We start from the raw sequence: 72,089 nt of genomic DNA, 5'->3' as shown, positions 1-72,089 counted from the left end.
ATCCTGGGAATACAGAGGACGGGGACATCTCCCTCTATATCTTCTGCCTTTATATCAGTCACATACGTCTCTTCTTCTCCCTCTATATCTTCTGCCTTTATATCAGTCACATACGTCTCTTCTCCTCCCTCTATATCTTCTGCCTTTATATCAGTCACATACGTCTCTTCTTCTCCCTCTATATCTTCTGCCTTTATATCAGTCACATACGTCTCTTCTTCTCCCTCTATATCTTCTGCCTTTATATCAGTCACATACGTCTCTTCTTCTCCCCCTGTATCTTCTGTTTTAATATCAGACAGACGTTCTACCTAAAAAACAAACAAAAACACTATAATAACATTTGCATACAGTCAGATTAAAATGAGGTGGAACAGTATAATATCAGTGCATAATACACACACAGCTTTTCTACAGATCATATAGTGACAGTCACTTTAGTATATTGGTGAGACCCTAAATCCCACCTACCTGATCCTCCTGTGGGATCCTGTGATTCTCCTCTGTACAATCCTGGGAATACAGAGGACGGGGACATCTCTCTGGGGTATCTCTGTTACTGGACCCATCTGTAGGAGACACACAGTGACTGAGTACAGTGTATATATGTGATTATTAGGTGATGTGTGTATATAGGGGCCCCCATACCTGCTCTCCCCTGTACAATACATGACAGTCTCCTCTTATCCAGAGATGTAAGGGGCCGGTGATTCTCCATCATCACGTCCTTGTACAGACCCCTGTGTTCCTCTATATACTCCCCCTCCTGCATGGAGACATAGACAGTGATATCCTGACACCTTAAAGGAACCTGACACACACAGTGATACAGTCATCACCCAGACACATCCCCTGGTGTTACTGTATAATGCCCCATTCCCAGCAGTCACCTCTCCAGTTATCACCCAGACACATCCCCTGGTGTTACTGTATAATGCCTCATTCCCAGCAGTCACCTCTCCAGTCATCACCCAGATACGTCCCCTGGTGTTACTGTATAATGTCCCATTCCCAGCAGCCACCTCTCCAGTCATCACCCAGACACGTCCCCTGGTGTTACTGTATAATGTCCCATTCCCAGCAGTCACTTCTCCAGTCATCACCCAGACACGTCCTCTGGTGTTACTGTATAATGCCCCATTCCCAGCAGTCACCTCTCCAGTCATCACCCAGACACATCCCCTGGTGTTACTGTATAATATCCCATTCCCAGCAGTCATCTCTCCTGTCATCACCCAGACATCTCCCCCGGTGTTACTGTATAATGCCCCATTCCCAGCAGTCACCTCTCCAGTCATCACCCAGACACGTCCCCTGGTGTTACTGTATAATGCCCCATTCCCAGCAGTCACCTCTCCAGTCATCACCCAGACACATCCCCCGGTGTTACTGTATAATGTCCCATTCCCAGCAGTCACCTCTCCAGTCATCACCCAGACACATCCCCTGGTGTTACTGTACAATGCCCCATTCCCAGCAGTCACCTCTCCAGTCATCACCCAGACACATCCCCTTGTGTTACTGTATAATGTCCCACTCCCAGCAGTCACCACTCCAGTCATCAACCAGACATGTCCCCTGGTGTTACTGTATAATGCCCCATTCCCAGCAGTCACCTCTCCAGTCATCACCCAGACACGTCCCCCGGTGTTACTGTATAATGTCCCATTCCCAGCAGTCACCTCTCCAGTCAGCAGCTGAATGATCTTGTTGGTTAGCTCCAGGATCTTTTGGTCATTGGGTCTCTCATGTATTAGTGAGTCAGGTGGAGGCACTGGGATGGGGCTCTGGGTTCTACTCAGTCCTCCTGACACACGGGGATGGCTGTTGAGTATCTCACACTCATTGGATGTCTTCTTCACTACTGTGTAATCCTGAGTAATGGAGGAGACATCAAATATCAATATATACACTCCAAGACCCCCCCCTCACCTCCCCAGTCATGTCCTTTTGTTATTACTATAGCTATAAGTGACTTCACAGTGACGCTTCTAAATCATCTCACCTCCCCAGTCATGTCCCTGTATTATGACTATAGATATTAGTGACGTCACTGTAATGCTCTCGGATCCTCTAACCTTCTCAGTCATGTCCCTGTATTACTACTATAGATATGTGATGTCACATTGACGCTCCCAGATTCCCTCAGCTCCCCAGTCATGTCCCTGTATTAATACTATTGATATAAGTGATGTCACTGTGACCTCACAGATTCCCTCACCTCCCCAGTCATATCCCTGTATTATTACTATAGATAAAAGTGACATTACTGTGACGCTCCCAGATCCCCTCACCTCCCCAGTCACGTCTCTGTATTATTACTATAGATGTCAGTGACGTCACTGTGACGCTCCTAGATCACCTTACCTCCCCAGTCATGTCCTTGTATTATTACTATAGATATGTGACATCATTGCGCCTCTACCAGATCCCCTTACCTCCCCAGTCATGACCCTGCATTATTACTATAGATCTGTGACTTCACAGTGACGCTCCCAGATCCCCTCACCTCCCCAGTCATGTTCTCGTATTATTACAACAGATATTGTCACGATCCGGGTATCTGGACGCCATTACTTACCCTTCAGATGCCTCCTAAGGCGGGCTCAGCGTTCCAGGACCGGATTCCGCTGTTCCTGAGTTTCCACATGCAGAGTGTCAGAGTGGTGTTTTCATCAGCCGCGGCCTCCGCTGTGCCCGCGTGGTTAAATGTGCATCTATCAGCCTGGCGCCTCCTGTCTCCGGTGGCCGGCGCCGCCATTACTGTTTCCCAGACCACATGGATTACAAACCAAACTTCCCTCCAAGTGTCTGCATGGGCGCAGCCATCTTGGATTCTGTCATCTGATCATTTCCACCAATCTGCTGTCTGTATTGTTGATTTGCATAATTGCCTAGCCAACCCCTTCCTTGCTGCAGGTATAAGTAAGCTGTGCCTGAGCAAGGAAGACGTCAGTGCTTTGGTTGTCAAACCTAGTTCCTGTTTGTCTCTCTCCTGTGATTGTCTTCCAGGTTCCAGCTCCTGTCTCAAGACTTCCACTATAGAGACCCGCACCAGCATTCCACCTGCGGTGTAGCCTGACTCTCCAATCCATTGTGGATTCATCTGTTTCCAGCTACAACATTACCTGCTTCCAGCTCAGCTTCCAGCAGAGTACAGCTTCCCTTAAAGGGCCGGTGTCCTTTCTACACTTTACCACTCTCCACCGGTATTATTATTTCTCCGCTCTCAAGTTCTACATTTCAGTTCATATTTCATCGCTCCCAAGTTCATTTATTATTTAACTGGTTCCAGCCAGTATCCACTCCGTGCTAACAACAGTCTGGTTCCAGCCAGTATCCACAGCAGCTGTTTTACCTTCAGCAACCCAGCTTTTCCTGGAACACCAGCTGGCACAATCCTGGGTTATCTCCATTGCTACAGTCGGGCCTGGTAAGGACTTTCCATCTAGAAGATCATAAGAACTATCTCACACTACCAGTGCCCTGTGGCTCCTGCCATCCTGTAGTACTCAGGAACTGTATTTATTCTTTGCTGACTTTTACGTTTTCTTTTACTGCTGCTGTGTTGCGGAGTTGTCATAATAAACATCATTGACTTTTATCCAAGTTGTCGTGGTCACGCCTTCGGGCAGTTATTATTCATGTTACTTACATGTCCAGGGGTCTGATACAACCTCCCAGGTTCCGGTACATCTCAGCCCCTACAACTGAGGCTGCCTCCCGTCAGCTCAGGCCCTCAGTTGTGACAGATATAAGTGATGTCACAGTGACAATCCCAGATCCCCTCAACTCCCCAGTCATGTCCCTGTATTATTACTATAGATGTGAGTCACAGTGACCCTCCCAGATCCCCTCACCTCCCCAGTCATGTCCCTGTATTATTACTATAGATATAAGTGATGTCACTGTGACACTCCCAGATCCCCTCACCCTCCCCAGTCATGTCCCTGTACTATTACTAAAAACAAGTGTTGTTACAGTTACGCTACCATATTCCCTCACCTCCCCATTAATGTCCCTGTATTATTACTATAGCTATAAGTGACTTCACAGTGACGCTTCTAAATCATCTCACCTCCCCAGTCATGTCCCTGTATTATTTCTATAGATATGAGTGACGTCACTATGAAGCTCCAAAATCCCTTCACCTCCCCAGTCATGTCCCTGTATTATGACTATAGATATTAGTGACATCACTGTAATGCTCTCGGATCCCCTCACCTTCTCAGTCATGTCCCTGTATTACTACTATAGATAAAAGTAATGTCACTGTATAGCTCCCAGATCCCCTCACCTCTCCAGTCATGACCCTGTATTACTACTATAGATATAAGTGATGTCACTGTGACACTCCCAGATCCCCTCACCTCCCCAGTCACGTTTCTGAATTATTACTATAGATATAAGTGATGTCACTGTGACACTCACAGATTCCCTCACCTCCCCAGTCATATCCCTGTATTATTACTATAGATAAAAGTGACATTACTGTGACACTTCCAGATCCCCTCACCCCACCCAGTCACATCTCTGCATTATTGCTACAAATATAAGTGAGGTCATTGTGACGCTCCCAGATCTCCTCACCTCCCCAGTCATGTCCTAGTATTATTACTATAGATATGTGACTTCACAGTGACCCTTCCAGATCCCCTCACCTCCCCAGTCGTCTCTGTATTATTACAATAGATATAAGTGACATCACTGTGCCACTCCCAGATCACCTTACCTCCCCAGTCATGTCCTTGTATTATTACTATAGATATGTGACATCATTGCCCCTCTCCAAGATCCTCTCACCTCCCCAGTCATGTCCCTGTATTATTACTATAGATATGTGACTTCACAGTGACGCTCCCAGATCCCCTCACCTCCCCAGTCACGTTCTCGTATTATTACAATAGATATAAGTGATGTCACAGTGACAATCCCAGATCCCCTCAACTCCCCAGTCATGTCCCTGTATTATTACTATAGATGTGAGTCACTGTGACACTCCCAGATCCCCTCACCTCCCCAATCATGTCCCTGTATTATTACTAAAAATAAGTGATGTTACAGTTACACTACCATATTCCCTCACCTCCCCATTAATGTCCCTGTATTATTACTATAGATAAAAGTTAGGTCACTGTGACGCTCCCAGATTCCCTCACCTCCCAAGTCACGTCCCTCTATTATGATTACAGATATTAGTGATGTCACTGTGACGCTCCCAGATCCCACCACCCCAGTCATGTCCCAGTATTATTACTATATATAAAAGTGATGTCACTGTAGTGCTCCCAGAACCACTCACCTCCCCAGTCATGTCCCTGTATTAGTACGATAGATGTGATGTCACGGTGACGCTCCCAGATCGCCTCACCTTCCCAGTCATGTCCCTGTATTATTACTTTAGATATAAGTGATGTCACTGTGACACTCCCAGATACCCTCCCCAGTCATGTGCCTGAATTATTACTATAGATAAAAGTGACATCACTGTGATTCTCCCAGATCCCCTCACCTCACTAGTCACGTCCCTGAATTATTACTATAAATATGCTATGTCAAAGTGACGCTCCCAGATCCCCTCACCTCCCCAGTAATGTCACTGTATTATTACTATAGATATAAGTTACATCACAGTGACGCTTCCAGATCCCCTCACCTCCCCAGTCATGTCCCTGTATCATCACTATAGACATATTTGACATCACAGTGACGCTTCCATATCCCCTCACCTCTCCAGTCATGTTTCTGTATTATTACTATAGATATAAGTTGTTACTATGACGCGCCCAGATTCCATCACCTCCCCAGTCACGTCCCTGTATTATTACTATAGATATATGTGATGTCACTGTGACACTCCCAGATCCCCTCACCTCCCCAGCCATGTCCCTGTATTATTACTATAGATATAAGTGATGTCACTGTGATGCTGTCAGATTACCTCCCCTCCCCAGTAATATACCTGTTATATTACTATAGATATAAGTGATGTCACAGTGAGGCTCCCAGATCCCCTCACCTCCCCAGTCAGGTCGCTGTGTTATTACTATAGATATGTGATGTTACTGTGACACTCCCAGATCCCCTTACCTCCCCAGTTATGTCCCTGTGTATTTCTATAGCTATATGTGACATCATTGTGACATTCCCAGATTCCCTCACCTCCCTATTCATGTGCCTGTATTATTACTACAGATATAAGTGATGTCAGTGTGACACACCCAGATCCACTCACCTCCCCAGTCATGTCCCTGTATTATTATTCTTATTATTCTTATTTTCTATTACGTCCTTGAGGATGTTGGGGACACCAAAAGAACCATGGGATATAGACGGATCCGCAGGAAATATGGGCACTTTAAGACTTTCAAAGGGGCGCGACCTGGCTCCTCCCTCTATATCCCTCCCCAGACTCAGTTTAGAAAATGTGCCCTGCGAGATGGAGGCACTCGGGGGAGCTCTTAGAGTTTCTCTGAAAAGACTTAATGTTAGGTTTTTTATTTTGGGGAGATCTGCTGGCTACAGACTCCCTGCTTCGTGGGAAAAAGGCGAGAGCAGTCTAGACCCACTTCTAATGAGTTTCAGGGCTCTGCTGCTGCTGACAGGATGCCTTCAGCTACTGAGGGGAGATGAAAGCCAGGCTCTCCTGGATGCTCCCTCCCAGAGCTTGCCGTCCCCCCTCTTCAAGCCAGAAGTCAGAAGACAGGTGAGTATGTGAGGAAAAGACATCTTCTCTTCAACAAAGACGGCATATAGAGGTATCGCGCAGCATGATTTGCTCAGTGCGCGCCAGGCTCCTGGACTGTACACACCGCTGGGGGGGGGGGTGCCCTGGGGAGGTAAAAAAATACGATTTTAAACCTACCAGTAAATCTTTTTCTTGCAGTCTGTAGGGGATGCTGGGGACTCCGTAAGGACCATGGGGATAGACGGGCTCCGCAGGAGACATGGGCACTTTAAGAAAGACTTTAGGTTAGAGAAACTGTGCCACGGACAGTACGAGGAAAGGATTTTTGTTAATCCAAGGGCAAGATTCATACCAGCCACACCAATCACACCGTATAACTTGTGTATATACTAACCAGTTAACAGTATGAAAACAACGTAGCATCAGTCCGAGACCGATTAAACTATAACATAACCCTTTAGTAAGCAAAACTATATACAAGTCTTGCAGAAGTAGTCCACACTTGGTACGGGCGCCCAGCATCCTCTATGGACTACGAGAAAAAGATTTACCGGTAGGTTTAAAATCTTATTATCTCTTACGTCCTAGAGGATGCTGGGGACTCCGTAAGGACCATGGGGATTATACCAAAGCTCCCAAATGGGCGGGAGAGTGCGGATGACTCTGCAGCACCGATTGAGCAAACAGGAGGTCCTCCTCAGCCATGGTATTAAACTTATAGAATTTTGCAAAGGTGTTTAAACCCGACCAAGTAGCAGCTCGGCACAGCTGTAATGCCGAGACCCCTCAGGCAGCCGCCCAAGAAGGGCCCACCTTCCTCGTGGAATGGGCCTTGACCGATTTCGGTAACGGCAATCCAGCCGTAGAATGAGCCTGCTGAATCGTGTTACAGATCCAGCGAGCAATAGTCTGCTTTGAAGCAGGAGCGCCAACCTTGTTGGCTGCATACAGGACACAGTGCTTCTGTTTTTCTGACTCTAGCCGTTATGGCCACATCAAGGGACTCGGAATCCTCCAAGTCACGTGTAGCCACAGGCACCACAATAAGTTGGTTCATATGAAAAGATAGGTAAAAATTGAGGACGGGTCCGCAATTCCGCTCTATCCATATGGAAAACCAGATAGGGGCTTTTATGAGACAAAGCCGCCAATTCTGACACTCGCCTAGCCGAAGCCAAGGCTAACAACATGACCACTTTCTAAGTGAGATATTTCAACTCCACCGTTTGAAGTGGTTCACAAAAGTCTGTACTTCTGGGAGAGAAGTGAATTCTTTCTGAAAGAAAATGGATAAGGCCGAAATCTGAACCTTAATGGAGCCTACTTTTAGGCCCAAATTCACTCCAGTTTGTAAGAAGTGAAGGAAACGGCCCAGATAGAATTCTTCCGTAGGAGCATTCCCAGCCTCACACCAAGAAACATACTTTCGCCATATACGGTGATAATGTTTAGCTGTCACGTCCTTCCTAGCTGAGGAGTGACCTCATCCGGAATACCTTTTTCCGCTAGGATCCGGCGTTCAACCGCCATGCCGTCAAACGCAGCCGCGGTAAGTCTTGGAACAGACAGGACCCCTGTTGTAACAGGTCCTGCCTTAGAAGAAGAGGCCACGGATCTTCTGTGAGTATCTTCTGCAGATCCGGATACCAGGCCCTTCGCGGCCAATCTGGTACAATGAGAATTGTCTGTACTCCCCTTTTTTCCTTATTATTCTCAACCCTTGGGTAAGAGAGGAAGAGAAGGAAACACATAGACCGACTGGAACACCCACGGTGTCACTAGGGCGTCTACAGCTACTGCCTGAGGGTCTTTTGATCTGGCGCAATACCTCTGTAGCTTTTTGTTGAGGTGGGATGTCATCATGTCTATCTGGGGCAGTCCCCCCACTGACCTGCAATCTGTACGAAGACTTCCTGATGAAGTTCCCACTCTCCTGGATGCAGGTCGTTTCTGCTCAGGAAGTCTGCTTCCCAGTTGTCCACTCTCGGAATGAACACTGCCGACAGTGCGCTTACATGATTTTCCGCACAGATCCTGGTGGCTTCCGCCATTGCCACTCTGCTCCTTGTGCCGCCTTGACGGTTTACATGAGCCACTGCAATGATGTTATCTGACTGGATCAGAACTGGTTGCTCGCGAAGTAAGGTCTTCGTTTGATGTAGGGCATTGTATATGGCCCTCAGTTCCAGGATATTGATGTGAAGACAAGTCTCTTGACTTGACCAAAGACCTTGGAAGTTTCTTCCCTGTGTGACTGTTCCCCAACCTCGGAGGCTCGCGTCCGTGGTCATCAGGATCCAGTCCTGAATGCCGAACCTGCGGCCTTCTAGAAGGTGAGCACTCTGTTGCCTCCACAGGAGAGATACCCTGGCTCTGGGGGACAGAGTGATCAACTGATAAATTTTTAGATGTGACCCGGACCACTTGTCCAGTAGGTCCCATTGGAAAGTCCATATTGCATACTATTTGCCAATTGTGGCTGTAACTTTGCATCATCTTAGTCGACACTAGAGTCAGAATCCGTGTCGGCATCAGTGTCTACTATTTTGGATAGTGGGCGCTTTTGAGCCCCCGGAGGTCCCTGTGACATAGGGGAAAGGCAGGGTTTGACGCCTGTACATTCCCAAGACTCCGTGCAATAAATTTACATTAGCACTAAAACATTCCACATATCCAACCAGTCAGGTGTCGGCGTTGCCGACGGAGACACCACAGTCATTTACTCCACCTCCTCCCTATAAGAGCCTTCTACCTCAGACATGCCGACACACGCGTACCGAGACACCACACATTCAGGGAATCCTTTTATCTGAAGACAGTTCCCCCACAAGGCCCTTTGGAGAGACAGAGAGAGAGTATGCCAGCACACACCCAGCGCTAATGACCCAGGGAAAAACACACAATATGTTTACCCAGATAGCGCTCTAAATTTATTTTTGCGCCAAATTATGTGCCCCCCCCCCCCTTCTTTAAAACCCTCTTTCACTGTGGATAAGCAGGGGAGAGTCCGGGGAGCTTCCTCTCAGCGCTGTGCTGTGGAGAAAATGGCGCTGGTGAGTGCTGAGGAAGAAGCCCCGCCCCTTCAGCGGCAGGATTCTGTCCCGCTAAAATATATAAAAAACTGGCGGGGGCTCTTTATATATACAGTGCCTAGCTGTATATGTCTACTTTTGCTAGAAAATGAGGTTATATTGCTGCCCAGAGCGCCACCCCCTGCTCCCTGCACCCTTACAGTGACTGCCGTGTGTGAGGTGTGTGGGAGCAATGGCGCATAGCTTTACTGCTGTGCGTTACCTCAGTGAAGATCTGAAGTCTTCTGCCGCCTCTGAAGTCTTCTTCTCATGCTCACCCGGCTTCTATCTTCCGACTCTGTGAGGAGGACGGAGGCGCGGCTCCGGGACGAACTCCAGGGTGAGACCTGTGTTCCGACTCCCTCTGGAGCTAATGGTGTCCAGTAGCCTAAGAAACAAAGCCTTGAAACTCACAGAAGTAGGTCTGTTTCTCTCTCCTCAGTCCCTCGATGCAGGGAGTCTGTTGCCAGCAGAGCTCCCTGAAAATAAAAAACCTAACAAATATACTTTCTCACAGGAAGCTCAGGAGAGCTCCCCTGTAATGCACCCAGTCTCCTCTGGGCACAGTATCAAACTGGGGTCTGGAGGAGGGGCACAGAGGAGCCAGTGCACACCCATACCTAAAGTCTTTCTTAAAGTGCCCATGTCTTCTGCGGAGCCCGTCTATCCCCATGGTCCTTACGGAGTCCCCAGCATCCTCTAGGACGTAAGAGAAATACCTCATAAATAAGGCTGGCAAATTTGTACAGTGCCCTGGCACTGCCCGCAAACCCCCTCCAGGATGAACATGTAAAAATAAGCGGGAAGAAGCGCGCCATGTTGGGGGCGGGGCTTCTTCCTCCAGGCTCACTCGACACCATTTCCTCCTCCAAGCAGCAGCGCTGGTCCTTCCTCACAGCAGACAAGTACCAGGGGCTATAAAAATGAGGGGGGCAGATTATTTCTATACAGATATATAGCGTTGCAGCTCTGTGACACTTGAGGGTGTTTTCAGAACTGCACTTTGGCGCTGTGGTGTGAGCTGGCTCCTTTCCTTTTGTTCCCTCACAGGCTTTTCTTTGGGTGCTGTTAGGGAGACAACATGTCTGAGGCCGAATTTTCCTCTCAGGGGGATAATTTATTGGAGACACCAAATGTTTTAGGGGTCCTGTCGGGACCGCCGACAGCTGATTGGTTAAATGCTTTAAATGCTAATGTTACACTGTTAAATCAAAAGTTTACTGAATCTGACTCTCAACTGCAGATTTGGAAGAGATCAGTAGATGACGCTTTATTACAAGGGTCACTGAAACGTAGTGTTGACCAATTAGATGACACAGATACCGACACTGACTCTGATACCGGTGCCGATTATGCTGATTCTAGATTAGATCCTAAATTGGCTAAAGTATTCAATATATGATTGTGGCTGTCAAAGACATATTACGTATTGATGAGGACCCCTTTACACCAGAAACGAGGGTCCTTATTTACAAAGAAAAGAGACGCTCGGTTTCTTTTCCTCCTTGTTTTGAACTAAATGACCTTTTTTATGGCATTTGGAATACACCTGATAAGAAATTTCTCATTCCTAATAGGACCAAGGTGGCGTACCCCTTTCCCGCAGCAGATAGGGATAAGTGGGAAACACCACCCACAGTAGACAAAGCCCTAGCACGCTTGTCAAAACAGGTAGCGATCCCTGCAGCTCAGTCGACGACTCTTAAGGAGCCGGCTGATCGTAAGCAGGAGGCTACTTTAAAAGCTATATTTACTACCACGGGGACGCAGCTTAGACCGCTTATTGCGTCAGCGTGGGTTAGTAGCGCCATTGAAAAATGGGCTGAAAGTTTATCTGCTGATTTGGATACTCTGGATAGAGATAGCATCCTAGTGACGCTTGGTTACATCAGGGACGCGGCTGCGTACTTGAAAGAGGCTGCAAGAGATGCTGCCTCCTGGGGGTTAAGGCTAATGCTATGTCTACTGCGGCTAGGCGTGCGCTATGGACTAATCAATGGAATGCTAACGCGGATTCCAAGACAAACATGGAGTCCCTTCCCTTTAAGGGTGGGGAACTGTTTGGTGATGGCCTTACTGATTTAGTATCAGCGGCCACTGCAGGTAAGTCTACTTATTTACCTAATGCTCCTGCGCAACAGAAGAAACCACACTATCAAATGCAGTGCTTTCGGCCCAACAAATATAGAAAAGGCCGAGGTAACTTCTTCCTCGCTACCAGAGGTAGAGGAAGGGGCAAGAGAACTCCCGCTTCCTCGAGTTCACAGAAGTCCTCCTCGGCTTTCGCCAAATCAACAGCATGACGCCGGGTGGGGACACGTCTAAGGCTTTTCAGTCAGGTTTGGGTTCGCTCGGACCTGGACCTTTGGGTGTTACAAATTGTGACCCAAGGGTACAAACTGGAATTTCAAGACGTCCCCCCCCCCCCCCGTCGTTTTTTCAAATCACCCTTACCAGTTTCGCTTCCAGACAGAGCTCTAGTCTGTGGAGCAATACAAAAATTATGTCAAAATCAGGTTGTGATCCCGGTCCCCCGGGAGCAAAAAGGGGAAGGTTTTTATTCAAGCCTATTTGTAGTGCCAAAGCCGTATGGCTCGGTACGACCAATCTTCAACCTAAAATCTCTAGATTTTTTCCTGAAGAAATTCAAATTCAAGATGGAGTCTCTCCGAGCGGTGTTCTCCAGCCTGGAGGAGGGGGAATTCATGGTGTCGTTGGACATAAAGGATGCCTACCTTCATGTTCCCATGTATCCCCCTCATCAGAGTTATCTCAGGTGTGCAATCCAGGATACTTACTACCAATTTCAAACGTTGCCATTTGGCCTGTCCACGGCTCCGAGGATTTTCACAAAAGTCATGGTAGAAATTATGGTTCTCCTCAGAAAAAGATTACAATTATCCCGTACTTGGACGATCTCCTGATAATGGCGAGGGCCAAGGAAAAACTGGTACAGGACATTACACTGTCTCTGTCGCTTCTACAACAGCACGGCTGGCTCTTGAACCTGCCGAAATCACAATTAGTTCCAACAACTCGGTTGTCATTTTTGGATATGTTTCTGGACACGGTCCAGCTGAGAGTGTTCCTCTCTCTGGAGAAAGCACTGGAAATTCAGAGTTTGGTAAAACTCATTCTGAAACCACCAACAGTCTCCATTCATCAATGCATTCGGTTGCTAGGGAAAATGGTGGTGGCATACGAGGCCCTCCAATTTGGGAGGTTCCATGCCAGAGTATTTCAGTGGGACCTGTTAGACAAATCGTCTGGATCCCACCTCCATATGCACTGGAGGAGAGTTCTATCCCCCAACACCAGGATCTCACTCCTGTGCTGGCTCCACAGCTCTCACCTCTTAGAAGGACGCAGATTTGGGATCCAAGACTGGATCCTAGTGACCACGGATGCAAGTCTCTGAGGTTGGGGAGAAGTCACACAAGGGGTGACCTTCCAAGGAAGATGGTCAAGTCAGGAAACTCTTCTTCACATAAACGTGCTGGAGTTGAGGGCCATTTACAACGGCCTTCTACAAGCGAAGCATCTTCTTCGAAACTGGCAGAATTGAGAACTCAGCAACAATTTCTGCCAAAGGTGGTTTCCTCTTTTCATATTAACCAACTGGCACTTTGGCTGAGGAAAAGTCTCTGGATGTCGTAAGAGCTTTGAAAATTTACGTTGCCAGAACAGCTCCAGTTAGAAAAACAGAGTCTCTGTCTGTGCTATATGCTCCCAATAAACTTGGGTATCCTGCTTCCAAGCAGACTATTGCCCGCTGGATATGTCACACGATTCAGCAGGCTCATTCCACGGCAAGTTTGTTGTTACCTAAATCGGTAAAAGCCCATTCCACTAGAAAGGTGGGCTCGTCCTGGGTGGCTGCCCGGGGTGTCTCGGCATTACAACTTTGCCGAGCAGCTACTTGGTCGGGGTCAAACATGTTTGCTAAGTTTTACAAGTTTGATACCTTGGCCGATGAAGTCCTAAAGTTTGGTCAATCTGTGCTGCAGAGTTGTCCGCACTCTCCCGCCCGTTATAGAGCTTTGGTATGATCCCATGGTTCTTTTGGTGTCCCCAACATCCTCAAGGACGTAATAAAAAATGGGATTTTAATACCTACCGGTAAATCCTTTTCTATAAGTCTATAGAGGATGTTGGGCGCCCGTCCCAGTGCATACTGTATCTGCAGTTTAGTTCTGGTTACACACATACTGTGTTATGGTTTCTTCAGCTTGTTGCTGAATTTTGTTCATGTCTGTTGAAATGTGTTCAGTTGAATGCCATGTTATTCGGCATGTTTATGGCGTGAGCTGGTATGATGCTCACCTTGTTTTTTAAGTAATTTCCTCAAAATGTCCATTTCTCCGGGCACAGTTCCAAACTGAGTCTGGGGAGGGATATAGAGGGAGGACCCAGGTCACGCCCCTTTAAAAGTCTTAAAGTGCCCATGTCTCCTGCGGATCCGTCTATATCCCACGTTTCTTTTGGTGTCCCCAACATCCTCTATGGACTTATAGAAAAGGATTTACCGGTAGGTATTAAAATCCTGTTATTATAGATATAAGTGAAGTCACTGTGATGCTCCCAGATCCCCTCACCTCCCCAGTCATGTCCATGTATTATTACTATAGATATAAGTGATGTCACTGTGACACTCCCAGATACCCTCACCTCCCCAGTCATGTCCCTGAATTATTACTATAGATAAAAGTGATATCACTGTGACGCTCCCAGATCCCCCTCACCTCCCCAGTCATGTCCCTGAATTATTACTATAGATATATGTGACATCACAGTGACGCTTCCATATTCACTCACCTCCCCAGTCATGTCCCCTTATTATTATAGATATAAGTTAGGTTACTGTGACGCTCCCAGATTCCATCACTTCCCCAGTCACATCCCTGTATTATTACTATAGATATAAGTTAGATCACTGTGACGCTCCCAGATTCCCTGACCTCCCATGTCATGTCCCTCTATTATGACTCTAGATATTAGTGATGTCACTGTGACGCTCCCAGATCCCCTCACCTCCCCAGTCATGTCCCTGTATTATTACTAGAGATATATGTGATGTCACTGTGACACTTCCAGATCCTCTAACCTCCCCAGTCATGTCCCTGTATTATTGCTATAGATATAAGTGATGTCACTGTGATGCTCCCAGATTCCCTCACCTCCCCAGTAATATACCTGTATTATTACTATAGATATAAGTGATGTCACAGTGAGGCTGCCAAATCCCCTCATCTCCCAAGTCAGGTCCCTGTATTATTATTATAGATATAAGTGATGTTACTGTGACACTCCCAGATCCCTTCACCTCCCCATTCATGTCCCTGTATTAGTACGATAGATATGTGATGTCACTGTGACGCTCCCAGATCACCTCACCTCCCCAGTCATGTTCCTGCATTATTACTATAGATATAAGTGATGTCTCTGTGATGCTCCCAGATCCCCTCTCCTCCCCAGTCATGTCCCTGTATTATTACTATATATAAGTGACGTCACTGTGCCTCTCCTAGATCCCCTCACATCCCCAGTCATGTCCTTGTATTGCTATAGATATTAGTGATGTCACTGTAACACTCCCAGATCCCCTCACCTCTCCAGTCATATACGTATTATTAATATAGATATAAGTGATATCACAGTGATGCTCCCAGATCCTCTCACCTACACAGTCATGTCCCGGTATTATTACTAGAAATATAAGGTCACAGTGATGCTCCCAGATCCTCTCACCTCCCTAGTCATGTCCCTGTATTATTACTATAGATATAAGTGATGTAACTGCGACGCTCCCAGATACACTCACCTTCCCAGTCATGTCCCTGTATTATTGCTATAGATATAAGGTCACAGTGATGTTCCCAGGTCCTCTCACCTCCCCAGTCATGTCCCTGTATTATTACTATAGATATAAGTGATGTCCCTGTGACACTCCCAGATACCCTCACCTCCCCAGTCATGTCACTGTATTATTACAATAGATATAAGTGATGTCACTGTGACACTCCCAGATCCTCTCACCTCCCCAGTCATGTCCCTGTATTATTAATATAGATATAAGTGATGTAACTGTGACACTCCCAGATCCTCTCACCTCCCCAGTCATGTCCTTGTATTATTACTATAGATATAAGTAATGTCACTGTGACACTCCCAGATCCTCTCACCTCCCCAGTCATGTCCCTGTATTATTACTATAGATATGAGTTCACTGTGACGCTTCCAGATCCCCTCACCTCCCCAGTCATGTCCCTGTATTATTACTATAGATATAAGTAGTCACAGTGATGCTCCCAGTTCCCCTCACCTCCCCAGTCATGTCCCTGTATTATTACTATAGATATAAGGTCACTGTGACGCTCCCAGATCCACTCACCTCCCCAGTCAGCAGGTAGATGATCTCCAGGGTGATATTTATTATCCTCTCAGTCCTGTGACTCCTGTCCTTGTCCATCCTCGGTGAATCAGAGAGAATACAGAACGTGTGATGTGTAATAAAGACTCTGTTCCTCACAGCTGGAGTTCCTTGGAATAAACATAATACATAAAACATATTGCACATGTAACATAGTAAATGTGGAATAGAGCGGCCATTAAGTCTCCTATTCCCTCATAGCTATAGAGTCCTGGTCAGTGTCTCCGAGGTTCCTGTGACCCAGCCCCATAAGGCTGTACTGCATAGTGGGCCTGATCTAGATTGTAGCACTACTGTGGGTGCAGTCACAATGAGCTGATGTTCAGTACATTGTGAAGGGACAGGGTCTCCTGGAAAAGCGGCAGAAGCCAGGCAGGGGAAAGGTTGCAGAAGAAAGGCAGTGGAAAGGTGGCAGGAGACAGGCAAGGGAATGGCGGCCGGAGACAGGCAAGGGAATGGCGGCCGGAGACAGGCAAGGGAATGGCGGCAGGAGACAGGCAAGGGGTGGAAGGAATACATTGGGGATAAACCCCTGGTGTCCCCCAGCACACCGAGCTGTACCTGTACCAAGACATGAAATACTATATATATATACATATAATCGAAATCCAGAGGTCTTAGTTACATACAGTTTGCAAACGTATGATAAGCCACCAGGCCCCCACAAGGCTCTTCTGATGCTGGTGGTCCCTAATTCTAGGTCTGGGCCCAGGGTGCAGAACCCCACAAACCGGCAAAGGCCAGCTACCCCAGGGCAGCACAACGCGAGAAGGTAAAGTGTTAGTATGTGTTAATAAAAGGAAAACAAAATCTATATACAAAAATTAATATACTAGTGAGAGTGTAATTAAAAGACCAGAAGGATTAATAAATGTGTTACGGGGGTGCTAAATAAGATCTCGCAGTGTGCTACCCCAGAGCAGCCCAGCCCCACCAATCCAGGGGGAACCGCACCCCAGACCCAAACTGTATGTAACTAAGACCTCTGGATTTCTATTATATATATATATATATAGTCTTTCATGTCTTGGTACAGGTACAGCTCGGTGTGCTGGGGGACACCAGGGGTTTATCCCCAATGTATTTCTAGCCAGACTACCCCCTCCCTTTCATGCACCTGAATTGTACTTCCTAATTGATTTGAGCAACTTACATTTTGTTCTGTTAGTATAAGGGGTGGCAGGAGACAGACAGGGAAAGGCGGCAGGAGACAGGCAGGGGAAAGGCGTCAGGAGACAGGCAGGGGGAAGGCGGCAGGAGACAGGCAGGGGAAAGGCGTCAGGAGACAGGCAGGGGAAAGGCGGCAGGAGCTAGGCAGGGGGAAGGCAGTAGGAGACAGGCAGGGGAAAGAGGCAGGAGACAGGCAGGGGGAAGGCGGCTGGAGACAGGCAGGGGGGTGGCAGGGTGGGGGTGGCAGTAAACTGGCACGAGGCTGTAGGGTAGGTGGTGGCAGGAGACATGCAGGGGAAAGGCGACAGGAGACAGAGAGGATAAAGGCTGCAGGAAACAGAGAGGGGAAAGGCGGCAGGAGACAGGCAGGGGAAAGGCGGCCGGAGACAGGCAGGGGAAAGGCGGCAGGAGACAGGCAGGGGAAAGGAGGCAGGAGACAGGCAGGGGAAAGGAGGCAGGAGACAGGAAGGGGAAAGGAGGCAGGAGACAGGCAGGGGAAAGGAGGCAGGATACAGACAGGGGAAAAGAGGCAGGGGAAAGGAGGCAGGAGACAGGCAGGGGAAAAGAGGCAGGAGACAGGCAGGGGGAAAGAGGCAGGAGACAGGCAGGGGAAAGGCGGCCGGAGACAGGCAGGGGAAAGGCGGCAGGAGACAGGAAGGGGAAAGGAGGCAGGAGACAGGAAGGGGAAAGGAGGCAGGAGACAGACAGGGGAAAAGAGGCAGGAGACAGGCAGGGGAAAAGAGGCAGGAGACAGGCAGGGGAAAAGAGGCAGGAGACAGGCAGGGGAAAGGCGGCAGGAGACAGGCAGGGGAAAGGCTGCAGGAGACAGGCACTGGAAAGGCGGCAGGAGACAGGCACTGGAAAGGCGGCAGGAGACAGGCAGGGGAAAGGCGGCAGGAGACAGGCAGGGGAAAGGTGACAGGAGACAGGCAGGGGAAACGCAGCAGGAGACAGGCAGGGGAAAGGCGGCAGGAGACAGACAGGGGAAAGGCGGCCAAAGACAGGCAGGGGTAAGGCGGCCAGAGACAGGCAGCCGGAGACAGGCAGCCAGAGACAGACAGGGAAAGGCGGCAGGAGACAGGCAGGGGAAAGGCGGTAGGAGACAGGCAGGGGAAGGCAGTAGGAGACAGCAGGGGAAAGGCAGCCGGAGACAGGCAGGGGAAAGGCAGCCGGAAACAGACAGGGGAAAGGCGGCAGGAGACAGGCAGGGGAAAGGCGGCAGGAGACAGGCAGGGGGAAGGCAGCCAGAGACAGGCAGGGGAAAGGCAGCTGGAGACAGACAGGGGAAGGCGGCAGGAGACAGGCAGGGGAAAGGCGGCCGGAGACAGGCAGGGGAAAGGCGGCAGGAGACAGGAAGGGGAAAGGAGGCAGGAGACAGGAAGGGGAAAGGAGGCAGGAGACAGACAGGGGAAAAGAGGCAGGAGACAGGCAGGGGAAAAGAGGCAGGAGACAGGCAGGGGAAAAGAGGCAGGAGACAGGCAGGGGAAAGGCGGCAGGAGACAGGCAGGGGAAAGGCTGCAGGAGACAGGCACTGGAAAGGCGGCAGGAGACAGGCACTGGAAATGCGGCAGGAGACAGGCAGGGGAAAGGCGGCAGGAGACAGGCAGGGGAAAGGTGACAGGAGACAGGCAGGGGAAACGCAGCAGGAGACAGGCAGGGGAAAGGCGGCAGGAGACAGACAGGGGAAAGGCGGCCAAAGACAGGCAGGGGTAAGGCGGCCAGAGACAGGCAGCCGGAGACAGGCAGCCAGAGACAGACAGGGAAAGGCGGCAGGAGACAGGCAGGGGAAAGGCGGTAGGAGACAGGCAGGGGAAGGCAGTAGGAGACAGCAGGGGAAAGGCAGCCGGAGACAGGCAGGGGAAAGGCAGCCGGAAACAGACAGGGGAAAGGCGGCAGGAGACAGGCAGGGGAAAGGCGGCAGGAGACAGGCAGGGGGAAGGCAGCCAGAGACAGGCAGGGGAAAGGCAGCTGGAGACAGACAGGGGGAAGGCGGCAGGAGACAGACAGGGGAAAGGCAGCAGGAGACAGGCAGGGGAAACGCGGCAGGAGACAGACAGGGTAGAAGCCGCATGAAGTAACATGAGATGGGGCTCGGACAGGGTCAGCAGCACCAGCCACGAGCGGGGTACAGTGCCAGCTGCCTGCAGGCTATAACCCGGCCCTCCCATACCAGAGGCTCCTGCCATGCTAGACCCGCAGCCCCCTGCCTCCTAGCCACACCCTCTGCAGCCTAGGAAGGATGAGCTGCTGGGAGCCCCCTGAGCCGGATGAGCGAGGAAGCCCCCTGGAGGAGTAAGTGCCGATCTCTGTGCCTGCTTCTAGATGCTGCCCTCCCCTACTTGCTGCATGGGTGCAGATGTTGGCAGCGCACAGAGCATGAAAACACAAGGTTTGTTGGCGCTGGGCAGGTCTGTGATGGAATACACCTTAGGATTAGCAGCCACCTGGAGAGGGGTAGCCGGCCTCCTCATACAGAGACAAATGTGGGGAATACCAGGTAAGCGCTCTATCCAATTGATGCAACCAAGAAAATAATGAAAACACTGTTTATTACACACAAGAAAATAAAAACAATATAAACAGTAATATAGACCAAAACATATACTAATGGGTGTTACCCTGAGGTGTATGATATATAAATGATGAGTATAAATAAATGTATCAGTCTCTTCTGATACTGGCATTATATTATACAATCCGGTGTCTCTACAGCAGATGACCGTCGTTATATGTGTGGCGCCCTCCTAGCGGGCATTTCACATGTTACACCATTATAGTGACGGGACTGCTGGGGGGGACGGCAATGAGGGGGCTCAGCCTGCAGCAGTCACACTGCCAGTGGTGTAGTAATGCTCTGCAGCAGTCACACTGCCAGTGGTGTAGTAATGCTCTGCAGCTGTCACACTGCCAGTGGTGTAGTAATGCTCTGCAGCTGTCACACTGCCAGTGGTGTAGTAATGCTCTGCAGCTGTCACACTGCCAGTGGTGTAGTAATGCTCTGCAGCTGTCACACTGCCAGTGGTGTAGTAATGCTCTGCAGATGTCACACTGCCAGTGGTGTAGTAATGCTCTGCAGCTGTCACACTGCCAGTGGTGTAGTAATGCTCTGCAGCTGACACACTGCCAGTGGTGTAGTAATGCTCTGCAGCTGTCACACTGCCAGTGGTGTAGTAATGCTCTGCAGCAGTCACACTGCCAGTGGTGTAGTAATGCTCTGCAGCTGTCACACTGCCAGTGGTGTAGTAATGCTCTGCAGCTGTCACACTGCCAGTGGTGTAGTAATGCTCTGCAGCTGTCACACTGCCAGTGGTGTAGTAATGCTCTGCAGCTGTCACACTGCCAGTGGTGTAGTAATGCTCTGCAGCTGTCACACTGCCAGTGGTGTAGTAATGCTCTGCAGCTGACACACTGCCAGTGGTGTAGTAATGCTCTGCAGCTGTCACACTGCCAGTGGTGTAGTAATGCTCTGCAGCTGACACACTGCCAGTGGTGTAGTAATGCTCTGCAGCTGACATAATAATAATAATAATAATAATAATAATAATAATAATAACAACAGGACACCACAGGTTGCTCACCCTGTATAATAGTAACAGGACACCACAGGCTGCTTCCCCTGTATAATAATAATAATAATAATAATAATAATAATAATAATAATAATAAATACAGGACACCACAGGCTGCTTCCCCTGTATAATAATAATAATAATAAGAATAATAATAACAGGACACCACAGGCTGCTCCCCCTGTATAATAATAAAAATAATAATAACAGTACACCACAGGCTGCTCCCACTGTATATAAATAATAACAAGACACCACAGGCTGCTCCCCCTGTATAATAATAATAACAGGACACCACAGGCTGCTCCCCCTGTATAGTAAGACACCATTACCTGATCTCCACAGACACTGCGAAGTATGTAAGACACACTTCCTGTATGTGGAACGCACAGTCCGGAAATAAGGTGGAACGCACAGACCGGAAGTAAAGAGTGATTGGCACAAGCTGATTCCTAGTGACTGGTTCCTCCCCTCCTATACCCCCGCCCTCTGTAATGAATATTACCATTTATGTCCTCAGTGCAGGAGGCCGGCGGCCATTTTCTTGTAGACCAGTCCGGCAGCAGCAATAGTTTCCCTGGCCGTGTGACGTCAGGAGCGGCGGCCATATTCCCCTGGTAGATGCTAGAATCAAGTGGGCTAAGGCATATTCCCCTGGTCTGAGCTCCGCCTTCCTTCTATCATTCCCACAAGGCAGCAGGAGCAGAGAGCAGCCATTGCTGTGTCTGGCAGCAGGTAATGATATTATTATTATTATTCTATAGGCTGAGCAGCTCTGGTGTCAGGTTCTGTACTACAGGAGGAGCAGCCTCTGGTGCCTTGTTATAGTGCAGCTGGAGCAGCCTCTGGTGCTGCATTATCCCTGTACAGGTGGCTGACACTCTAGTGTCCTATTACTGTAATACAGGTGGCGCAGACCCCACCGTTACCTTAATACAGGTGGCGCAGACCCAGCCGTTACTGTAATACAGGTGGCGCAGACCTCGCGTTACCGTAATACAGGTGGTGCAGACCCCGTCGTTACCGTAATACAGGTGGCGCAGACCCCGCCGTTACCGTAATACAGGTGGCGCAGACCCCGCCGTTACCGTAATACAGGTGGAGCAGACCCCGTCGTTACCGTAACATAGGTGGCGCAGACCCCGCCGTTACCATAATACAGGTGGCGCAAGACCCCACCGTTACCGTAATACAGGTGGAGCAGACCCCGTCGTTACCGTAATACAGGTGGAGCAGACCCCGTCGTTACCGTAACATAGGTGGCGCAGACCCAGCCGTAACCGTAATACAGGTGGCGCAGACCCCGCCGTTACTGTAATACAGATGGCGCAGACCCCACCGTTACCGTAATACAGGTGGCGCAGACCCCGCCGTTACTGTAATACAGATGGCGCAGACCCCGCTATTACCGTAATACAGGTGGCGCAGACCCCACCGTTACCGTAATACAGGTGGAGCAGACCCCGTCGTTACCGTAACATAGGTGGCGCAGACCCCGCCGTTACCGTAATAGAGGTGGCACAGACTCCGCCGTCACCGTAATAGAGGTGGCGCAAGACCCCGCTGTTACCGTAATACAGGTAACGCAGACCCAGCCGTAACCGTAATACAGGTGGCGCAGACCCCGCTGTTACCGTAATACAGGTAGCGCAGACCCCGCTGTTACCGTAATACAGGTGGCGCAGACCCCGCCGTTACTGTAATACAGATGGCACAGAATCCGCCGTTACCGTAATACAGGTGGCGCAGACCCCGCCGTTACCGTAATACAGGTGGAGCAGACCCCGTCGTTACCGTAACATAGGTGGCGCAGACCCCGCCGTTACCATAATACAGGTGGCGCAAGACCCCACCGTTACCGTAATACAGGTGGAGCAGACCCCGCCGTTACTGTAATACAGATGGCGCAGACCCCACCGTTACCGTAATACAGGTGGCGCAGACCTCGCCGTTACTGTAATACAGATGGCGCAGACCCCGCCATTACCGTAATACAGGTCGCGCAGACCCCACCGTTACCGTAATACAGGTGGAGCAGACCCCGTCGTTACCGTAACATAGGTGGCGCAGACCCCGCCGTTACCGTAATAGAGGTGGCACAGACTCCGCCGTCACCGTAATAGAGGTGGCGCAAGACCCCGCTGTTACCGTAATACAGGTAGCGCAGACCCAGCCGTAACCGTAATACAGGTGGCGCAGACCCCGCTGTTACCGTAATACAGGTGGCGCAGACCCCGCTGTTACCGTAATACAGGTGGCGCAGACCCCGCCGTTACTGTAATACAGATGGCACAGACTCCGCCGTTACCGTAATACAGGTGGCGCAGACCCCGCCGTTACCGTAATACAGGTGGAGCAGACCCCGTCGTTACCGTAACATAGGTGGCGCAGACCCCGCCGTTACCTTAATAGAGGTGGCGCAAGACCCCACTGTTACCGTTATACAGGTGGCGCAAGACCCAGCCGTTACTGTAATACAGGTGGCGCAAGACCCAGCCGTTACCGTAATACAGGTGGCTCAAGACCCAGCCGTTACCTTAATACAGGTGGAGCAGACCCCACCGTAACCGTAATACAGGTGGCGCAGTCCCCGCCATTACCGTGATACAGGTGGCGCAGACCCCGCCGAACTGTTATTCTATAAACGGGACATTACATGTGTTGTGTCCTCTGGCATTGTACTATACAGGTGGAGCGGCATATGTTGTATTAATATTCAGTGGAGCTGTATTAAAATACAGGGGAGTGGCATGTGTTGTCCTACTGTACAGGGGGAGCGACCTGGGGCATCCTCCTATACAGGGGTAGTGGATTATGACATCCTACTATACAGGGGGAGCAGCCTGTGTTGCCCTTTTATACAGGGGAAGTGGCCTGTGGTGTCTTGTTACTATTATTTTATAGGGCGAGCGACATGTATTGTCTTTCTATACAGAATGAGTGGCCTGTGTTGTCATATTACAGGGGTAGCATCCTGTACTGTCATAGTATACAGGGGGAGCGGCCTGTGTTGACATAATATACAAGTGGAGGGACCTATGGTGTCTTGTTACTATTATTATATAGGGTGAGCGGAATGTATTTTCTTTCTATACAGAAGGCGTGGCCTGTGTTGTCATAATATACAGGGGCAGCGGCCTGTGTTGTCATAATATACAGGGGTATCTTCCTGTGCTGTCATAGTATACAGGGGGAGCGGCATGTGTTGTCATAATATACAGGGGTAGCATCCTGTACTGTCATAGTATACAGGGGAGCGGCCTGTGCTGTCATAATATACAGGGGTAGCATCCTGTGTTGTCATAATATACAGGGGTAGCTTCCTGTGCTGTCATAGTATACAGGGGGAGCGGCATGTGTTGTCATAATACACAGGGATAGCTTTCTGTGCTGTCATAGTATACAGGGGGAGCGGCCTGTGTTGTCATAATATACAGGGGTAACTTCCTCTGCTATCATAGTATACAGGGGGAGCGGCATGTGTTGTCATAATGTACAGGGGTAGCTTTCTGTGCTGTCATAGTATACAGGGGAAGCTGCCTGTGTTGTATTTATTATTTATTAGCAGTTTCTTATATAGCGCAGCATATTCTGTTGCGCTTTACAATTAGAACAGCAGTAATAGAACAAAACTGGGTAAAAACAGACAGACATAGAGGTAGGACGGCCCTGCTCGCAAACTTACAATCTATGAGAAAATAGGCATAGATACACAAGGATAGATGCTACCTGTTGCATAATGGTCCACCAGATTGCTAGTTTATTAATGGGTTGTATGATATGATCACCCAGCGATGAGGTATAGATTGAGAACAGCAGAGGACTTAAGACTGAGCCTTGCTGTACTCCAACTGGTAGAGGTAGAGAAGAAGAGGTAGAATCAGAGAAGTAAACACTGAAAGAGCCATTAGATAGGTAGGATGAGAACCAGGAGAGGGCCGTGTCCTGAAGACCTAGAGATTGTAGTATTTGAGAAGAGAGTGGTCAACAGTGTCAAAAGCAGCAGAGAGATCTAGAAGAATGAGTAATGTGTAATGGCCTTTAGATCTAGCAGTGACCAGATCATTCACTACTTTGGTCAGTGCCATCTCTGTGGAGTGTTGGGCATGAAAGCCTGACTGAAGTGGGTCCAATAAAATGTGGGAGTTAAGAAAGTGTGTGAGGCGAGTGTAGGCAAGTCTCTCAAGTAGCTTGGAGGGATATGGTAGCTGAGACATGGACGGTAGTTAGAGAGTGTGTTTGGGTCAGAGTTGTGTTTGTTTAGTAATGGGAGTAATCACTGCATGCTTAAACAGAGAAGGAAAGATACCAGTAGAGAGAGAGAGATTACAGATTTTAGTTAAGGTTGGGATAAGCACAGAAGACAAAGTTTTACTGACCTGTGAGGGTATAGGATCAAGAGGAGAGGTAGTGGAGTAGGAGGATGAAAAGAGTGTTGATACTTCATCTTCACTTGGGATCAAATGAAGAGAAAGTGCCAGAGGGTTCAGGTAGGGAATTGAGCAGGTCACTGGCTGAGGAAGAGCATACCATTCCATCTCAGATTTTATCACTCTTATCCTTGAAGTAGGAGGCAAGTTCTTGTGCACTGATACACAAAACACTATTATTTGCAGCGCCTGCATCAATTAAATAAAATCAGAAAAAATATTTTAAAAAATTCAATGGTGGGGACAATGCTTGGTATACGTTCACCAATATATAGGAGTTGTGTATTGCTCCTATTAGGAATAACTAGATGAAAGAAATATAATAGGGGCGCTTATATATCAAAACACTGTACCCAACAAGATAACAGCCATGGAGTCCCAATAGTTATTAAAATGACTTTATTATAAATAACAAATACTTTTGTATCTGTATATATTGCTATTAAATATTAACTATTCTTGTACAATTGTGTAGCAATTTCATAACACTTGTATAATTAATTAACAGTACTTACACATTCATATAAAAAGCAGCTAGAAACCAAATACATATATTAATGTAATTGTTCAGTGGTAATATGACCAATATATCCAACCGGGCGTCCCCGGAAAGAAAATATTCGTTGTGGCTTAAAAACAACTGCTGGAAGATAAAAAAACGTTTATATGCCAAGCCCAGGTGGGTGCCGGCACGGAACTGAGGAGAAGAGAACCGTCAAGTCCATTGGTGGAAAATCCGTTATGCGCTTGATGTATATTCTCCTCCAGGATTACATCACCTCTTCCACTATAGCTGGATTGTATGGGTAACGGTCCCAAGATGTTATCACTGTTGATAGAAGCGGCGTGTGGACCGTGTCCACAGCGGGGATGGTATTGCCGCTAAATAGTGAAGATCCCGTGGTGGATATATAAACCACAGTCAATTTTTCAGACTGGGGGCAGTTTGGATTCCCGTCTCTTATACGGGACTTGAGGTGACTCGTACCTTGTTTGTGCTGCCACTACAGCTTTATCATTGGGCTGATTGGCACTGGGATAAGGGCGCTGTTGGTATTGTCGGCATGTGAACCGCTGTTACGGCGAGATCGATAAGGCCGCTGTATAAGGTCATATGGTGAGAGTCCCGTGGTGGATGATATAAGCTGCAGGCAGGGGGATTAGCTTCCTGACTCCCGTGCAGGGCTTGAGATGGATTGATCGGTAATGTTCAAACAGGGCCGGTATATGGAGTAACCACCTGGACTGGTTTGTGCTGTTGTAGGCACTGATAGTAGCTAGTGGGGGAGGTGAGGGAGGGTAAAGAAGTGATTTAAATGTATTAAAAAGTTGCTTGGGGTTGGTGGCATGAGAAGAGATGAGAGATTGGAAGTATGTTTGTTTGGCAGTGTCCAGGGCCTGATGATAGGAGTGGTAGGTGGTCTTATATCTGAGGATTCTGAGATTTACGCCACTGACGTTCTAGTTTACGTGACAGTTTTTGTAGGTGTCTTGTTGATTTAGAGTTCCATGGTTGGCATCTAAGCCTATGTAGAGTGTGATGGGTAGCTGGAGCCACTTCATCAAGAGTGTGATGGGTAGCTGGAGCCTCTCTAGGGTCTTGTGCAGGTAGGATACAACAGTGTCAGGTGTGGTAAATGTAGGGATTGGTGAGAGCAGTTGTTGCAGAGAAGTGGAAAGTTGTTGAAAATTTATATTGTTAGTATTTCTGCGGGTTAGAGGAGGCTTGCTAGGTTTTAGTGTCATAGAAGTTAGAGTAATAGAAGAGATTGTGAAGGTGATCAGGTTTTGATCAGAGAAAGGGAAAGGAGTGTTAATGAATTCAGAAACTGAGCAGAGCCTGGTGAACACAACATCAAGGTAGTGGCCCTCCTGGTGAGTAGAGGAGTCAGACCATTGGGTGAGGCCAAGAGAGGAGGTTAGAGAGAAGAGTTTGGAGGCATGAACAGAGTGTGGACTGTCAAGAGCTATATTGAAATCGCCCATAATGATGGTGGAGATGTCAGAGGATAAGATGCGTAGAAGCCAGGCAGAAAAATCTTCTAGAAATTGTTGTTCGAGTTGCCCAGGAGGGCGATAGATAGCTGCAAAATGCAGAGAGAAGAGGTGAAAATCCTGGTAGAGTGAACTTCAAATGATGTGAATGCGAGTGATGGAACCTGAGGTAGAACAGTGTATGTGAAAAATTGGAACAGTAAGATTCCAACCCCACCACCTTTACAATTACCAGGCCTGGGGGTGTGTGTGTGAAGTGGAAACCACCGTGTGACAGTGCTGCAGGGGAGGCCGAGTCTGATTGTGTGAGCCATGTTTCTGTTATAGCCAGCAGATTAAAGTTGTGAGAGATAAAGAGGTCATGGATGGATGTTAATTTGTTGCAAACAGAGCGTGCATTCCATAAGCCACATTTTAGTGACTTGGAGGGGGATGGGAGACACGTGATATTTATGAGATTAGATGGATTTCTATTTTGTTTTGAGATAGCTGAGTGTGAGAGGGACAGGTAGTTGGAGGCCTGGATTTGGTGATATGGCACCAGCTAATAAAAGCAGAAGAGTGAGATAAATATTGGTGGATGTTTGCGAGTGTTTATTCTGGTGACCAATTGCGGTTGTCAAAGTACTTGCAGAGAAGTAAGTATAAAGCTCGTGAGTGTTTAGAAGAGGGGAGTGGAGAATAGAAGCTGTAATGTGCACAGAGGGGTGAGTTTTAGGGTGAGTGTAGAATGTGTTACATTTGGTGAGAATTCCATGAATTGAAATAAGAAACAGAAGTTTGATGAACATGCTGTGGTCGTTTGTGAGACAATGTTGGGTTAAGTGGTGTAGGAATAAGTTGTTTAAGTAAGTTACCTTTCCTTGATGGTGCTCAATGTATGTTCAGCTGTTTTTTTAACTGTACGGATAACACACTCCTTAATTCCACACTTATTAAATTCCACGCAAGCGACCCCCAGCAAGCTGACCCCTTGACATTATACAGTAACACCAGGGGATGTGTCTGGGTGATGACTGGAGAGGTGACTGCTGGGAATTGGACATTATACAGTAACACCAGGGGATGTGTCTGGGTGATGACTGGACCGGTGACTGCTGGGAATGGGACATTATACAGTAACACCAGAGGATGTGTCTTGGTGATGACTGGAGAGGTGACTGCTGGGAATGGGACAATATACAGTAACACCAGGGGGTGTGTCTGGGTGATGACTGGAGAGGTGACTGCTGGGAATGGGACATTATACAGTAACACCAGGGGGCGTGTCTGGGTGATGACTGGAGAGGTGACTGCTGGGAATGGGACATTATACAGTAACACCAGGGGATGTGTCTGGGTGATGACTGGAGAGGTGACTGCAGGGAATGGGACATTATACAGTAACACCAGGGGATGTGTCTGGGTGATGACTGGAGAGGTGACTGCTGGGAATGGGACATTATACAGTAACACCAGAGGACGTGTCTGGGTGATGACTGGAGAGGTGACTGCTGGGAATTGGACATTATACAGTAACACCAGGGGCTGTGTCTGGGTGATGATTGGAGAGGTGACTGCTGGGAATAGGACATTATACAGTAACACCGGGGGATGTGTCTGGATGATGACTGGAGAGGTGACTGCTGGAAATGGGGCATTATACAGTAACACCAGGGGATGTGTCTGGGTGATGACTGGAGAGGTGCCTACTGGGAATGGGACATTATACAGTAACACCGGGGGGCGTGTCTGGGTGATGACTGGAGAGGTGCTTACTGGGAATGGGACATTATACAGTAACACCGGGGGACGTGTCTGGGTGATGACTGGAGAGGTGACTGCTGGGAATGGGACATTATACAGTAACACCAGGGGATGTGTCTGGGTGATGACTGGAGAGGTGACTGCTGGAAATGGGGCATTATACAGTAACACCGGAAGACATGTCTGGGTGATGACTGAAGAGGTGACTGCTGGGAATGGGGCATTAAACAGTAACACCGGGGGACGTGTCTGGGTGATGACTGGAGAGGTGGCTGCTGGGAATGGGACATTATACAGTAACACCGGGCGCGTGTTTCTGGGTGATGACTGGAGAGGTGACTGCTGGGAATGGGACAATATACAGTAAAACCGGGAGACTTGTCTGGGTGATGACTGGAGAGGTGACTGCTGGGAATGGGACATTATACAGTAACACTAGGGGATGTGTCTGGGTGATGACTGGACAGGTGACTGCTGGGAATGGGGCATTATACAGTAACACCAGGGGATGTGTCTGGATGATGACTGGAGAGGTGACTACTGGGAATGGGGAATTATACAGTAACACCAGGGGATGTGTCTGGGTGATGACTGGCCAGGTGATTGCTGGGAATTGGGCATTATACAGTAACACCAGGAGACGTGTCTGGGTGATGACTGGAGAGGTGACTGCTGGAAATGGAACATTATACAGTAACACTAGGGGATTAGTCTGGGTGATGACTGGAGAGGTGACTGCTGGGAATGGTGCATTATACAGTAACACCAGGGGATGTGTCTGGGTGATGACTGGAGAGGTGACTTCTGGGATGGGGCTTTATACAGTAACACCAGGGGACGTGTCTTGGTGATGACTGGAGAGGTGACTGGTGGGAATGGGGCATTATACAGTAACACCAGGGGATGTGCCTGAATGGGGCATTATACAGTAACACCAGGGGGCATGTCTGGGTGATGACTGCTGGGAATGGGGCATTATACAGTAACACCGGGAATGTGTCTGGATGATGATTGGAGAGGTGACTGCTGGGAATGTGCATTATACAGTAACAATAGGGGACGTGTCTGGTTGATGACTGGAGAGATGACTGCTGGGAATGGGGCATTATACAGTAACACCAGGGGATGTGTCTGGGTTATGAATAAAGAGGTGACTGTTGGGAATGGGGCATTATACAGTAACACCAGGGGATGTGTCTGGGTGATGACTGGAGAGGTGACTGCTGGGAATGGGGCATTATACAGTAACACCAGGGAATGTGTCTGGGTGATGACTGGAGAGGTGACTGCTGGGAATGGGGCATTATACAGTAACACCAGGGGACGTGTCTGGGTGATGACTGTATCACTGTGTGTGTCAGATGCCTATAAGGTGTCAGGATGTCACTGTCTATGTCTCCGTGCAGGAGGCAGAGTATATAGAGAAACACACGGGTCTGTACAAGGATGTGATGATGGAGAATCACCGGCCCCTCACATCACTGGGTAAAAGTAGACTGTCATGTATTGTACAGGGGAGAGCAGGTATGGGGGCCCCCTATATACACATATCATCTCATAATCACATATATACACTGTACTCAGTCACTGTGTGTCTCCTACAGATGGGTCCAGTAACAGAGATACCCCAGAGAGATGTCCCCGTCCTCTGTATTCCCAGGATTGTACAGAGGAGAATCACAGGATCCCACAGGAGGATCAGGTAGGTGGGATTTAGGGTCTCACCAATATACTAAAGTGACTGTCACTATATGATCTGTAGAAAAGCTGTGTGTGTATTATGCACTGATATTTTACTGTTCCACCTCAGTTTAATCTGACTGTATGCAAATGTTATTATAGTGTTTGTTTGTTTTTTAGGTAGAACGTCTGTCTGATATTAAAACAGAAGATACAGGGGGAGAAGAAGAGACGTATGTGACTGATATAAAGGCAGAAGATATAGAGGGAGAAGAAGAGATGTATGTGACTGATATAAATGCTGAAGATATAGAGGAAGAAGAAGAGACGTATGTGACTGATATGAAGGCAGAAGATATAGAGGGAGAAGAAGAGACGTATGTGACTGATATAAAGACAGAAGATTTAGAAGGAGAAAAAGAGACGAATGTGACTGATATAAAGGCAAAAGATACAGCAGGAGAAGAAGAGACGTATGTGACTGATATAAAGGCAAAAGATACAGCAGGAGAAGAAGAGACGTATGTGACTGATATAAAGGCAAAAGATACAGCAGGAGAAGAAGAGACGTATGTGACTGATATAAAGGCAGAAGATATAGAAGGAGAAGAAGAGACGTATGTGACTGATATAAAGGCAGAAGATATAGAGGGAGAAGAAGTGACGCATGTGACTGATATAAAGGCAGAAGATACAGAGGGAGAAGAAGAGACGTATGTGACTGAAATAAAGGCAGAAGATATAGAGGGAGAAGAAGAGACGTATGTGACTGATATAAAGGCAGAAGATATAGAGGGAGAAGAAAAGACGTATGTGACTGATATGAAGGCAGAAGATACAGAGGGAGAAAAAGAGACATATGTGACTGATATAAAGGCAGAAGATATAGAGGGAGAAGAAGAGACGTATGTGACTGATATAAAGGCAGAAGATATAGAGGGAGAAGAAGAGATGTATGTGACTGATATAAAGACAGAAGATATAGAGGAAGAAGAAGAGACGTATGTGACTGATATAAAGGCAGAAGATATAGAGGGAGAAGAAGAGATGTATGTGACTGATATAAAGGCAGAAGATATAGAGGAAGAAGAAGAGACGTATGTGACTGATATAAAGGCAGAAGATATAGAGGGAGAAGAAGAGACGTATGTGACTGATATAAAGGCAGAAGATATAGAGGGAGAAGAAGAGACGTATGTGACTGATATAAAGGCAGAAGATATAGAGGAAGAAGAAGAGACGTATGTGACTGATATAAAGGCAGAAGATATAGAGGGAGAAGAAGAGACGTATGTGAGGGGTGATCAGCAGTGTAAGGAGGAGGAGATCCCTACAGATATCAGCACAGGTGAGTAATAAACACTTATTACAGAAGTAACCTATTCTCCTTGCTCAGTCACTACAGCAATCTCTTATCCTACACCCTCCTCCGCCATCAGCCCTGTTCTCAGTTGGGTGTTTCTAACACAAGGCTATCCATGACAAATATCACATGTAGAGAGATATTACACACAACACTATAATGTTATTAAACGTAACAAGCAGAAGTTTATTATTAGTGATTATATATACATTTGTATATATGTATGTATATAATATAATTAGTAATGTTTTTTGTGGAGTTCCTAATTTATATGCATTTTGTTAGATGATGCAGGTATGAAATATTTCCTGCTATACAGTAGACCTGAGCTCACCAAATACAATTCGTATAAGATTCAGAAATAACATAAAATTTGAATCTAGAACTTCAAGTAAAACAGAGTAAAAGCTTATCACAAGTACATATCTGTATAATCATAAGACAAGCATTTTGCACTTGTTGTCACCCTTGCATGGGTGGGCTTGTTCTTATCCACTCCAATTCACTCTAAATCCAACGCGTTTTATCAATAGTGACTTCTTCAGGGGTGTTTTCTGTTAAAGGTTTTATCCTTAAATATCAGTTGTGTAGACCTGAAATAATTGTGTAACCTTCAGATGGTAATTGTGAACTTGTTCATAATGAACACATTCCTAATTACTTGTGAATAATAGTTCCTGTTCTGTGCAGTTCTGAGGTTATGACTTTAGGAAATGTAATGGCCACATCCAATATTGCTCAATCTAAGTAGTCTCCCAGTAGCCTTACTACATACATAAGTGTGTCTTGCACTCACTATTTTAACTAACAATAATAAACAGTGGAGTATTAGTTCATGTATTGCTCAGTGCATTTAAGCCTACAGCCCCCGTCAAGGGAACCTCCTATACTGCAGGTCCTACGCTATTGCTCAAAATAATTACAGGTTGAGTATCCCACATCCAAAATTCAAAATCCCACATTTTTGGTTCCCCATCTGAGATAATTACATATATATTATTTATGTGTATATATAGATATATCAAATAATATACATATATATATGTGTCATTATCTCAGTAGGGGAACCAAAAATGTGTGATTTTCAATTTTGGATAAGGGATTCTCAACATGTACCATAAAAACAGCTATCACATTAGTGTTAAACTTTAGGTTTGCTCTCAGCGGTGGAAAGGTGGCTGAAAGGCTTGGATTGTTTTTCAGAGCACCAGTCTGACGTGCCACCACATCTCACGTGGCCCTCCAATTCACCAGATCTGGGACTGTGGGACTGTTTGGCTGGGTCCGGCATTGTACTGTTGGTGCAGTTCCTGATACGTTTGGAATGATTGGTGGTTGCTAGGCGCGCCAAATGCCCATGGTCCCGATTTGTCATAATCTACTTTCGCCCACTGTTCCGCCGCTGAGATTCTTGGTGTCCAGGCTTCTTCCACTGTAGATGGATACTGCTCACTGTCTACAAGAGATCACCAACAAACAAATGCCGGTGTCGGACAAAACCAATGGCTCCCTTTTGCCAGTTGCATCATGTACACGACCCATGGTTCCATCTGAAAAAGAAACAATATCTCAACAAATTTGCATTGTATCAATACCTCAGGCATTCACAATGATCATCCAGTAGTTTTAGTGTCACCATCTACATGCATGTGCACGTCCCGTGGCTTTGTACTTTATATATATATATATATATATAATATAGGCAAATAAGCGACACTCACCAGGCTTCTTATAGATTAATAAAACGGTCCTTTATTGAATCCTACGTTTCGGGAATAACCCCGTCGTCAGGGACAGCATAGACATAAATACAATGTGATATGACAAACATATATACCCTCCCCCAACTGCAATCAAACAGTCTTACCTGTGACACCTGGAGGACGCCAGCCTTCAGCATCGCGGGCCATCCCGCCGCCCATGTTTCCACCTGCTGCTCGACGGGACCCGTGACATCATCTGGCGGCGCACACAGTGCACGCTGCTCGGTTGCTAAACAACACAACAACAATCAATGTTGTAATTACATTTAAAACAAATATATCACAGCAATAGTCCTTAAACGTTTATATTGTGTATAACCTTAATATTAACATCTATTCAAACACACTTTAATGCTCACCATCTAGCTAATTCTCACTGTAAACGGATCAATTAATGAGTACTGTTATAACCATATGAATTAAAGAAAGCATTGTAACCCGAGGCTTTCATTTAACCCTCGAGGTGCTATCGTATCTAGGGCACTGATCCACCTACACTCTGTTTGCAATAATATTTTAGCCCGATTACCCCCCCGAATTCTCAAGGGGACATGGTCAATAATGATTGATCTCATGCTGGCTATACTATGTCTTGCCTCAGAACAATGTCTGGCAACAGGCTGATCGCTACTGCCAGACTCCAATGCATGCCTAATTGCTGTCCTGTGCTGCGCCATGCGCTCTTTAAATTGGCGCTGTGTTTTGCCGATATAAGCCAACCCGCAAGGGCAGGTTAGCATATATACGACAAAAGTGGTACTGCATGTTACTGGATATTTTATCTCAAACCGCTTTCCTGTATGGGGATGACAAAATGTATTACCCACTGATAGGGCTCTGCAGGTGACACATCCCAGACATCTGTAGCAGCCGTTCTTTCTGCTTAGAAAGTGTGATGTGATGCGGCGCGGTGGTGGTGCAGAATCTGGAGGATTACAGATTGGAATGCAATAGACTATTATCGGATGTTACTACTTACGAATTACTACCTAGGGACCCCAGTGGGGTGTTTAAGAAGGAATTAGATACCATGCTATTACAGGCAGTCAGAGATTACATTATTGATGATCAATTACGGTTAGCATTAACGGTTGACTTTCCTGTTGTGCCCTTATTCTATGTGGTCCCAAAAATACACAAAGACCTTAAAAAAAACCCGGGGCGCCCCATCGTATCGGGGAGTGGCTCATTATATCAACCTATCTCTGTGTTTTTGGACTTGATTCTTAATCCTTGCATTAAACTAATACCTTCATATTTACAGGATACCACTGCATTGTTGAACAAACTGGATGAAGTAGTGGTTACCCCCAACTCGGTGGCACTTTGTAGTGCAGACGTGACTAGCCTCTACACCTGCATACCTCACGATGCGGGTGTGGAGGCGGTCAGGGCACTCATAGTGGATAATCCCCACTATGTGGGACCACCAGTTGATTTCTTTTTGAAGTTGTTGTTTATGGTGTTGACCCGCAATTTTTTCTTACATGACGGTAGATTTTATCTACAGAAGGCGGGTTGCGCGATGGGGTCCTCAGTGGCCCATCGTACGCGAACGCATTCATGTACGCTGTAGAACAACAACTCCTCTACAGACAGGGAATATTATTGTCTAATATCCAGCTATATGTAAGATATATAGATGATTTGCTTATTATTTGGTCAGGTACCACAGCGGATCTTCGTAAAATATTAGATGAACATAACCTGTCTGACAGTGTGGTTAAACTGTCATATGATATGAGTATGGAGTCGGTACATTATTTGGATGTCAAGATCACAGTAGATGAATATAATCTGAGCACTTCGTTATTTGTTAAGAGTACTGACAGAAATACGATCCTAAGAAATGACAGTTTTCATCCTTTGCCTCTTCGTAATAGTCTGCCCTACTCACAGATGTTGAAGGCCAGACGAATTACATCAGATCCTACCATGATTGATTCAGCTTTGAATTTGATGGTAGATAAATTCCTGGAAAGAGGATATGACAAACAGTTGCTAGAAAGCACTAAAAACAGAGTATTAAAAATCCCACAAGCTGATACACTTAAATATCAGCCGCAGGTAAAGCCTAATAGTGGTCCAGAAGTAGTGCCATGGGTGAGTCTATATACGGACAAGAGTCCTTTTCTCACTAAAAAGGCCAAAAAATGGTGGCCCATGGTAAACACAGATGGGGATTTACCATTATTACGACAAGCCAGATTATTGCCCAGTTACACCAGAGGCAGGAATTTGAAAGACCGATTAGTTAAATTAGACATCACGGGAATGGATAAAAAACACACATCACACTTTCTAAGCAGAAAGAACGGCTGCTACAGATGTCTGGGATGTGTCACCTGCAGAGCCCTATCAGTGGGTAATACATTTTGTCATCCCCATACAGGAAAGCGGTTTGAGATAAAATATCCAGTAACATGCAGTACCACTTTTGTCATATATATGCTAACCTGCCCTTGCGGGTTGGCTTATATCGGCAAAACACAGCGCCAATTTAAAGAGCGCATGGCGCAGCACAGGACAGCAATTAGGCATGCATTGGAGTCTGGCAGTAGCGATCAGCCTGTTGCCAGACATTGTTCTGAGGCAAGACATAGTATAGCCAGCATGAGATCAATCATTATTGACCATGTCCCCTTGAGAATTCGGGGGAGTAATCGGGCTAAAATATTATTGCAAACAGAGTGTAGGTGGATCAGTGCCCTAGATACGATAGCACCTCGAGGGTTAAATGAAAGCATCGGGTCCGAGGTGCGTCCTTTCTTGCCAGAGGAGGGGCAGAGGAAAGAAGCTGCACAATACAGCTAGTTCCCAGGAACAGAAGTCCTCCCCAGCCTCTACAAAATCCACCGCATGTCGCTGGGGCTCCACAGGCGGAGCTAGGCCCGGTGGGGGCACTTCTTCGAAATTTCAGCCACAAGTGGGTTCACTCCCTGTTGGATCCCTGGGCAATAGATATTGTGTCTCAGGGATACAAGCTGGACTTCGAGGAGATGCCTCCTCACCGACGGCCCTGCCAGCTTCCCCCCACGAGAGGGAAATAGTGTTAACTGCAATTCAACAAGGAGGGGGTTATTATTCGACCATGTTGTAGTCCCGAAACCGGACAGTTCAGTCAGACCCATATTGAATTTAAAATCCCTGAACATATACTTGAAAAGGTTCAAGTTCAGGATGGAATCGCTGAGAGCGGTCGTCGCAAGCCTGGAAGTGGGGGATTTTATGGTGTCTCTGGACATAAAGGATGCATACCTTCATGTCCCCATTTATCCACCTCATCAGGCGTACCTCACATTTGGGGTACAGGATTATCATTACCAATTTCAGACGTTGCCGTTTGGTCTCTCCACGGCACCGAGATTATTTACCAAGGTAATGGCGGAAATTATGGTACTGCTGCAGGAAGCAAGGGGTTGCAATTATCCCGTACTTGGACAATCTCCTCATAAAAGCTTGATCAAGAGAGCAGTTGCTGATCAGCGTAGCACTTTCTCTGGAAGTGTAACGGCAACACGGCTGGAGTCTAAATATTCCAAAGTCGCAGTTGGTTCCTACAGCTTGTCTGCCTTTTCTAGGCATGATTCTAGACACAGACCAGAAAAGGGTTTATCTCCCGATAGAGAGAGCTCAGGAGCTCATGACACTGGTCAGGAACCTATTAAAACCAAAACAGGTGTCAGTGCATCCCTGCACTCGAGTCCTGGGAAGGATGGTGGCATCATACAAGGCCATTCCCTTCGGCAGGTTCCATGCGAGGACCTTTCAATGGGACTTACTGGACAAGTGGTCCGGATCACATCTTCAGATGCATCGGTTAATCACCCTATTCCCCAGGGCCAGGGTGTCTCTCCTGTGGTGGCTGCAGAATGCTCACCTTCTCGAGGGCCTTAGATTTAACATTCAGGACTGGGTCCTGGTGACCACGGATGCAAGCCTCCGAGGGTGGGGAGCAGTCACACAGGGAAGAAATTTCCAAGGTCTGTGGTCAAGTCAGGAGACATCAACATCCTGGAACTAAGAGCCGTATACAACGCCCTGCTTCGCGACCAACCGGTTCTGATTCAGTCAGACACCATCACCGCAGTGGCTCATGTAAACCGACAAGGCGGCACAAGGAGCAGGGTAGCGATGTCGGAAGCCACCAGAATTCTTTGCTGGGTGGAAAATCACGTAAGCGCACTGTCAGCAGTGTTCATCCCGGGAGTGGACAACTGGGAAGCAGACTTCCTCAGCAGACACGACCTCCATCCAGGAGAGTGGGGACTTCATCAGGAAGTCTTCACACAGATGAGGGCATCATGCCTCAACAAAAAACTACAGAGGTATTGCGCCAGGTCAAGAGACCCTCAGGCGATAGCTGTAGATGCCCTGGTGACACCGTGGGTGTTCCAGTCGGTCTGTATTTCCTCCTCTTCCTCTCATACCCAAGGTGCTGAGAATAATAACAAAAAGAGGAGTGAGAACGATATTCATTGTTCCAGGTTAGTCACGAAGGGCCGTGGCCTCTTCCTCTAAGACAGGACTTGTTGCAACAGGGGCCCTGTCTGTTCCAAGACTTACCGCGGCTGCGTTTGACGGCATGGCGGTTGAACGCCGGAACCTAGCAGAGAAAGGCATTCCGGATGAGGTCATTCCTACGCTGATAAAGGCTAGGAAGGACGTGACAGCTCAACATTATCACCGTATATAGCGAAAATATGTTGCTTGGTGTGAGGCCAGGAATGCCCCTACAGAGGAATTCCAGCTTGGCCGTTTCCTTTACTTCCTACGGTCAGGAGTGAATTTGGACCTAAACTTGGGGTCCATTAAGGTCCAGATTTCGGCCCTATCCATTTTCTTTCAAAAGGAGTTGACTTCTCTACCTGAAGTTCAGACGTTTGTAAAGGGAGTGCTGCATATTCAGCCCCCTTTTGTGCCTCCAGTGGCACCTTGGGATCTTAACGTGGTGTTGAGTTTCCTGAAATCCCACTGGTTTGAACCACTTAAAACGGTGGAGTTGAAATATCTCACGTGGAAGGTGGTCATGCTATTAGCCTTGGCTTCGGCTAGGCGTGTGTCAGAGTTGGCGGCTTTGTCACATAAAAGCCCCTCTCTGGTTTTCCATGCGGATAGAGCAGAATCGCGGACCCGTCCACAATTTCTGCCGAAAGTGGTTTCATCCTTTCATATAAACCAACCTACTGTGGTGCCTGTGGCTACTACGGACTTGGAGGATTCCGAGTTGCTTGATGTAGTCAGGGCTTTGAAGGTTTATGTAACCAGAACGGCTAGGGTCAGAAAAACAGAGTCTTTGTTTATCATGTATGCTTCCAACAAGCTTGGTGCTCCTGCTTCAAAGCAAGCTATTGCTCGCTGGATCTGTAACACGATTCAGCAGGCTCATTCTGCGGCTGGATTGCCGCTGCCAAAATCAGTTAAGGCCCATTCCACTAGGAAGGTGGGCTCTTCTTGGGCGGCTGTCCGAGGGGTCTCGGCATTACATCTTTGCCGAGCGGCTACTTGGTCAGGTTCAAACACTTTTGCAAAGTTCTACAAGTTTGATACCCTGGCTGAGGAGGACCTCCTGTTTGCTCAATCGGTGCTGCAGAGTCATTCGCACTCTCCCGCCCGTTTAGGAGCTTTGGTATAATCCCCATGGTCCTTACGGAGTCCCCAGCATCCACTAGGACGTTAGAGAAAATAAGATTTTACTTACCGGTAAATCTTTTTCTCGTAGTCCGTAGTGGATGCTGGGCGCCCGTCCCAAGTGCGGACTTCTTCTGCAATGCTTGTATATAGTTATTGCTTAAATAAGGGTTATGTTATGGTTGCATCAGGATTGACCAGTTGCTCTTTTGTTGTTCATACTGTTTACTGGGTATGTTTATCTCAAGTTATATGGTGTGATTGGTGTGGCTGGTATGAATCCTGCCCTGGATTGCCAAAATCCTTTCCTTGTACTGTCAGCTCTTCCGGGCACAGTTTCTCTAACTGAGGTCTGGAGGAGGGACATAGAGGGAGGAGCCAGAGCACACCAGAATCTAAATTCTTTCTTAAAGTGCCCATGTCTCCTGTGGAGCCGTCTATTCCCCATGGTCCTTACGGAGTCCCCAGCATCCACTACGAACTACGAGAAATAGATTTACCGGTAAGTAAAATCTTATTTTTACAGCTGTCCTATGGACTCTTTTGGACCCTTTCTTGCCCCTCTGTGTGTTTTGACACCCCAGTGTGTAGGTTGCAGAGCCGGGGAGCCATTCATTTTGCTTTTGCAGGTTGTGGCCTACACCCGGATCCAAAGCCGCGGACTAAAGTTGTGCAGTGATCCCACAGCGAACCGGACCTCAGCGAGGTAGCGCTGCTACTCACCAAGGGCTGTGCGCCCTGTCCATTCTTGTGCCTAGCCGTGCTGTTGGAGTCATGTGGAGAGGCTGACTGGGGATCAGCGGTGACCACAGCGGGAGACACGGAGCGGAGCTGCTCTCCGGGCATCTGATGGGGCGCATACTACGGGGATTGGTGGTCTCAGCAGGGAGGCGTCAGGTTATTCAGCTCACCCACCCGCAGCCTGCCTTCTCCTACTGTCCGGCCGTTGGAGCCCTGAGTCGTGGCAGCGGGGAATACACAGAGCGCTTGCCAGTCATCACTCCAGCAGTGTCCCGGCATCTCCCCCTCTCCTCCTAACCCATGGTGCTATGGGGGAATCTGGTGGAGCTGTGAATTATAGAGGACATATACGTGGGGTTCCTATGCAGCCAGATACGCTACCCTGTGCCACTGCATCCTAGTACCCTCTCCTCTCCTGCCTTATTACTGACCTGGTTCACCCACCATAGCTGGACAGTTTCTTTAGATTTGGGCTTCCCTGCCAGAAGTGACCATCTTGAAAACTGGCAATATAGCCACATGCCCTCCTGAAACCAGCCGCTTCTCTGGGAGCTACAGACACTACCAGCCCATGATCAGTGCCCTTCACTACAGTCTCTGTGATTTCTGGTAGGGACTTCGGCCCTACCAGTAAGTGGTTGCCTGAACTGCTTTTATTATTATTATTGCCTGGCCTCCACTCCTGCTCTGTCGACTCCCTCTGGTGGCAGACTGTGCTGACTACATCCTCCACACTATTTGACTGCTGCTGGGTTTTTTTTCCCTCCTGCTCCCCTCAATCCCCGTAAGATCCAGTTAGAGCTCTTGGGGCATCAGTATAGCTATGACGTAACAGTCCATGTATCCAGGACAGTAGCAGGCTCCAGTTGCTGGCTCCTATAAATTACTTTACCGCTCAAGGATGTCATCTTCTTGCTATTACCCATAAACAACTGACCTCACAATGTTTCTGTAACCGATGGCCACTGGGGGTCTATGCTCACTGATGTCTCCCTATTTCCACACTTCAATACTTCTGCTATGTCGCTACTGGCCTCCTGACCTTGGCCCTCATTCCGAGTCGTTCGCTCGTTCTTTTTCATCTCATCGCAGTGAAAATCTGCTTAGTACGCATGCGCAATGTTCGCATTGCGACTGCGCCAAGTATTTTGCTATGAAGAAAGGATTTTTACTCACGGCTTTTTCTTCGCTCCGGCGATCGTAGTGTGATTGACAGGAAATGGGTATTACTGGGCGGAAACACGGCGTTTTATGGGCGTGTAGTTGAAAACGCTACCGTTTCCGGAAAAAACGCAGGAGTGGCCGGAGAAACGGGGGAGTGTCTGGGCGAACGCTGGGTGTGTTTATGACGTCAAACCAGGAACGACAAGCACTGAACTGATCGCACAGGCAGAGTAAGTGTGGAGCTACTCTAAAACTGCTAAGTAGTTTGTGATCGCAATATTGCGAATACTTCGGTCGCAATTTTAAGAAGCTAAGATACACTCCCAGTAGGCGGCGGCTTAGCGTGTGTAACTCTGCTAAATTCGCCTTGCGACCGATCAACTCGGAATGAGGGCCCTTGTTCTCTAATCTCCGTAATGTTATGCTGAAGAATGGGCAGAACTGGAATATCAACTCATAAGAAAGCTAAACCTCGTCCTCAACAGGAAACCTCTCAAACTGACTTGAGACCTTTTCTTCTTCCTAATCAACTAACATGGAGCCCCAGTCCTGATCATTCAGAATCTTCTCCCATCCCGTCTTTTCCTTCAAATCCTTCCATGATGGCTTAAACCCATTGTTTAAACCTATGGCAAGCCAGGTGGGCTCTATTCTTCTCTCGGTTTTCCTTTAAAGTCTTTAACGCTCAGGAACCTTAAATCGAAGAGCAGATGCACTTTCTCGTTCTTTTCAAATGGATGATTCACTCAACTCCTCTGAGAAACAATTTATTCTAAATCCAGCTTCATTTGCTACAACTCGTACTGTTCCTCTACTTCCTCCGGGGAGAACTTTTGTAGCACCAAAATTTTGCAGGAAATTGCTTATGTGGGTTCATTCTTCATCTTTCATGGGTCATGCCGGTGGTCTTAAGACTCTCAAGTTCATTCAGCGATTCTACTGGTGGCCTCATCTTAAAACGGATGTCTTTGAATTTGTAGCAGCTTGTTCCAAGTGTGTTCAACATAAAAGTCCATGAACATTTCCCTCGGGTCTTCTTCATCCACTTCCAACACCTCAAAAGCCTTGGACTCGCATCTCTATGGATTTCATAACCGATTTGCCAGTCTCCAGAGGCCACAACACCATTTGGGTCATTGTGGAATGATATTAGAAGATGGCTCACTTCATACCCCTCACCGGTCTTCCCTTTGCTCCTCAACTATCCAAATTGTTTTCCTCATAGATTTTTAATTTGCATGGCCTTCCACAGGAAATAGTTTCTGATCAGGGTCCTCAATTTGTCGCCAAGTTCTGGAAAGCTCTCAGCTCTGTCCTAGGAATCAAGTTGAACTTCTCTTCAGCCTACCATACCCAGACTGACGGACAGACTAAAAGAGTCGACCGAGATCTGGAAACTTTCTTACGGATGTTCATGTTCCCTGCTCAGGAAGACTTGATGGATTACCTCCCATTTGCTGAGTTTCCATACAATAACCTATATCATTCTTCTACCAATTCCACTCCTTTCTTCATTAATTATAGTTTTCATTGAGTTCCTTACTTCTAATCTCTCCCACCTCTTGAGGTTCCTGCTGCTCTTCGTCAGTTCACTAAGATTTGGAGACAAATTCATAAGGCGCTACTTATGACTTCCCAGAAATAAAAGACCTACTCTGATCGGAAACATAGGGCTGTTCCTAGTCTCAAAGTGGGAGATTGTGTTTGGATATCCACCAGAAACCTCAGACTCAAAGTTCCTACCAAAAAGTTTTCTCCAAGATTCATCAGCCCGTATCCTATTAAAAGAGTGTTGAATCCTGTTTCTTACAAGGTGAAACTGCCTCACTATTTGAAAATTTCCAATACCTTTCACATTTCTCTGCTAAAGCCTCCTGTACTAAATCATTTTCGGGCAGCTTTCCCTTAACCTCCCAAGGTTCAAGCTGCTCAAAATGAGGAATTTGAGGTTCATAACATTCTTGACTTCCACAAGAGGTATGGTCATCTCCAGTATCTCATAGATTGGAGAGGATATGGTCCGGGGGAAAGATCTTGGGTGGCTGCAGAGGATGTTCATGCTCCAAGACTGAGTTGTGCCTTTCATGCCAAGAATCCCACTAAGCAGCGTGGGTGTTTAAAGACTACCCTAAAAAGGGGGGTACTGTCAGCATCCAGAGTTTAACCACTGGTTCTGGTCCCTGTGGCCTTCCTCTTAGGTGGCTGGTGTCGCTGCGATGGATAGGAGCTACAGCAGCGAAGTCCTCCGGTGCGGCGTCTGGGAGGCTGAGGCCAGAGGTAGATGCTGGTTCCACATGTGCCCTCTGTGCAGGGAGCCACCATGTTGGAGACCAATCCAAGTCAATAGGTATCCCAGTTCACATCCAGCCACTCCGGTACAGGCTTCCCTTATAAAAAAGGGGTTAATGATTAGCTATGTTGTCAGTACTTCAAGTTACTTGCTGCTGTAAGGTACTCTGTGCTTCCAGGTTAACCCTTGGTATCCTGGTTCTGTTGTGTCCGCCTGGTGGTCAGTTCTGTTATTGCAGTCCTTTGCTCCAAGTCCACCTGCTCTTGTGGTTTAACCACTGGCCCTCTATCTGGTAGAGGGTCTCCATTTGCTGATGGTGCTCACAGCGATCCTCTCTTCAGCATCGTTTACAAATCACAAGTCATCTCTTCAGTCAGTGTTCTTCAGCATCGTTTACAAATCACTAACCTTTCGTCTTTCAGAATTCACTCAGACTTCTCTCCTAGTCGTTGTGTATGATTGAGGTCTCATTAAAACTGAATTCCTCTTTCTTCGGTGTATCATTCATGGTCATTGTCCTCATTCCCTACCCCTCTACATCCTTGGGCCTAAGTCTTCAATCCATGAGTAAGAACTACATTCAGCCACCTCGTTTCCTTCCTTTGCCTATAGCTGCTCCCTCAGTCAATTATCAGTCGTCAGATCCCCAACTCAAGCCAAGCGTGACATGGAAGAAGGGGAATTCCTGGTTTCTCTGGATATTAAAGATGCGTATCTTTACATCCCAATATGGCCGCCTCTTCAGGCTTACCTCAAGTTTGCACTTAAGGACAGTCAATACCAGGTCCAGGCCTTGAATTTCGGTCTCTTAACAGCACTGAGGGTGTTATCAGGGGTGATAGCAGAGATGTTGCTACAACTCCGCAAGCAGGAAGTGAACATTGTTCCATACTTGGACGATCTCATAATGGCTATATTCAGAGCACAGTTGATGGAAAAGATCAGCCTTCCAGCACGACTACTCACAGATCATGGGTGGAGTCTCAATCTGCAGAAATCCCACCTAGGACCTACGCAGAGGCTTCAGTTCCTGGTAATGATACTGGACACGGTGTCTCAGAAGGTGTTCCTTCCTATGGACAAGGCAAAGATAATTCAGACGATGGTACGTTCCATTTTGAAGCTGAACAAAATTTCGGTACATCTTTGCATACGCTTACTGGGAAAGATGATGGCCTCCTACGACACAATTCGGTACGGAAGATTCCATGCATGACCATTCCAGCTGGATCTGCTGGACAAATGGTCTGGGTCATATCTGCACATTTGCCAGATGATATGCCTTTCACCAAACGCCAGGATTTCCCTCTTATGGTGGTTGCTGATCTCCCTCCTGGAGGGTCGACACTTCAGAATCCAGGATTGGATTCTGTTGACAACGGATGCAAGCCTCCATGGTTGGGGTGCAGTGACCCTAGGGGCTCGGTTCCAGTGAAGGTGGTCTGATCAAGAGGCTTCCCTTCCGATAAATGTTTTGGAACTCAGGGCGATTTACAATGCCCTTCTGCTGACCTCTTTATGTTCTTCAGTATCAGGCCATACGGTTATGGTCGGAAAAAGCACCAACTGTGGCGTACATAAACCAACAAGGAGGTCCAAACAGCAGAGCTGCAATGAGGGAGGTGTCATAGATACTCCTCTGTGGGGAGCGAAATCCCAAGGCCATTTCCACCATATTAATTTCGGGAGTAGACAATTGGGGAGCAGACATCCTCAGAAGACACGATCTGCACGTGGGGGAATGGGGTCTCTACCTGCAAGTGTTTCAGCAGATATTTCATCGGTGGGGCTACCTGCAAATCAACTTGTTGGTTTCTCAGCTCACCAAGAAGCTTCTGCGTTACTTTTCTGGGACGAGGAATCCACAGGCCGCAGCAGTGGACGCCCTGTCGACACAGACGATTTACCGGTTGGTGTACTTGTTCCCTCCAGTTCCTCTAATTCCAAGAGTTTTCAAAGGACTTGAGGGGACAGGGTTCAGGCAATTCTGATTGCCCCAGACTGGCCACGCAGGGCCTGGTATGTAGACATTCTAGCCTTATTACTCGTAGGCCCCTGGCCTCTGCCAATTCAGGATAATCGTCTTACACAAGGGCTGTTCGTCTATCCAGACTTACCACGGCTACGTTTGATGTAATGGAAGTATATTGGGATGAATTGTGCCAGGACAGACATTCCGGGCAAGGTTATCTCGACTATGCTCCAAGTTGGCCAGATAGTCGCATAGAAACATTACCATCGCATATGAAAGAAATGTGTCTCTTGGTGTGAGGGTCAACAGTATTCTGCTATGGATTTTTATCTGGGACATTTCTTGCACTTCCTGCAGGCTGTTGTGGATGTGGGCCTACGTTTAGGCTCCATAAAAGTTCAAATCTCAGCCATGTCTTTTTCTTCCAGGGAACAATTGGTTGTTCTCCCAGTGGTCCAGATGTTCTTGACAGGTGTCCTTCATATTCGACCACCCTTTGTGCCTCCCACAGTGCCGTGATTTCTCAATTTGGTTCTGGCCTTTCTCCAATCTGTTTGATTGAACATTTCAACAAGGTGGACATGGAGTATTTGACATGGCAGGCTATCATGTTGTTGGCCTTGGCCTCAGTGAGGCGTGTTTTGAAATTAGGGGCCTTATCCTGTAAGAGTCCTTCTGTGGTGTTTCATGAGGATAGAGCAGTGCTTAAAACTCACTAGACATTCTTGCCTAAGGTGGTGTCAGCATTTCATATCAATTGGCCTATGGTGGTTCTGGTTGTCACTGGCACGTCTGTTACACCAATGTACTTGGACTTGGCTTTGGAGATTTATGTCAAGAGGCCAGCTCGTTTCAGAAAATCAGACTCGCTTTTTGTTCTCTATGATGCTTCAAAGATTGCTTGTCCTGCTTCGAAGCAGTCTATTGCATGTACAATCCAACAGGCTCAATCTTCAGCGGCTTTGCTGCTGCCGAGGTCTGTTCAGGCCCACTCCACACGGTAGGTGAGTTCTTCCTAGGTGGCTGCCCGGGGTGTCTCAGCTTTGCAGTTATGCTGGGCAGCTACTTGGTTGGGTTCGAACACGCTGTAAACTTTTAAAGGTTCAACACCTTGGCTACTGAGGACCTTCAGTTTGGTCAATCAGTTTTGATGGGGTCTCAGCAGTCTCCCACCCGGTTTGGAGTTTTGGAACTTCCCCATGGAACTAAGACCAACCCAGTATCTTGTTGTGATCATAAAGTACAAATGGTGCGTCTGACTTCCTGTGATGAGTAGTTCTCTTCACATAGATTTTCAAAGCCCACACGACATCCAAGGACTTTGTGGTAATTGAGGTGTCAGTAACCACTGGCACCACAATAGGTTGGTTGATATGAAAAGCCAACACAACCTTAGGGAATAATTGCTGACGCATTCTGAGCTCAGCTCTATCCTCATGGAAAATCAAGTAGGGGCTCTTGTGCGACAATGCCCCCTATTCTGACACACGTCTGGCAGAAGCCAAGGCCAACAACGTGACTGCCTTCCAAGTAATAAACTTTACGTCCACCTCCTGTAAAGGTTCTAACCAATCCAACTGCAGGAACTGCAGCACCACATTAAGATCCCAAGGTGCCATAGGAGGCACAAAGGGTGGTTGGATGTGCAGAACTCCTTCCAAGAAAGTCTGAACCTCAGGGATAGCAGCCAATTGTTTCTGGAAGAAAATAGACAAGGCCAAAATCTGGACCTTGATGGAGCCCAAGTGCAGGCCAACATCCACACCTGCTTGCAGAGAAAGGAGAAAATGTCCCAGTTGAAACTCCACCGTAGGAAACTTTTTGTATTCACACCAAGACACATACTTTTTCCAAATCTAATGGTAATGCTTAGACATTACCCCCTTCCTAGCTTGGATCAGAGTAGGAATAACCTTATTTGGAATGCCCTTCCGAGCTAAGATCTTGCGTTCAACCTCCATGCCCTCAAACATAGCCGTGGTACATCTTGATAGGAAAACAGCCCCTGCAGTAGAAGGTCCTCGCAAAGAGAAAGAGGCCTCGGATCCTCCAGCAGTAATACCAGAAGATCCGCGTACCAAGCCCGCCTTGGCCAGTCCAGAGCAATGAGGATCGCCGGAACTATTGATCTTTTTATTAGTTTGAGAATCCTTGGGATGAGTGGAAGTGGAGGGAACACATACACTGACTGTAACACCCACGAAGTCACCAGGGCATCCACCGCCACTGCCTGTGGGTCTCGTGAGCTGGAACAGTACCTCCGAAGCTTCTTGTTGAGTCGATAGGCCATCATGTCTATCTGAGGTACACCCCATTGGCGTGTTACGTCTGTGAATACCTCTGGGTGGAGGCCCCATTCTCCTGGATGGAGATCATGTCTGCTGAGGAAGTCCGCTTCCCAGTTGTCCACTCCCGGAATGAAGATCGCTGACTGTGCCAGCGCGTGTCTTTCTGCCCAGAGGAGGATTCTTGTTACCTCTGACATTGCAGCCCTGCTCTTCATTCCACCCTGCCTGTTTATGTAGAACATTGCTGTGATGTTGTCTGACTAAACCTGAATGGCTCGATCTTGCAGAAGATGAGCCGCTTGTAGTAGGCCATTGTATATGGCCCTTAGTTCCAGAATGTTTATTGGAAGGACCGATTCCTAGCTTGACCACTTTCCCTGGAAGTTTTCCTCCTGGGTGACTACTCCCCAACCTTTGAGGCTTGCATCCGTGGTTAGAAGAATACAATTCTGAATCCCGAACCTGCGGCCCTTGAGCAGGTGAGAAGTTTGCAGCCACCAGAGTAGTGAAATTCTGGCTTTCGGCGACAGGAATATCCGCTGGTGCATGTGAAGATGCGATTCCGACCACTTGTCCAGGAGATCCAGCTGGAAGAACCGTGCATGGAATCTTCCGTATTGTAGAGCCTCGTAGGAGGATACCATCTTCCCCAGAAGGTGAATGCACTGATGAACCGATACCCAGGGAGGTTTCAAGACGTCCCAGACCATTGATTGGATCACCAACGCTTCCTCCAACAGTAGAAACACCGTCTGCACTTCCGTGTCGAATATCATCCCCAGGAAGGGCAGTTTCCTTGTCGGTTCCAAATGTGACTTTGGAAGATTCAGGATCCACCCATGATCCCAGATTAGTTGAGTTGAGAGCGCAATACTCTGCAACAGCTTCTCTGTGTAAGATGCCTCTATCAGCAGATCATCCAGTTATGGAATTATGTTCACTCCCTCTTTGCGTAGGAGCATCATGTCCGCCATGACCTTGGTGACCACCCTTGGTGCTGTGGAGAGGCCAAATGGAGATGTCTGGAACTGATAGTCACAGTCCTGTAGTGCAAACCGTAGATAGGCGTGGTGAGGTGGCCAGCTCAGAATGTGAAGGTACGCATCCTTGATATTCAGGGATACTAAGAATTCCCCCTCTTCCAGACATGAGAATCACCACTCTCAGAGACTCCATCTTGAATTGGAAAACCCTCAAGTAGTGGTTCAACGACTTCAGGTTCAATATGGGCCTTACTGAACCGTCCGGTTTTGGTACCACAAACAGGTTTGCATAATAACCCTTGGTTTTCGGGTAAGGTGGAACTGGACCAATGACAATTGTTTGTACCAATTTTTGAATGGCTTCCTGTAGGATAGCACTTTCTGTCAGCGAAGCCGGTAAGCCTGATTTGCAGAATCTGTGAGGTGGGAGTTCCTGAAACTCCAGTCTGTACCCCAGGGTAACAATATCCGTCACCCAGGGGGTCTAGGCATGATGACGCCAAGACGTGACTGAAATCTTTTAGTCTCGCTCTCATCTGCCTGATCTCCAGGCTGAGAGGTCCACCATCATTCTGAGTATTTGGAGGAAGCAGAACCTGGTTTCTGTTCCTGGGAACCTGTTGGTGAGGTCTTTTGGATCTTCCTCGACCTCCTCTAAAGATGGTGGGAGGGGGTTTGGATTTGCGGTCCAAAAGGACTGCAGTGTAGGTGTAGGATAAGATTTCCTAGCTGGGGCTGCTGCAGAGGGAAGAAATGTCGACTTACCCACAGTCGCCATGGAAATCCACGCATCCAATGCATCCCCAAATAGTGCCTGACCTGTAAATGGCAGGTTCTCCACACTTTTCTTGGATTCTGCATCCGCAGTCCATTGGCATAACCAGAGTCCTCTGCATACCGAGACAGCCATTGAAGTAGCAGGCAAATGTCCTTCATGGCCTTAACCATGAAACCTGCAGAATCCTGTCTGTGACATAAAAACAAGTCAATGTCACTCCTATCCATAGTATCGAAGTCCTCTGGTAATGTGCCTGACCACTTTACTATGGCTTTAGAAGCCCACACACAAGCAATAGTGGGCCTTAAAGCCATGGCTGTAGCAGTGTATAGTGATCTCAATCTTGCGGTCAGCCAGCTCCTTTAAGGCGATTGAATCAGGGACAGGTAAAACCACCTTTTTAGACAGCCTAGATACAGAAGCAGGGAAGGTAAGCGAGGATTTCTTATTTACTGTAATATAAGATTCCTCTACTTGTTCTGGACCTTCTCAGAAATATGCAAAACATCCCTAATGGCTTCAATCATTAGCTGCACCCCTTTAGCAATGGATGCATCCCCCCCTGCATATCCCCATCACCGTCCCCTGTATCAGAGTCGGTATCAGTGTCAGCTTGCATTATCTGGGCAAGTGTACATTTTTTGGGGTATGTAGGTGGGGTTTTAGAGGAAGTAGTGGGAGCTGAATACTTCAAACCCACTACAGATTGTCTCAAAAACTGCGTCTCTTTCTCAGTATGTGACATCCTTGTTGAAATCTGGGATATCATTCCCCTTATAGAATCCACCCATGGGGGTTTGGATTCAGAAGGCTGAGACAGCACATTGCAGTCCTGAGTACATGGAATAGACTCCTCAGGAGAAGATAAACAGTCTGCAGCACAGGACACAGAGTCCCTAGACAAGGTAATGTGGATATACACACTTACACACACACAGGTAAATGTCAGATACAGTTTCCCCCAGAGTACCTTCAGAGAGTCACAGAGTATAAGGAGCCAGCCACACAGCGCCCCTGTAGGCAGTTATTATGATAACAGCTTGGCACTGACTAACTAACCTTAATAGGTCAGTGTCCTAGTTCCTATGATCTGCAGGGAGAAAATGGCGCTGGTGAGTGCTGGATCCACTCTGAGGAAGACCTGCCCCTTGTAATGTCGAGCGACTTCCCGCACTAATTGTTTATACTGGCCTGAGGATTTTAGTGCTAACAGGGGGATTAGCGCCTGTTAACTGTGTGACCAGTGTAGGGTTTATCCGTGTTGGCTCAGGACGCCCCTCAAAGCGCCTACACTGTGTGTTGCTGAGCTTTCCTGGAGTGCAGACTGTCAGAGCTGCGCTCCCACCCTTGTGCCGCCATACCCTTCCGCTAACCGGGACACCGGCGCTGTGCTCACCACTTTTCTTTCTTCTGGCTTTGTTAGGGGGTGGCGGCCGTGCTGCAGGAGTGAGCAGTCGCCTCGTGGGCTTGCGATCAGCACCATCAGGAGCTCAGTGTCCTGTCAGCGGAGTAGAGAACCATTAACTCTTCAGGAAGTTGGTTCCTATTCCTGACCCCCCCCCCCCTAAGTCCCACGAAGCAGGGAGGCTGTTGCCAGCAGCCTTCCTGTAAGCTAACTCTAGAAAATAAAAAACTAAGAAAAGTCCTATGAGCTCCCCTAGCAGTGACCGGCTCCTCTGGGCACATTTTGTAAAAAAGTCTGGTAGGAGAGGCATAGAGGGAGGGACCAGCCCACACTATTAAACTCTTGAAGTGCCAGTGGCTCCCAAAGGACCCGTCTATACCCCATGGTACTAACTGGACTCCAGCATCCTCTAGGACGTAAGATATAGTAGATTATAACCTAGCAGATGATTATGATGATTGCAGGGGTATCATATGGTGTATTGCATGTAAAGTACCTTGTTTCACACCTACTCTGCTGTAGCAATATACCTTATATACGGGTGAGTAACACATGTACAGGCTTACCAGCGTATGAACACACACATAAAGGAATGCTACATTACCAATGCTTCCAGGAGTAACGTTAGGAGACATTTCTCTGATCCATCAGCTCATATGACTGATGTTATTGTTCAGCTAGAATCTCCAATTCATACGATATGTTCCCCATCCATTGTTTTACATTGGTGCTGACATAGGACTTGGCGAGTGACTACATCTCCATTTATACTTCATGGTTAGTTACCAGTACAAGAGAGAGAGATCTAAGTCTTATTATAATATTACATTTGTTATTGTGAGTGTTCTCAGGAGGGTGGACACAATGATTATAAAGACACAATATTATAAAGCCTTCATTAAAAGTTATGTTTTACTATACACACACATTTACAATTAAGTGTCCCAGAAAGTCTTCTCCTATTGTTTACAAGATTAATATTGTTACAGAAAACGTCACATTTCCATAATGTATTTTTATTTCCAGCAGATGGACACACAAGCAGGAATATCTCAGAAGGACATCTTATGTTATCCCCGGATTGTGACATAAAAGATAATGACAGTAGACAGGATTCTCCTGGAGCTAACCCCATTACCCCAATTATACATCCAGCTCTATCAGCTGGTCCCCCTGATCCTGGGGAATGTTCTCCTGATCACTCTGATATTGGTGCATCTGTTACAGCTCTGACAGTAGATACAGTGTTTCCGTGTTCTATAGATGCCAAATGTTTTACACAGAACACAAACCTTATTACCCATCAGACAGGTAAGGCAGGTGAGAGGCCACTGATATGTTCAGAGTGTGTGAAATGTTTTACATGCAAATCAGATCTTATTAGACATCAGAGAAGTCACACAGCTGAGAGGCCATTTCTATGTTCTGATTGTGGGAAATGTTTTGCACGGAAATCAGTTCTTGTTAGACATCAGAGAAGTCACACAGGTGAGAGGCCATTTCCATGTTCTGAGTGTGGGAAATGTTTTGCACACAAATCAGATCTTGATAAACATCAGAGAAGTCACACAGGTGAGAAGCCATTTCCATGTTCTGTGTGTGGGAAATGTTTTGCACACAAATCAGATTTGGTTAAACATCAGCGAAGTCACACAGGTGAGAAGCCATTTCTATGTTCTGATTGTGGGAAATGTTTTGCACACAAATCATATATTGTTATACATCAGAGAAGTCACACAGGTGAGAAGCCATTTTCATGTTCTGAGTGTGGGAAATGTTTTGCACACAAATCAGATCTTGTTAAACATCAGAGAAGTCACACAGGTGAGAAGCCATTTCCATGTTCTGAGTGTGGGAAATGTTTTGCACACAAATCAGATCTTGTGATACATCAGCGAAGTCACACAGGTGAGAAGCCATTTCCATGTTCTGAGTGTGGAAAATGTTTTGCACACAAATCAGATCTTGTTATACATCAGAGAAGTCATACAGGTGAGAAGCCATTTCCATGTTCTGAGTGTGGGAAATGTTTTGCAAACAAATTACATCTTGTTAGACATAATAGAATTCACACAGGTGAGAGGCCATTTTCTTGCTCTGAGTGTGGGAAATGCTTTATCCAGAAATCACATCTTGTTATACATCAAAGAAGTCACACAGGTGAAAATCCATTTCCGTGTTCTGAGTGTTGGAAATGTTTTACACACAAATCAGATCTTGTTATACATCAAAGAAGTCACACAGGTGAGAGGCCATTTTCTTGTTCTGAGTGTGGGAAATGTTTTATCCAGAAATCACATCTTGTTATACATCAAAGAAGTCACACAGGTGAGAATCTATTTCCATGTTCTGAGTGTGGGAAATGTTTCGCACACAAATCAGGTCTTGTTACACATCAGAGAAGTCACACAGGTGAGAAGCCATTTCCATGTTCTGAGTGTGGGAAATGTTGTTTAAGTAAATCACATCTTGTTATACATTATAGAAGTCACACAGGTGAGAAGCCATTTCCATGTTCTGAGTGTGAGAAATGTTTTGCACACAAATCAGATCTTGTTAAACATCAGAGAAGTCACACAGGTGAGAGGCCATTTCCATGTTATGAGTGTGGGAAATGTTTTACATACAAATCACATCTTGTTATACATCAGAAAACTCACACAGGTGAGAAACCATTTCCATGTTCTGAGTGTGGGAAAGGTTTTACAAACAAATCGCATCTTGTTAGACATCAGAGAAGTCACACAGGTGAGAAGCCATTTCCATGTTCTGAGTGTGGGAAATGTTTTGCACACAAATCACATCTTGTTATACATCAGAGAAGTCACACAGGTGAGAAGCCATTTTCTTGCTATGAGTGTGGGAAATGTTTTACATGGAAATCACAACTTGTTACACATCAGCGAAGTCACAAGTGAGAAGCCATTTCCATGTTTTGCGTGTAAGAAATGTATTGCACACAAATCAGATCTCATTAAACATGAGAGCAGTCACACAGGTGAGAAGCCGTTTTCTTGCTATGAGTGCGGGAAATGTTTTACACAAATCACATCTTGTTACACATCGGAGAAGTCACACAGGTGAGAATCCATTTCCATGTTCTGAGATTGGGAAATGTTTTGCACACAAATCAGTTCTCAGACATAACAGAAGTCGCACAGGTGAGAAGCCATTTTCTTGCTCTGAGTGTGAAATGTTTTACACAGAAATCACAACTTGTTACACTTCAGCGAAGTCACACAGGTGAGAAGCCATTTCTATACTCTGAAAAATAAATCAGCACAATAGACATCTTTCAGGTGAGGAACCATTATAATCTTCTGGAGTATACTCATTATTGCCATGCATTGTTCTTCAAGGTTCTTATCCTATATCCTATGCTTTTTGCAATATACATGCTACTGCCAGGTGAAATAATCAGATGGCATGCCCTCATCTATCACTGCTATGCAGATTACCTGCCCCGTTACTTCCATCTGCAGATGAAGGACTGTTACCAGCAGTACCAAGAATCCCCAAGCAATTCTGAGATGTCAGGGGGAGACAGGGTTGGTGGCACTAGTGCTGTAGCGGGGGCTGCCGGAGGCACTGTCTGTGGGTAAAATTGTCCCCAAGTAGTGCTGAGGTGGAAGAGGGGGTACACAGGGTGGCTGGCAGTAGTGGAGACGGTGGCAGTAGTGGGGAAGGACAAGGCGGTTAGCAGTATTGGGGGAAAGACTCGGGGGGAGATAGGGCTGGTGGTGGTAGTGGGGGGAGACAGGGCGGATGGCTGCAGTGCAGTACCAAGGGATGTTGGAAGCAGTAAAGAGGTGTATGGATCCCACACAGAATCAGCTGATAATTAGACTTGATGATTATGTGTCCTTATTTCTAATGCATCCCTTGTATGTGTTACTGTTATTTGCTGTGTCAGCCTTTATGTGTGTTCTGTGTAATAATCCTGAAAGTAGTGCTGCTACCGATCTCATATCATTTGTAGTAACTTGGAAAAGATGAGATATGAGGTGCACTCTGGAAGCTTATAGGGGGTTAAAGATGAACGCACATGTGACATCACGCAGCCCCCGGAAAATGGTCCTGGTCCGCCTGCATTCACCCCTCAAGTATGCGGCCGCAATGTGCGTGTTCGCATGGCTGACGCACATGTGCATTTTGCCAACACCAGCAAATTGCTGTGGCCCACTATTGCGGTTGGGCCTGAATGACCCCCATAGGCTTTTGGCTCTCCTGATATGTATCTGTTTTACTTCCCTGCCATACTAACCCGTAACATGAATTATTTCTGTGCTTTAAAGGATATTTTATCCATGTGCAGAGTAATGTATTTTTTAAGTTTAAAATATAGACAAAAATTTGTATTAAAGATATGAAATAAAGTTGTTTAAAAACAAAAGATTTCCATTGAGCCTTTTTATTTGTCTGTGTATTATCTTATTTTCAGATAATTGTCGCTATGGTGACAGAAACAATTTCCTGTTAATGTGTCATTGTATTGTTACTTTTGTGTCCACATAATATCAGTATTGTTGTGTATAAATAACTCGTGGGTACACACACTGCCATTGTGACTATGCAATTTCCCTTGAACTGGCTGGAGCCCAGAACCACGAATAGTGACTGTATATACTTGCGATTTTGGCTATGTCTGATTTTGACAGCTCATTTGAATAGTGGGATGACATTACGGGGAGGGACTTTTTCTGTATGCATTTCGAGTATGGGGTGACTTTCAAGGCATGCCTTGAAAAAGAGTCACCCCAGACTCGAAACGCGTTGCCCAAAGGAGGTCTTTGCTCAGGTGAGGTGGATATGTCTCTCATGTCTTTTTATTTCTCTATATTTGGGATTTGGAGCTTTGTTACCGGACCTCAGCTCAACAAAATCATATATTCTTCCTTGCTGGGATCTCGCACAGCCCCCCTTTCCCCTTACGGCTTGTATGTTTATTTATTTTTTAAACCATTTGTGAAATTATTTGTACCTATACTGCATCACTGTACAAGTCTATTTGACGCAGAGACCTTTATACATGGAGTTATGCTGTATTCATTGTGAGTAATGGTACGCTTGAGACGTACCTTATGATAACGATACCTTGTTATACTGTTCCTCACTATGTAAGTGAGGTATGCTGTTCCTAAGATCACCTGCATATCTTATTTGTGGGGTTAAGATATAAAGAAACCATTATAAAGGTTATAGCACATTATATTGTGTAAGTGAGGTACACCACATCTACTCTACTAAAACAAGATCATTCACTTTCATAAGGAGTACCGCATTATAATCTCATGTATGGAATAATCTTGAACATACAGTGGAGCAAAAAAGTATTTGGACAGCCACCGATTGTGCAAGTTGACCCACTTATAAAGATGAGAGAGGTCTGTAATTTCCATTATACACTTCAACTGTGAGAGACAGAATCTGGAAATTACATTGTATGATTTTGAAACAATATATTTGAATATTCTTGCAGAAAATAAATATTTGGACAATCAAAAAGTTGAACTCAATACTTTGTAATATAACCTCGGTTGGCAATTTCAGAGGTCAAACGTTTCCTGTAGTTCTTGACCAGGTTTGTACACACTGTAGCAGGTATTTTGGCCTTCTCTTCCACCATGCAGATCTTCACTAGATCTGTCATGTTTTGGGGCTGTCGCCAGGCCACACGGACTTTCAACTCCCACAGATATTTTTACTGGGTTGAGGTCTGGAGACTGGCTAGGCCACTCCAGGACATTGAAATGCTTCTTACAGAGTCACTCCTTAGTTGCCCGGACGGTGTGTTTGGGGTCATTGTCATGCTGGAAGACCCAGCCACGTTCCATCTTCAATGCTCTTACTGAAGGAAGGAGATTTTTGTCCAAAATTTCACGATACATGGCCCCATTCATCCTCTCCTTAATACGGATCAGTCGTCCTGTCCTATTTGCAGAAAAGCAGCCCCAAAGCATGATGTTTCCACCCCCATGCTTCACAGTGGGTATGGTGTTCTTGGGATGCCATTCATCATTCTTCTCCCTCCAAACACGGCGAATGGAGTTTATTCCAACAAGTTCAATTTTACTGTCATCTGACCACATTACATTCTCCCAATCCTCCTCTGGATCATCCAGCAGGTCACTGGCAAACTTTAGACGGGCCTGGATATGTGCTGGCTAAAGCAGGGGGACCTTTCGGGCACTGCAGGATTTTAATCCATGACAACATAGTGTGTTACTAATAGTAACCTATGTGACTGGTCCCAGCTCTCTTGAGATAATTGACCAGGTCCCCCTGTGTAGTTCTGGGCTGATTCCTCACCGCTCTCAAGATCATTGATACCCCACGAGGTGAGATCTTGTATGGAGCCCCAGGTCGAGGGAGATTGTCAGTGATCTTGTATTTCTTCCATTTTTTTTATAATTGAGCCAACAGTTGATCTCTTCTCACCAAGCTGCTTGCCTATTGTCGAGTAGCTCATCCCAGCCTTGTGCAGCTCTACAATTTTGTCCCTGGTGTCCTTAGACAGCTCTCTGGTCTTGGCCATGGTGGAGAGGTAGAAGTCTGACTGAGGGTGTGGACAAGTGTCTTTTATACAGATAACCAGTTCAAACAGGTGCCATTAAAACAAGTAATGAGTGGAGGATAGAAGAGCTTCTTATAGAAGTAACAGGTCTGTGAGAGCCAGAAATCTTGCAGCTTCATAGGTGTCCAAATATTTATTTTCCACAGGAATATACAAGTAAATTGTTTAAAAAATGTACAATGTGATTTCCTGTTTTTTTGTTTTTTTTTACAGATTCTGTTTCTCACAGTTGAAGTGACCTATGATGGAAATTACAGACCCCTCATCTTTTTAAGTGGGTAAACTTGCACAATCGGTGGCGGTCCAAATACTTTTTAGCCCCATGGTAGATACATCCACATATTTCATTGGAAGTTTCTACACATAATTTCCGTACCATTATGTCTTCTATGTACCTGTGAGTCCACTCTGACAGCACAGAAAGTGGATATCTATTGGATCAAGGAATTCCAGTTGTCCTAATTAACTTAGGATAAGTATTAAATATAATTTTCCGTATCATTTACCACACTTCCATTTATATAGGCACAGATGCGCCATCCTATTCACGTTCCCCTGTTTCTATAGTTCTAATTTGGACGTGTTGGGATAAGTCCTTTTTGTGAAATTAAGAGGCAGCCACTGTACCAAACGAAGCACCAGGAAGACTCCCACCTACATTTTACAACAAGAAGAAGAGAATTGTTTGGGCCAAGAAACACAAGGAGTGGACATTAGACAAGTGATAAAATGTACTTTGGTCTGAGTCCAAATTTGATATTTTTGGTTCCAACTGCCATGACTTTGTGAGACCCAGAGAAGGTGAGCGGATTGTTTCTGCTAGAGATGAGCGGGTTCAGTTTTACTCTGTTCTCAAAACACCATCTTATTGGCTCACTGACATCACGTATTTGGGATAGCCAATAAGAAAAATCCGGTTAAAACCAAACTGGCGCTAATTCTGGTGTTACATCCTAACCCACTCATCTCTAGTTTCTGCATGCGTGGTTCCAACTGTGAAGCATGGCGGAGGAGGTGTGATGGTGTGGGGGTGCTTTGCTGGTGACACTGTTGGTGATTTAGTCAAAATTCAAAGCACACTTAACCAGCATGGATACCACAGCATTCTGCAGCGCCATGCCATCCCATCTGGTTTGCGCTTACTTGGACCATCATTTGTTTTTCAACAAGACAATGACCCCAAACACACCTCCAGGTTATGTAAGGGCTACTTGACCAAGAAGGAAAGTGATGGAGTGCTGCGTCAGATGACCTGGCCTCCACAATAACCTGACCTAAACCCAACTGAGATGGTTTGGGATGAGTTGGACCGCAGAGTGAAGGAAAAGCAGCCAATAAGGGCTCAGCACCTCTGGGAACTCCTTCAAGACTGTTGGAAAACCATTTCAGGAGACTACAACATGAAGCTGATTGAGAGAATGCCAGGAGTGTACAAAGCTGTCATCAAAGCAAAAGGGGGCTACTTTGAGGAATCTAAAATAGAAAACAGAGTTTGATGTACAGTAACACTTTTTTGTTTACAACATAATTCCATATGTGTTCTTTCATAGTTGTGATGTCTTCAGTATTAATCTACAATATAGAAAATACTTAAATAAAAACCATTGAATAAGAAGGTGTGTCCAAACTTTTGACTGGTACTGTACATACACTACCACTATCTACAGGCCAAACAACACACATAGTTCTGGCTGCAAATATTACTATACATTTACCTGCAAACAAACACACTCATGCAACAAATGCCACAGTGTGCATTACTCACCGTCAAGTATTTGGTGGCACAGCTGAGCCAGCAATTGCGGCTGACGGCGGTGGAGGTCAGACCACTGCCACTCGAGTTGTACAATGGTCCGCCATGTGCGGCCCTTCGCCCATGCGCCACGTGTGGATCTCCGCGTAGGCCACACACTTTCGGGCATTAGACACGTATGGGCCCGCGCAGCCTATGCAGCGGTCCATGACCATGGTGAGGAGCCGCAGCTCCCGCATACTAAAGGCGACAGCTCACATGGTGCCAATGGCGTATTCATCAGAAATGATAATATTTCTACTGTCTGCCTGCTGTTGATTGGCCATCAGCTGTGATGCTGACATATATTGATAAACTTTATTGCTATTACTCCAAGTTAACAGTCTGGTACGTGTTCTCAGTTGCGAACGCAATTGTGAGTGTATGCTACTGGAGCTTTTTTTTTCCAAAAACAATTTTATTGACAGGAGATCATAATCACAGAGAGAAACATTTCACACTTCAAATGAACAGAGATCAAAAATACAGTATGTACAGAAGAATGTGAACAGGGAATAATTGGGGAACATTCGGCTTTAAAAGGGGTGGCCGGTATCCAACACAGTCATATTGTACCAGGTGGTGAGGCTAAAACTTTGACGTAGGAGTGATTTGGTGTTTGGGGGAAGCGTTAAGAAATAGGACAACCAGGTGGCAAAAAAAGTTGCAGTCCATTTTTCTTTTTGCAAAGAAACTTCAGACCAATCCATTGTAAATAGATAGGATAACCTGGGATATAAAAGAGCAATGGGAGATATCCACTGAGATAATGTTGTCTTTTTAGCTGAGGCAGCCAGTTTATTAAGTAATTTCAGGTTAGATCTCGATTCGGCGGGGACTATACCCCAAAAGGTCCATATATCTTCTATGGTAAAGGCTAGATGTAAATCACGAGTAATGTAGTCTTGAAGGGCTGACCACAAGGATCGAACCCGGGGACAAGAGCATAGACAGTGTTTAATATCAGCCTCCAGGTCTCCACACTTAAAGCAAGCCGACATGTCTGCTCTGCCCATCAAAAATTTTAAGCTTGGGTGTAAAATAAGCCCTGTGTAGAATTTTGTGGTTCATTTCCATATATGATCTAGAAACCATTTGTTTGTTCAAAGTCTGGTAGGCAGAAAGCAGAGACTTCATAGTGAGACCAGGGAAATCATTCTCCCATTTCATCAGTTCCCCCAAACCTCCCTGAAGGGTTGGTACTAGGCGGGCTTGGTCATAGATGTATGAGGTAGTGAGTGGAGATCCCGGGTTTCGTCGTATGACACTGTCAAGGTCTGTGGACATACCTCTATCTCCCAAAACAGTTGTAATTGAAGTAATGTAACTACAGGCCTGTAGGAAGGGGAACAAAGGTATGAACAATGTCGGGAATTTTTCTTTAAGTTGTGTACGTGTTAAAAGAATGAACGATTCTGATTGTAAAAATTGGAATATATAACAAAGACCAGGGGGGTAATTTCGAGTTGTTCGCTCGTTTTTTTTTCTGCAATGGAGCGATTAGTTGCGCATGCGCAATGTCCGCAGTGCGACTGCGCCAAGTAAATTTGCTATTAAGTTAGGTTTTTTACTCACGGCATTACAAGGTTTTTTCTTCGTTCTGATGATCGGAGTGTGATTGACAGGAAGTGGGTGTTTCTGGGCGGAGACTGGCCATTTTATGGGTGTGTGCGAAAAAACGCTGCCGTTTCTGGGGAAAACGCGGGAGTGTCTGAAGAAACAGGGGAGTGTCTGGGTGAACGCTGGGTGTGTTTGTGACGTCAAACCAGGAACGAAACTGAATGAACTGATCGCACTGGCAGAGTAAGTCTCGAGCTACTCAGAAACTGCTAAGAAGTTTCTATTCGCAATTCTGCAAATCTTTCGTTCGCAATTTTACTATGCTAAGATTCACTCCCAGTAGGCGGCGGCTTAGTGTGTGCAAAGCTGCTAAAAGCAGCTTGCGAGCGAACAACTCGGAATGAGGGCCCATGTCTCTGCCTTATCTTAAATATTGGGGACATGAGGTAGTGGTGGTGGAAGTCAGGGTTTCCCCATAGTGGTAAAAATATAGATTAGTAGCGTAACAAACGTAGTCTAGGGTGCAAAGTACGCCAGGCAACACAAGCAGAGTAGATTAAGCAGTTGGATTTAATTGATGGCAGGAGAGCCTGAGGTGGCGTGTGTAGCAGAGACGTTAAGTTCCAACCAGGTGTGAAAAGTGGATATAGAATAGAAGCGCTCAACACTCACTGACCCTGTGATCTAAAATTAAATAACAACCAAGGTGTCCTTGGGGATTTTTTGAATGTAAAAATATATTTATTATGATACAGTAAAAATTGTACAATAAACCAAATCTATATCTTATCATAAAACCCTTTATCCTCACTGCAATTCTATTGCCAAGAGCTATTCTACATTCACATCAAATTGCAGATGTCAGCTAGATAACTAGCAGCAATATAGTGGTAACAATTGTTGCAATCAGATCTTCAAGCTATCTATTCAACAATGTTGAGTGTATATTCAGACACAATTGTTACGATGTAAAGAAAAGAATTAATGGATGTAGAATGCACTCACTCGCTCTGAATTCAAGAGCTATGTTATGTAACGTCTCAGAGTTCCAGGAGCCGATGACAGGTGTTGGTGAAATAATTGATTACCTCTCCGGTAGGCTGGCTGGTCCCGAGCGTCCTCGGGTAAAGCCAGAAAACTCAAATGAAGCTGCAGAATTTTGAAGCACTGGCCGTGCTAGCCGGGGTCCCACTGTTAAACCTGCTGTCCCTGGGCGTGCACCGCCCGTTGCAGTCTGTGGGGAAGAACAGGTGTGTGACTGCTGTTGGAGGGAACCCGCTGCAGAGAGAGTACCTTGGTGGAACGCCTCGATCTCCCTGGACTGGCACCGTCCGTAGGATATGTGGGGGAGAGAGACTGCTGGTAACCACTGGCACTGTGCGGAGAGGAAATTCGGCTGTGTCCTGTCCTGGCTATCGTGCTGATTAATCCCGTGGGAAATGTAGCAGAGCCGTCCGGAGAGTGTCAGAGACAATGATCGGTCAGTGAGGCAAACGGGGGAGGAGTCCTGATGAAAGCCTGATCTAAGTGACTATTGGAATAAGTTTAGGTGCCGCTGATCCAATCTGAAGCTATTCTGTAATTGGCCGGTAGGGCATAGGAACGCAAACATGGTAGGTTAAGTCCTCCCAGTTCAGGCTTTTGCTAGAGTTTAAATAGGGAGATTCGGGGGTGTTTATTTGCCCATATAAATGCTTTATTTAAGTTTGATAATAGGTTTTTAGAAGGATAAATGGGTAGGGTTTGGAGGACATAGAGAAATTGAGGAAAAGCCGATGATTTTAAAGAAATGGCAGCGACCAATATACGTTAAGGGAAGGTGGTCCCATTTGGAAAAATCTAGGAGAGTCCTTTGAAGGAGCGGGTTATAATTACAATCATGTAGTAGGGACGGGTGGTGTGGTATCTGTATACCTAAATACGTGAGGCAGTTATTCTGAGCCCAACGGAATGGGAAAGAGTCTCGCCATCCCCGTTGCCCCTCCGGTAAAAATGCTAACGCCTCTGTTTTAAGGTAGTTGGTCTTAAAACCTGAAACCGTTTTAAAGTCCGCTAACAAAGTAAGGACTTGTGGGATAGCCATTTTGGGGTTGGAGAAGTAGAGGAGAACGTCATCTGCAAAAGAAGAAAACTTCACCTCCACCTCCCCAATCATTATCCCTCGCCAAAGAGGTTCCTTAATGAAGTGTCTAAATAGGGGATCTATTGCAAGGTTAAACATTAGGGGGGAGAGAGGGCAGCCCTGCCTCATTCCTCTGGCTAAATCAAAGCAGCGGGTGTGTTAGAATTGACAGTCAGAAAGGCAGTAGGGGTATCATAAAGAGTAGAAAACACTTTTAAAAAGGGATACCAAAGCCCTGTACCTGGAAAATTCGGGAAAGGTGTGCCCAGGATACCTGGTCAAATGCCTTGTCGGCATCGCAACTTACCACTATGTTATCTACCAAATTGGCTTGGTGTGTCGCCGTCATGGCCGCTAGAAGTGTTTGAATGTTACGAACTGAGTGGGGTAAATTTACTCAAATGGGATTCATGTGCAAGAGACACTGGGGTAAATTTACTAAGGTGGGAGATTTTTAGAACTGGTGATGTTGCCCATAGCAACCAATCAGATTATATCTATTATCTGCTAGAAGCAGCTAGATAAATGGTAAGTAGCATCTGATTGGTTGCCATGGGCAACATCACCAGTTCTAAAAATCTCCCACCTTAGTAAATTTACCCCAGTGTATCTCTTGCACATGAATCCCGTTTGAGTGGGGTAAATTAAGTTAGAGAGTATGGGCTGGACTCATGTAGCAATAATTTTTGTGAATAACTTAAAGTCCTGGTTAAGCAGGGATATTGGCCTATAAGAGGAGGAAAGGGTGGGATCTTTGGTTTCAAAAGTAGAATGATTCTGGCAATATTAAACTGTGGGGGGGCTGGGTTGCCTTGGAGAATAGAATTAAATAGCTGGGCAAGAAGTGGAGAGACTTGTGACGAAAGGGATTTATAATATGTAGCGGATAGAGCATCCGGTCCAGGGGACTTGCCTATTGGGAGTGATTTAATCATCTGTTCTATTTCTTGTGTCCTTATGGGGGACATTAAAAAGTCTCTGTCACTATCCGTGAGGACTGGGAGGTTTAGGCAAGCCAGGAAGTCCATTCTTGCTGCTGGGTTATCTGCAGAGGTGCTATAGAAAGATTCAAAGTAGGATAAAAAAGTTGAGCTTATATCAGTGAGGGAGGTGGAGAGGGAGACATTAGGGAGTTGAATAGAAAGGATATGGGATGCTGTTATGGATGCACGCACCATGTTGGCTAGGAGATTTCCTGGTTTATTTCCCCAACGAAAATAGCGATTTTTCTGATAGTTAAGATTCAATTAGGCTCTCAGAACAGAGGGTGTCATATAGGTCTTTAGCCTGTTTGTATAGAAGGTGGGATGATTCTGAGGGGTCGGCCAATAAGGTGGAATAAGCTGTTGAAACAGCCATGGAAACTTGGAAAAACTTTTTTCTTTTTAGCTGCTAGATACGCTATAATGTGGCCTCTCAGGACTGGTTTAGACGCCTGCCAGAGGAGATTAATATCTGTGCTATGGACATCATTGTCACAATATATTTAGAGAAGGACTGTGCTAAGTGAGCTTTAAAATCATCTGTAGATGCTAAATAGGGAATTTCCAGTTATAAGAATAAGTTTTAGGTTGAAGTAAGGTAACGGACATCCAAATGGGGGCATGGTCCGACAATAGAATATTCTTTATGGCTATGTGTTCTATTTTATGTAAGAGAGAACTTGACACCAGCCAATAGTCTAGACGGGAGAAGGAGTTGTAGGGATGGGAGTAGAAGGTGTATTCACGGGAAATGGGATGGTAAAATCTCCAGGAGTCAATAAGAAGGGAGACTGTGGGGGGAGGGGGGGGGAGGGAGGGGGGGGGGGGGGGTCTGTTGGTAAGGTGATGCGGAACTCCTGAGACATCCAGTGCTGGATCCAAAATTACATTAAGGTCCCCGCCCAGAATTCGGGATCCCTCTGCCCATACCTGTAATTTAGAATAAACATCAGAAAAAAAAGATGGATTTGGGCCTGTGGGGGCATATAAACATACTGATGTATACAATTCATCCTTTAAATCGACTTTCAAAAAGAGAAAACGGCCCTCTAGGTCGCACCATTCATCATGTATGACGTAGCGGACCGATTTACTGACCAATATTAGAACCCCACGGGATTTACTATGATAAGAGGTGGAGTGAAAACCCTGGATCCAAGTGTCCCGCAGTGTATTAGGATCGGAGGCCCTCCAGTGAATTTCCTGGAGGAAAACAATATCTGGGTGGAATTTTTTCAGGTGACTCAGTACTTTTTTTCATACGTCCTAGAGGATGCTGGGGTCCACTTCATGAACATGGGGTATAGATGGTTCCACAGGAGCCATGGGCACTCTTACAACTTTTCAATGGGTGTGAACTGGCTCCTCCCTCTAAGACCCTCCTTCAGACCTCAGTTTTAGAAATGTGCCCAGGTCGACTGGATGCACTGTGAGGAGCTCTACTGAGTTTCTCTGAAAACACATGTTAGGTTTTTTATTTTCAGGGAGAACTGCTGGCATCAGACTCCCTGCTTCGTGGGACTGAGGGGGCAGAAGCAGAACCAACTTCCTAAAGAGATTCATGGTTCTGCTTCTGGCTGACAGGACACCATTAGCTCCTGAAGGGTACTGAACGCTAGCCGTGTCTAGATGCTCACTACCACAGCCCGCCGTCACCCCCCTCACAGAGCCAGAAGTCAGAAGACAGGTGAGTAGAATAAGACAGATCTTCTATCAAGAAAAGTGATGGCTAGGGTACAGTGCGGCTGGCGGGAGCGCAACGCACCATTGCTGCCCACACACACAGGCACTGCAGGGTTCAGGGCGCGGGGGGCACCCTGGGCAGCAAAAACACCTCTATAAACTGGCAAAAAGGGGGCATAGGATGCCCAGGCACAGCCCTACCCCCTCTGAGGTAAAAAGGGCGGGGCTTCTTCCTCAGGCAGCCAGCACACTGCTCAGTGCCATTTTCTCCTCAGGCTGCAGAGACATCACTGTCCTCATTCACTTCTGACTACAAGTGTCAGAGTGCAAAACAGGAGGGGGCACAAGTGAATTTGGTGCTTTACAGGTGTGTTTTACTGTGTATAAAGCGCTGCATGTCAGTGGGCATTCTGTGTTCACAGGCATTAGATACTGGCGCTGGGCTTGTGAACTGGCTGCTCTTAAACTGTGTCCCTCTGTGTTATGCACACCAGTGCCTGCAGGAATGTACTGGTGTCTGAACTGTTATGCACACCAGTGCCTGCAGGAATGTACTGGTGTCTGAACGGAGAGGGATGCAAAACAAATGAACTCACAGACAGACTGGGGAATATGACATTAGGTACACAGAAGGTGATAGGGTAACAAAATAAACACAAAGTGAACAGAGAAGCCCAGAGGCTAAGGAACTGGGTGTCTCCCTAGTATTAGGAATGCTCAGATGGGAAAAAGCAAAATGTTGTGTTTTAATACGTAGAGAACCCGAAATGCTGTTGCTAAGGGCAACAGCAAAACCCTAAAGGGTTACCAACGGGTGTGGCAGTAAACTCCTTGGTCAGAGATGGAATAATAGACACAAGGAGAGTCTCCACAATCCTAATCCTCACTTGCAGTGCACAGGTTCAGCTTACTGCCACTAAACTGACACCTGAACACCTTGCACAGTGAGAAAGGATTTTGGCAGGCAAGTCTGAGAATACAGCCGCAAACTAACTAAGTTCATAGAGTAGCAAAAGAACCCCAGCAAGTTAAACGACTGACTCCAGTCTTACTGCTAGGTCTGGATTGGCAGAGTGTAGTACCAAATCCCCAGGCCTATTTGCAGTAAGCAACAACAAATACAAAGCTACACAGTACTGGCTAACTTTCAGGAACTGACTAACCAACAAAGATTCAGCAGCATCTGCTTACCCTGAGAAGAAGCCTCATAAAGCAGGTGCTGTCCACGCCCCACTCAGACCTCACAGACTGTGAGCACAAAAACCAGCACCGGATCCCCTGCCGTGCACAGAGCCTGTAACCACTGCACAGCAAAAGACCCGAACTGAAGTATCAGCTGCGCTCAGGTTACTCCACTAGCACTTGTCTGCCGGTTGCCATGACGACGTGGCAGCACAGGGCAGGAGACCCTAACACTCTGGCAGGTTTTACTGTGGGTCTGTCCCCTATTAGTCCCAGTGTGTCTGTGTGTGTGTTGTACACGTGTGTAAGACATGTCAGAGGCAGGGAGTTCCTCCCCGGAGGAAACCATTTTAGGTACACAGAAGTGTAATGTGGTGGCGCTGCCAGCACACCAAGAGCCTGCATGGGTGAAAGAAATACGTGATGGTATGCATTATATCAATAGGAGATTAGATAAGTCTGAATCTCATGCTGAGTGCTGGAGAAAATCTGTGGAAGATGTGATTTTTCAGGGCTCTGTTCTTCCATCCGCAGGCGACCCCTCTGGGTCACATAAGAGACCATTTGCAAATATTGTGAATATTGATACCGATACGGACACTGATTCTTGTGTCGACGATAGTGACTCCAGAGAAATAGATCATAAATTGGCAAAAATATACAATATATGATTGTGGCTATAAGGGACGTTCTGGAAGTCACGGAAGCCGCTCCTGTACCTCAGGAGAAGGCTTATTTCTATAAAGAAAAGAAATCTAAGGTCACTTTCCCTCTTTCTCACGAGCTAAATACTCTCTTTGAAGGCATGTGGGTGAATCCCGAAAAGAAATTTCGTATTCCCAAGAGGATTCAGATGGCTTATCCTTTCCCGGTAGAGGACAGGAAAAAATGGGAGTCACCCCCTGTGTTAGACAGTGCAGTGTCCAGGTTGACAAAGAAGGTAATTCTCCCTGCACCTGGCATGGCTTCACTAAAAGAGCCAGCAGACCGAAAGATGGAAACTACATTGAAATACATTTATGTTGCCAATGGTACACTGCTCAGGCCCACAGCGCGTGGGTGAGTTGCACTGTGGAAAAATGGTCAGAAAGCGTGTCACCAGAAACTGACACGATTGATAAAGATGAGATGCTCCTTAAGTTAGGGTATATCAAAGACGCTGCCGCATACATGCTAGAAGCGATGAAAGATATTGGACTCTTGAGTTCATAAGCCGCTACCATGGCAGTATCGGTTCGGTGGGCGTTGTGGATTCGCCAGTGGAACGCGGATGCAGATTCCAAAAGAAATATGGAGGCTCTCCCGTATAAAGGTAAGGCTTTATTTGGCAATGGACTGGATGTGTTAGTCTCGGCGGCTACCTCAGGTAAGTCGACATTTTGCCCTCTGCGCCTGCACCGGCAAAAAAGACATATCACCCGCACATGCAGTCCTATCGGCCCAATAAATACAAAAAAGCGAGAGGTTCCCCCTTCTTTGCGGGTAGGGAAAGGGAAAGAAGTCCACAGCAGCTTCAGGTTCCCAGGAGCAGACGTCTACCCCTACTTCTGCCAAATCTTCAGCATGACGCTGGGGCTCCTTTGCAGGAGGCCGCTCGGGTGGGGGCACGTCTCAAACTGTTCAGCCAAGGTTGGATTCTGTCTGGCCTGTATCCCTGGGTGTTGCAAATAGTGTCCCAGGGATACAAGCTGGAGTTTCAAGACGTTCCCCCATGCCGATTTTTCAAATCAACCTTGCCAGCTTCTCTTCAAGAAAGAGAAGCAGTATCAGCGGCAATCCAAAAATTATGTCAGAACCAGGTCGTAGTCCTGGTGCCTTTGCCGCAACAAGGGGAGGGGTTTTATTCAAGCCTCTTTGTAGTTACGAAGCCGGACAGCTCGGTCATACCGATCCTGAACCTAAAAAATTTGAATCTCTACTTGAAACGGTTCAAGTTCAAGATGAAATCACTCCGTGCAGTGATTTCGAGTCTGGAGGAGGGGGATTACATGGTGTCGGTAGACATAAAGGATGTTTACCTTCATGTTCCCATTTATCCTCCTCACCAAGCCTATCTGAGATTCGCGGTTCAGGATTGCCATTACCAATTCCAGACGTTACCTTTCGGTCTCTCCACGGCGCTGAGGGTATTCACCAAGGTGATGGCGGAGATGATGGTTCTCCTGCGTCAAAAAGGAGTCAATATAATCCCTTATCTGGATGACCTCCTGATAAAGGCGAGATCCAGGGAGCAGTTGTTACAAAACATCACGCTCTCCCTGTCGATACTCCAACAACACGGATGGATCATAAATTATCCAAAGTCACAGTTGGAACCGACGACAAGATTGTCTTTTCTCGGGATGATTCTGGACACAGAAGTTCAGAGAGTATTTCTTCTGGTGGAAAAGGCTCTGGAAATCCAGAAAATGGTAAAACAGATATTGAAACCATCGAGTGTGTCGATCCATCAGTGCATTCGGTTGTTGGGGAAGATGGTGGCGGCCTACGAGGCCATACAGTTGGCAGGTTCCATGCCAGGGTATTCCAGTGGGACCTGTTGGACAAGTGATCGGGATCCCACCTACACATGTACCGGAAGATAATCCTGTCGTCAAAAGCCAGGTTTTCACTCCTGTGGTGGGTACACAGTTCTCACCTACTAGAGGGACGCAGGTTCGGGACTCAGGACTGGATCCTGGTAACCACGGATGCAAGTCTCCGAGGTTGGGGAGCTGTCACTCAGGGGAAAAGCTTCCAAGGAAAATGGTCAAGTCAGGAAGTCTGTCTTCAAATAAACGTGCTGGAATTGAGAGCCTTAATCAAGCGGTACATCTTCAAGATCATTCCGTGCAGATCCAGTCGGACAATGTAACAGCAGTCGCGTACATAAACATGCAGGGCGGAACAAAAGCAGAGCGGCAATGGCAGAGGTGACGAAGATCCTCCTCTGGGCAGAAAGACATGTAAAGGCTCTGTTGGCAATTTTTATTCCAGGAGTTGACAACTGGGAAGCAGACTTCCTCAGCAGACACGATCTCCATCCAGGAGAGTGGGGCCTCCACCAAGAAGTCTTTGCAGAGGTGACAAGTCTTTGGGGAGTTCCTCAAGTAGACATGATGGCATCTTGTCTCAACAAGAAGCTTCAGAAATATTGTTCCAGGTCGAGAGACCCCCAAGCAATAGCAGTGGTTGCGCTAGTGGCCCAGTCGGTGTTCCGGTCGGTGTATGTCTTCCCTCCACTTCCGCTGATCCCAAAGGTGCTAAGGATCATAAGGAGAACAAGAGTTCGAGCAATCTTCATTGCCCCAGACTGGCCAAGGAAGGCTTGGTATCCAGATCTTCAGGAGTTGCTCATAGAAGATCCTCGGCCTCTTCCTCTTCGCGAGGACCTGCTGCAGCAGGGGCCGTGCGTGTATCAAGACTTACAGCGGCTACATTTGACAGCATGGCTGTTGAGCGCCGGATCCTAGCCCGTAAGGGTATTCCCAAGGAAGTCATCCCCACCCTTATTCAGGCCAGGATAGGCGTCACGTCGAAACATTACCACCGTATTTGGAGAAAATATGTGTCTTGGTGTGAATCCAAGGAGGCTCCTACGGAAGAGTTTCAGTTGGGACATTTTCTCCATTTTCTGCAGGCTGGTGTGGAGGCGGGCCTCCGATTGGGGTCAATCAAGGTCCAGATTTTGGCCTTGTCAGTGTTCTTCCAAAAACAATTGGCCTCTCTTTCAGAAGTTCAGACCTTCGTGAAAGGGGTTCTGCACATCCAGCATCCATTTGTGCCTCCAGTGGCACCATGGGACCTTAATGTAGTGTTGCAGTTTCTTCAATCAGATTGGTTTGAGCCTCTACAAGAGATAGAGTTGAAGTTTCTCACTTGGACAATGGTGATACTTTTGGCATTGGCAATCCACACAGCAGGTGTCTGAGTTGGGAGCCTTGTCTCACAAGAGCCCTTACCTGATCTTACATGAAGATAGGGCAGATTTGAGAACTCGTCAACATTTTCTTCCAAGGCTGGTTTCATCTTTCCACATAAACCAGCCTATTGTGGTGCCAGTAGTTACTGACACATTCACTGAGTCAAAGTCTCTAGATGTGGTTAGAGCTTTGAAGATTTATGTCGCTAGAACAGCTCGAATACAGAAAACAGAGTCTTTGTTTGTCCTGTATGCTCCCAACAAGATTGGGTGTCCTGCTTCCAAGCAGACTATTGCGCGTTGGATCAGAAGTACGATTCAGCATTCTCATACTACGGCTGGATTGCCGTTACCGTCATCGGTGAAGGCCCATTCGACTAGGAAGGTGGGCTCATCCTGGGCAGCTGCCCGGGGGGTCTCGGCATTGCAACTTTGCCGAGCAACTACTTGGTCGGGGGCAAACACATTTGCAAAATTCTACAAGTTTGACACCTTGGCCCATGAAGATCTCAAGTTCGGTCAATCGGTGCTGCAGGGTCATCCGCACTCTCCTGCTCGTACTGGAGCTTTGGTATAAACCCCATGGTCATGAAGTGGATCCCAGCATCCTCTAGGACATATGAGAAAACAGGATTTTGATACCTACCGGTAAATCCTTTTCTCCTAGTCCGTAGAGGATGCTGGGCGCCCGTCCCAGTGCGTACTTTACCTGCAGTTTTGTTTTAGAGTTACACATGTTGTGTTTTATTAGTTTCAGCATGTTTGCTGTAATTGGTTCATGCCTGTTGGCGTGTGTTATGTTGAATGCCATGTTGTACAGCATGGTTGAGGTGTGAGCTGGTATGTATCTCACCATTAGTATTAAAGTAAATCCTTTCCTCGAATGAAACTGAGGTCTGGAGGAGGGGCATAGAGGGAGGAGCCAGTTCACACCCATTGAAAAGTCTTAAGAGTGCCCATGGCTCCTGAAGAACCATCTATACCCCATGGTCATGAAGTGGTCCCCAACGTCCTCTACAGACTAGGAGAAAATTATTTACTGGTAGGTATCAAAATCCTGTTTTTACGTTTAATGGGGGTGTTAAGCCCTTCTACATTCCAGGATACACATTTAAAAGAGGTCTTAGGGTGAGGG

At 46.7% G+C, this 72,089-nt stretch overlaps 1 protein-coding gene across 1 annotated transcript; it reads left to right on the top strand.

The window, feature by feature from the left end:
* Nucleotides 1-12,814: 12,814 nt before the first annotated feature.
* On the top strand, nt 12,815-54,867 carry LOC134984358 (zinc finger protein 615-like). The gene is made up of 5 exons (XM_063949955.1): nt 12,815-12,883; nt 30,506-30,584; nt 30,704-30,805; nt 30,964-32,127; nt 52,184-54,867. Exons 1-5 carry the CDS (start codon nt 12,815-12,817, stop codon nt 54,073-54,075), a joined length of 3,306 nt encoding a protein of 1,101 aa, XP_063806025.1. The 3' UTR covers nt 54,076-54,867.
* The last annotated feature ends 17,222 nt before the right edge of the window (nt 54,868-72,089 follow it).

The sequence above is a fragment of the Pseudophryne corroboree genome (assembly GCF_028390025.1).
Source record: "Pseudophryne corroboree isolate aPseCor3 chromosome 3 unlocalized genomic scaffold, aPseCor3.hap2 SUPER_3_unloc_5, whole genome shotgun sequence".
NCBI lineage: Eukaryota > Metazoa > Chordata > Amphibia > Anura > Myobatrachidae > Pseudophryne > Pseudophryne corroboree.
Note: the sequence above shows the minus strand (reverse complement) of the source record. Positions and strands in the feature narration are given on the sequence as shown.

Bases quoted from the DNA above. Each gene is read 5' to 3' on its own strand.
- LOC134984358 (XM_063949955.1), top strand. From the start codon at position 12,815: ATGTTTCTGGACACGGTCCAGCTGAGAGTGTTCCTCTCTCTGGAGAAA. The intron at 12,884-30,505 runs GTAAAACTCATT...GTCTCCGTGCAG, and splicing joins CACTGGAAATTCAGAGTTTG to GAGGCAGAGTATATAGAGAA. The intron at 30,585-30,703 runs GTAAAAGTAGAC...TGTCTCCTACAG, and splicing joins CCGGCCCCTCACATCACTGG to ATGGGTCCAGTAACAGAGAT.